Source organism: Sorghum bicolor, chromosome 4 (genome assembly GCF_000003195.3).
Source record: "Sorghum bicolor cultivar BTx623 chromosome 4, Sorghum_bicolor_NCBIv3, whole genome shotgun sequence".
In the NCBI taxonomy this organism is placed as follows: domain Eukaryota; kingdom Viridiplantae; phylum Streptophyta; class Magnoliopsida; order Poales; family Poaceae; genus Sorghum; species Sorghum bicolor.
This window is the reverse complement of record NC_012873.2, coordinates 47,886,511-47,958,599: the sequence shown is the minus strand read 5'-3', so window position 1 is coordinate 47,958,599 and position 72,089 is coordinate 47,886,511. Positions and strand designations below refer to the sequence as shown.

At 42.3% G+C, this 72,089-nt stretch overlaps 3 protein-coding genes across 7 annotated transcripts; 2 read left to right on the top strand and 1 right to left on the bottom strand.

The window, feature by feature from the left end:
* On the top strand, positions 16,116 to 19,358 carry LOC8056062 (galacturonosyltransferase 8). The gene is made up of 3 exons (XM_002453824.2): positions 16,116 to 17,071; positions 17,846 to 18,370; positions 18,652 to 19,358. The coding sequence occupies exons 1-3, from the start codon at positions 16,271 to 16,273 to the stop codon at positions 18,928 to 18,930; spliced, it is 1,605 nt and encodes a 534-aa protein (XP_002453869.1). The 5' UTR covers positions 16,116 to 16,270; the 3' UTR covers positions 18,931 to 19,358.
* LOC8059564 (probable magnesium transporter NIPA2) lies at positions 21,857 to 28,419 on the bottom strand. 5 transcript variants are annotated; one of them, XM_002452080.2, is made up of 10 exons: positions 28,211 to 28,419; positions 26,604 to 26,760; positions 26,227 to 26,398; positions 25,963 to 26,019; positions 24,908 to 24,998; positions 24,674 to 24,834; positions 24,416 to 24,543; positions 24,187 to 24,324; positions 22,924 to 23,016; positions 21,857 to 22,398 (listed from the first exon to the last, which is right to left on the bottom strand). In XM_002452080.2, exons 3-10 carry the CDS (start codon positions 26,351 to 26,353, stop codon positions 22,219 to 22,221), a joined length of 975 nt encoding a protein of 324 aa, XP_002452125.1. In that variant the 5' UTR covers positions 26,354 to 26,398; positions 26,604 to 26,760; positions 28,211 to 28,419; the 3' UTR covers positions 21,857 to 22,218. The 5 variants fall into 5 exon arrangements, with proteins under 5 accessions (XP_002452125.1, XP_021315805.1, XP_021315804.1 ...); XM_021460130.1 differs by having other exon boundaries at positions 22,011 to 22,398; positions 26,227 to 26,355; XM_021460129.1 differs by lacking the exon at positions 28,211 to 28,419 and adding an exon at positions 27,528 to 27,774 and having other exon boundaries at positions 22,011 to 22,398.
* On the top strand, positions 48,560 to 53,103 carry LOC8056061 (ras GTPase-activating protein-binding protein 1). The gene is made up of 9 exons (XM_002453822.2): positions 48,560 to 48,820; positions 48,913 to 49,059; positions 49,143 to 49,482; positions 49,563 to 49,789; positions 50,283 to 50,442; positions 50,524 to 50,645; positions 50,738 to 50,803; positions 51,743 to 51,809; positions 52,375 to 53,103. Exons 1-9 carry the CDS (start codon positions 48,764 to 48,766, stop codon positions 52,632 to 52,634), a joined length of 1,446 nt encoding a protein of 481 aa, XP_002453867.1. The 5' UTR covers positions 48,560 to 48,763; the 3' UTR covers positions 52,635 to 53,103.

The following is a 72,089-nucleotide window of genomic DNA, read 5'->3' as shown; positions in this document are numbered from 1 at the left end:
CTCGTGGAATTCTGTCAGATAAAATCCTAAGTCTGGGTGTTGGTTGCATTTGGATCTTTTTCTTTATTTATTTGATGATTATATTTGGTACTTAAGGACCGTCAACAACTCCCCCAAGCTTACCTCTTGCTCGTCCCTGAGCAAGGATGGACTCAAGAGTTTCTGCAGTGGTTTTATGCCTTAAAGGTACACATGCGTTCAAACAAGATCTCATCTCTGGGATAGAGTAAACTGTTAAGATTTAAACTTACTCATTTTTCCTTCCACCATGGGGCTTGCAACCGTCACTTGTGTCTTGACCAGTTAAAAGATAGAACGGTCAAGTCAAGCGTCATGTCTCTTGTTCTTGATCAACTATAGCTCTGGAGTTTTTGCATATTTTCAAATAAAACTCAGAGATTCCTTGTAGGACTCTCTCAATTCTCTCTTTTGTGGTATTTCTGGATCCTCACCAAGGCAGTGATGATATATGCCTTCTCTCAAAGTATGTAGTATTTGTGGTATGAGGCATAGTGATATTGCCTTCTCTTTCATCCTACTCTAATAAGGTTTTGATATCTAGAGCTCATAGGTGGGAGACAGCTAATACATACTTACAAGACATTTATTGCATAGTCAAACCATGGATCTAGAGAAACAAGTCAATAAGTCAAATCAAGATGTGCATGTGTGGCGAATGAATGGTGTATAATGATGATGGTGATAATGGTGAAAACAATGGTGAAAGTCTAATTCTACTTTTGCTCTTTTGAGGGGATACATACCTTTCTTACACTTTAAAGCTTTTTGAGGGGAATGAGATGCTCTATATTTTCTTTTTTTTCTCTTCTCTCACGTGGGTATCTTGTATCCTTAATTCTACTGTCGGACACTTGTCCATTTTTACCTCTCGTCTCACTTTTTCTTTTCTTTAAGGTTTCGGGCACTTGCCCCTTTTTATTTCCTCGTATTCACTTTTTTCAGAGCACTCACCCTTCTGGAATAATGTAGCAAGTGGTAGTAACCAAAATATCTCGAGCATTTATTTCACGTAGAATAACAGAGATAGGATAATGTTTTTGGCTATTCTCTCCTGGATAGGAGTAGAATAAATTTGGGTAAATTTGGAGATGGAAATGAGTGGATGTATGTGGATGCGTACTTCCAGAGTAGAAGCAGCATGTATGAGTGAACGTGCAAGTGGATCTTGATTTTAATCGCATGACAAGCTCCTAAGGGTCTACACAGCTTGACCACACCCAATGCTCATAAGCAGTAAAAAGTACATGGTTCATAGTCTAATAAGCATGTATATATGGCTGTGGTAGGATTTTAAACTCTCATCATACAGGAACTCATCATACAACATTTTAAAGATTTTCAAATATAAAATTCTCCAAAATTCTAGTATCTCTAGGAACAGATAAACAACAGCTCAACCTTCCCATATCATATCCGTTAACGACTTAGACTTTAGATCAAGTACTCTTCCCATAAGTTCAGGTTTAGAGCAAATCTTATATCATAACAGTCATGCCTAAACTTGAGAGAGAGCTCAAATTTGAAAACTAGGTAATTGGCAGAGCAACTATTCATCATATCCATGTGAGAGCTTATCATGAGGGTTCATAGCAAACTTTATTTATTTAGCAAACTAAGCAAAGATATATATATATATAAGCACAAAATCTTTATTTGGGTTTTTATGATTATGCATCTTTTTATTATTTGAGTAAAGTATAAACGCGAGTAGAAACACTTAGCTGGATAAATGGGGGTGCTCTCCCCCAAGCTAGATTTTGATGTAATTTCTTCTGATGTAGCTAGCAGGTGGTAGAGGTGTATTTGAATGTCGGCAGTACCCTGACAGCGATTAGGATGTCCTCCGTCTGCTAGTCTTCTTTGATCCTTAAATTCTGTGGAGCTCAAATAGACGACAAAGCTTTGTGGAACTGGTTAAGTGTTAGCATAAAAATATCTTTGCCTTTATCATATTGAGCTTCCTCTAATAAATATTACTCTCTTTGGTAGGATCATAAATTTATTTTTATATTTTCATATCTATAGGACATGAATATATTTATTTTATTTTTACGCCACCACAGTGAATGTACTTATGGGTTTTATGCCACGAGCATACTCACATGGGGCTTACTATTTTTAACATTTTTATTTTCTTTTCAAGATAGCATGATTAACTAACAAGCCATTTAAGGAAAGTAAATAATTAAAGGGAAAAGGGAATGTAGAAAGGATAAATATGGATAATTACTGATTTTAACTTTCGACGAGGGTTCAATGTTTTAAGTCTTCTGAACAAGACTTCTCACCGTGTTCATTCTTTAGGTGCGTCATTTGATTCAGGTGTGGACCTTGACGTCTGCACCTCTTGATACTGTGTCACCCATGTTCTTTGTTTGCCCAGTAGTTCGAAGTGCGGCGTTGGCAGTATCTTGCTCAGTGTGTTTGTGCTCGTAGATCTAGGTCCTTCACTTGGTAGAGTCCGAGAGTTGAAAAATCCTCCATGTTTCTCAAAATGTGTCCTGCTCATAGAGACAAGGCAGAGATCAAGTGCATGGGTCCTGTTGGTGGAAAACACCAACAGAACCAAAAGTATATTTATTCTTCTTAAGCATAGGGAGCAAGACAAAGTTCATGGTTGATAAGTTCATGAGTGTAGCATTTAAAGCATTTGTTAGATCAGATCGCTCAACCTTATGAAAAGATAATCTATCTATATTTATGTTTTTATATATATATATCTTCCAAAGATTGAGTGTGCAACATTTTAGCTCAGATGATTAGGAGTGTGGGATCACAAAGGTGGAAGGACTAAACATGTTAAATTGATTGGTTTGGTTAATCTAGAGTTGTAAATCATACATGTTTGTCTCTTTTATTCATGTGAATGCTAGAACCAAGGAGAAGCTTATAAAAGTGATAGTCAAGTACCTTAAGATGTTACCTTACTTGAAGAGTGATGGTACAGTATCACCTTGTGGAAGCTTTTCTTTCTTAGCGGTTGTGCATCATGTTTGTGGCACCCTCCATGGATCATCTCTCTATGATGAATGAGCTATGTTCTTCTTGTGCAAATCGTTACACTTCATGTGTCTCTCTCTCTTCATCTCTGATGTGAGTTTATCTCAGGACTTCCCATATCGATATTGAAAGTTTTTTCTGCAGGGGTTAGTCCGACAAAATATACCAATGTCTACACAAGCAGTTTTTAGTTCAATAACCAAACTAGACTCCATGTCTAATCAGATTAAGGAAGGCTGCTTAACCTAAGCACCATGCTTAATTTAAAAGCCAATAGAAGTATGTGCAGTACTTCCAAACTAACACTTACTAGGATAAACAAAGGTAGCGTGATGGCATTTATAGAGATCTACTCAAGTGGAGATGAAGTAGTGTGATTAGTATTTAACAAATTGAGCATGTCTCAAAGGTAGGTACAACCAACATAGCAACATGGCAAAGGATGTTTTTATGTAAAGTACTCCCCCAAGCTTGAATTTTGCAAAATTAAAGTTTGGATGAATTTAATTCAGTGTTGCATGATGATTGGTTGGACATACCTTGTGCTTGTCATTCATCCGATCTTCTTGCTCCAATCCTAAAAAGGTTAGTGACAAGAATACCCGAAGAAACATTTTCACAACTATCTTTATATGCTCAATACACAAGGTAATGTTGTAAATAATTAAAAGCTCATGTTATGATCTGATGAGTGCTTATTTTAGGACACTAAGCTTGTCCTTGGGAAACCATTAATTTATGTCGGCGAAGTGGTTTCCCTTCCAATGCTGACCTATATCAAGACCAACTCAACGAGGTCTGCAATATTTATTATAGACATATGCATCGACAACCGCCCTTTTAAAGTTTTTATAAATAGAAAGGAAGAGGGGGTTGGAGATCTCAAATGTGGTGATGTTGGAGAGACCAATAGATTGGGAAGATGTTGCATATGAGCATGGAGTAAACGAAGTGGCTATGAAATAAATTCCATGATCATTAATGTTATCTTCGTCTCCAATCTGAATGTTCGGAGTTTCTCCTGGATTGGTCTCACCTATGTCCTCTTCTGTAGTTGGATGAATCTCATCTTCAAAGGGAGTCAAGAACTCACCATTTGAAATTGAGCCAAATCAGAATCCATTACGGCTTCTTCCTTATCCATCCATTCTACACACTCTAGCCATTTAGAACTTGTGATCGGGAAAGGCGAAGTGTTAGAATTTTCTATATGGCTTAGCTCTCCTTCTATGACATTACTTGACATGTCATCCTCATGGTCTTTATGAATCATATGGTTTGATCGTCTTGATGGATTGTTAGGATCATCATGAGACTTAAAAGGAGGGGGATAAGAGGAATCTCTAAGGTCAAGGATGGATTTAGAATTTGTGAACATGGAAGGGGAGAAGATAGAATCTTCTATATGGTTTAGCTCTCCTTCACTTGATATGTCATCATCAACTTCTTCATAACAGAAACCAGGACATTCTCTAAGAGAACCATTATTGCAAGGATTTGAATTATTCCTGCTTGAAGGTCTCTTATGGAACCAGAAGTCTAAACCATCAACATCTGAAAGATTTAAGGTCGGAATTCCTTCCTCCCTAGGAGAATTTTGGGGTATTGATGGTTTAGGATCGATAGCTAAAGTTTGGGATTGAAGTGGTTGTGATCTGGCTATCGAAACTTCTTCTTCTTGTCTAGGAAGTGGTTCTTTCTCTTTCTCAGGGATATAAATGCTAGGAAACTTTCCACTCAATGAATCAATTAAATCCCTAGCTTCACTAGCGGGTAGGTGATAGAAGGATCCTCTAGAGACTGTATTCAAGGTTTGCTTATTTTCCCTACTAAGGCCCTCAAAAAAGTGAATTAGAAGAACTTCTTCTGGAATAGAAAGCTTTGGACCAGTGAGAGTAAGGTTAATAAAGCGGTCCCATGATTTGCCAAGAGATTCTTCTTCCAGTTGTCTAAAAGAAATAATCTCATGCCGAAGTTCCACCACTTTGGAGATTGGAAAATATTTAAAAAGAAAACTATTATATAACTCCTTCCAGTCTCCATGAACACTCCCTACTTTGAGTTTATACCAATGTCTAGCTTTTCCTCTTAAAGAGAACGGAAGGAGCTTCCATTTAAGGGTCTCATCGGACATGCCTTCTATGCGAAGGAGGTCACAGACTTGATAAAACTCTCTTAGGTGTGTGTATGGGTTTTCCTCCCCTTCTCTTGAGAAAGGTTGTTTTTGAACAAATTCTATGTATTCGGGGTCTATCTCAAAACTAGATGCTATAATAGGCTTTGAAGATTTTGGTGGTTCGAGATGTGTGCCCGTAGGTCTATGAAATTCATAGATAGACATGTTTGAATTCATGATAGACTAGAGATCAAGGATTAGATAAGAAGAAAGAATAGCAAAGATAAGGCAAAAGATAAAAGGAAAAATATATATTTATTTTTTATTTTTTTAGAAAATGATTAAGCTAGTTCGTAGTCAACTCAGCAACCGTCTCCCCGGCAACGGCGCCAAAAAGCTTGTTGACACTTGCTAACACCACTTGAATACTAGGTTCTCATCCCCAGCATGGCACTAGAGTGTACTATGGTATTTATATGCACACAGATAAATCCACAAGCGCACGGATACCGTTGTAGCTTTTACCCGATTAAAGGTTTTATCGTATCCACAGGGAAACGGGAGAACTGATCTACGCTCTAACTTAACCTAGATAGATAGATAGGTGTAAATAAGAAAGATGGTAGAATTGAATAAGAACAATATTAAAAGTAAGATAACAATGGGTGATAATATGGGAATAGAGAGTAGAGCAATCTAGTATATGGGAGATGGTAGGAAAATAGAGAGGATAACTATGGTTTCTCTACTTCAAAGGGGTATGTCTATGTCTAGGACGAACCACGTGATAAGAATACACCACAAAGGATGCTTATCCATAGGCTGATAAACCCTACGAGTCCTGCTAACAGGAGGTGGACTACAGGGGACCAACGTAACTGTCACCTACGCGGCCTACCACATGATCCGGCTAGACAGGGGATATCCACAAGTAATCTAGGTCTAAGCACCACGCTTACACCTATACTACAACTCTCACCTATAGCGTCCTATAGATTAAAGTACTCAAAAGAGTTGTGAACCAGAACATACATGGATAGTAATTGCATAATGAAATAGAAGTAGATTACCAGAGTCATGCCATGAGCAAGCTTGATTAGAGCTTGATCATGGCGAAGTACAACCGGAGGAAGAACCGACAGGCCAGCCTCTTCTGCAATCCTCCCTCGCTCTCCATCTCACTACTATCTAGATCTACTCTAGTTTAGAGAAGCGAGGAGAGCTCTCATCTCCAAACCCTAGCTTTTGCTCTGTCTATGAATAATGAATAGGGATCAAGGGGTGCCTCCTCCAGGGGCCAGGGGGCCTGCTTATATAGTCCCCTCAAGTGAATCTGGGCTGTCGGATCAAACCAACATTGATTGAACGGTTATCCTTGATCCTTTAGGTCGGTGGAGCATAATCCGCGAGATTGAACGTGATTGGTGGAAATAGTAGGGTGGGCGCCGAAGAGGGGAGGGCGGGCGCCCTGCCCCCGAGCCCGCTCGGCCTCCCGTTCGTTCCCGTGGCTTCTGGAGTCTTCTAGATGACAGCAAATTGCGCGGCACGTTAATATCTCTATGTAAACCCGACGTGTGGGCCTTTCCTCCATATTTCCTGATAACCCCCTGCAGAAATAGACAAACTCTAAAACTCGTGGAATTCTGTCAGATAAATCCCTAAGTCTGGGTGTTGGTTGCATTTGGATCCTTTTCTTTATTTATTTGATGATTATATTTGGTACTTAAGGACCGTCAACACCAAACACGTATATATAGACCCCTCAAGCAAATAGAGTCATTGGCTCTTTTCACTGAGCAAACTCGGGGTCACCGGACGCTCTTAAAGGGGCACCGGACGCTCAACACCTGCGTCCGGTGCTCCAAAGTCAGCCACGTGTCAGGGTCCAACGGTAACCTACAGAACACCGGACGCTCCTAAGTTTGCACCGGACGCGTCCGGTGCACACCGGACTAAAACTCAGGGAGGTCTGCAAACGCGCAAGGTCACGAGATGCTGAGCAAGATGCCACTAGATGTGTCCGGTGTACACCGGTCCTAAACACAGAGAGGTCTGCAAAACGCACAGGCCACCGGACGCACACCACTGAACGCTCCAAGCTGCGTCCGGTGCTCACCGGACTTAAACTCAGAGAGCTCTGCAAAACGCTCAGGACACCGGACTCACACCACCGGACGCTACAAACTGCGTCCGGTGCCTAACCCTAACTGAGCTAGGCTGCCTGCTGAAAGGTCCTAGTATGGCTAGAGGGGGGGTGAATAGCCTATTTAAAAATTCTACAAACTCACTAGAGCAAGAGGTTAGTAAATAACAAAGCGAAGCTTTTTGCTCTAGCTCTAATGGGGTGTTTGCAAGCTACCTATCCAACAATTCTAGTTGATATAATCACTAGGCACACAAGAGCTATGTCACTACTTACACTAGAAAGCTACCTAATATTTCTATACAAGTAAGTCAGCTACTCTAGTTTGCGGGAAAGTAAAAGAGATGGTTTGAACTTTATACCGATGCGTAGAGGGGATGAACCAATCAATAATATGAAGTCCAATCACCGGGAGAAATCCAATGAACAATCACAATGGAGACACACAATTTTTCTCCCGAGGTTCACGTGCTTGCCGGCACGCTACGTCCCCGTTCTGTCGACCAACACTTGGCGGTTCGGTGGCTAAGAGGTGTAGCACGAACCTCGTCCTCACTAGGACACCACAAGAACCTACCCACAAGTGAGGTAACTCAATGACACGAGCAATCCACTAGAGTTACCTTTCGGCTCTCCACCGGGGAAGGTACAAGACCCCTCACAATCACCGGGAGATGGCCACGAACAATCACCAACTCGTGCCAAAGCTCCTCCGCTGCTCCAAGCCGTCTAGGTGGCGGCAACCACCAAGAGTAACAAGAAAACCGCAGCTAGAACGATCCCCAAGTGCCACTAGATGCAATCACTCAAGCAAATGCACTTGGAATCACTCCCAATCTCACAAAGATGTTTAATCTATGAAGGAGATGAGTGGGAGGTGTTTGCTTAGGCTCACAAGGATGTCTAGTAGTCAAGAATGCCAAGAGGGTGAGCCCCAAGCCGGCCAAACACGTATTTATAGCCCCTCAAGCAAATAGAGCCGTTGGCTCTTTCACTGGGCAAAACACGGGGTCACCGGACGCTCTTAAAGGGGCACCGGACGCTCAACACCAGCGTCCGGTGCTCCAACGTCAGCCGCGTGTCAGAGTCTAACGGTAACCTGCAGAGCACCGGACGCTGAGCAGGTTGGCACCGGACGCGTCCGGTGCTCACCTGACTCATGCGCAGAGAGCTCCGCAAACTCGCAGGGTCACCGGACGCAAGCCACCGGACGCACCCTGAGCGTCCGGTGCTCACCGGACTCACACCCAGAGAGGTTTGCAAAACAGACCTCACACCGAACGCGGACCACCGGACGCACAGGCCAGCGTCCGGTGCCTATCGTCCGGTGCCTTACCCTAGCTGGGCCAGGCAGTGTCTGCACCGGACGCTCAGACACAGCGTCCGGTGCCTCTGAGCCAGCGTCCGGTGAGTGTTCCTCAGCGAGAAACACTCCCGCGACTTCTCCAAATTTCCCACCGACGCAAAAGAAAATATGCACTTCATTTTCTCGAAAAGCGCCGAATCCCGCCTCGCAAGCTCGGCGGGAGGGAGAGAGGAACCCACCCTCTCTCTACCCTTCAAACTCCACTTCCTTCTCAAAGTGTGCCAACACCACAACGTGTGTACCAACAAGTGCACGTGTTTTAGCATTTTCACAATCATTTTCTTTGAAGAAGTTAAGTTAGCTCACTAGGTTCTAAATGCATGCACATGAACAATGACACCTAGTGGCACTTGATAACCGCTTAGCCAAAGAATTCCCCTCTTTATAGTACGGCTATCTATCCTAAATGTGATCACACCCTCTATGGTGTCTTGATCACCAAAACCAAAATCCTAAGCAATACCTTTGCCTTGATCTCCAAAGAGTTTTGTTTTTCTCTTTCTTCTTTTCCAAGTTGAGCACTTGATCACTTGTGGTCATCACCATCATCACCATGATCATCACTTGCTCCATCACTTGGCATGTACCAACCTCATTGAGTCTACACACACTTAGTATAGAGGTTAGTACTTAGGGTTTCATCAATTATCCAAAACCAAACTAGGGCTTTCACCTGCACACCGGACGCACACGCACAGCGTCCGGTGCTTCTGGGCCAGCGTCCGGTGTGCGAAAAACACTCCCGCGACTTCTCCAAAGTTCCCACCGGCGCAATAGAAAATATGCACTTCATTTTCTCGACGGGAGGGAGAGAGGAATCCATCCTTTCTCTACCCTTCAAACTTCAACTCCCTTCTCAAAGTGTGCCAACACCACAAAGTGTGTACCAACAAGTGCACGTGTGTTAGCATTTTCACAATCCTTTTCTTTGAAGGAGTTAAGTTAGCTCACTAGGTTCTAAATGCATGCACAAAAACAAGGACACCTAGTGGCACTTGATAACCGCTTAGCCAAAGAATTCCCCTCTTTATAGTACGGCTATCTATCCTAAATGTGATCACACCCTCTATGGTGTCTTGATCACTAAAACCAAAACCCTAAGCAATACCTTTGCCTTGATCTCCATAGGATTTTTTTTCTCTTTCTTCTTTTCCAAGTTGAGCACTTGATCATCTTGTGGTTATCACCATCATCATCATGATCATCATTCGCTCCATCACTTGGCATGTACCAACCTCATTAAGTCTACACACACTTAGCATAGAGGTTAGTACTAGGGTTCCATCAATTATCCAAAACCAAACTAGGGCTTTCACTCTCCTCATACTCAAAATGGGTCTTTTAGAGCAACTCCAACACATATGTTATCCATGTTATATAGGCTATTTTTATATTTTTAAAGCAAAAATTAAAGTCCAACAGGTGTGCTATCTGGTTTGCTAAAATAGCAAGTATGCTATTCCTAAACTTTCGCTTGTCATATATAGCATGTCGTCCTCACTAGCTATCCTATACAAAGGCTGTTGTGGAACTATATGATTTGAGTGAGTTTTTTATTTTATACAATGGATAAATTTTATAGTTTAGAATATAATTTTACTTAGTCTCTTGGAGATGCTCTTATATAGGTAGTCTGTTGGAGGCTATAAGTATTGTGTTGAAGACCTATTTTGAGTTTAGGTCTCTTGATGAGTCTCTTGTTGGAGATAGCCTTAGTCCTTGTTTAGTTGTTGGGGTGAAAAATTTTTGGATACTATAGTACTTTCGTTTGTATTTGGCAATTATTGTCTAATTATGGACTAGTTAAGCTCAAAAGATTTATGTCGCAAATTACAGGCAAACTGTATAATTAGTTATTGTTTTTATCTATATATAATGCTCCATGCATATGTCGCAAAATTTGATGTGATGAAAAATCTTGAAAAGTTTTTGGATTTTGGGTGGAACTAAGGCCTTGTTTAGTTCTAAAAAAATTACAAAATTTTTTAGATTCCTCGTCACATCAAATCTTACGGCACATGCTGAAAGATCCTAATATAGCTAGAGGAGGGGGTGAATAGCCTATTTAAAAATTCTACAAACACACTAGAGCAAGTGGTTAGTAAAAAATAAAGCGAAGCTTTTTGCTCTAGCTCTAAAGGGGTGTTTGCAAGCCACCTACCCAACAATTCTAGTTGCTATGATCACTATACACACAAGAACTAAGTCTCTACAAGTTACACTAGTGAACTAAGCTACACAAGGCAACGTAAGCAACTAAACTAATTGCACTAGTTTGCGGTAAGTAATAGATAGGATGAGATATTTATACCGCCGTGTAGGGGATGAACCAATCACCAATATAAACAATCAAGCACCGAGAGAATGCCAATCAAACACAATTGAGACACCAATTTTTCTCTCGCTCAATGACACGAGCAATCCACTAATGTTGCCTTTGGCTCTCCGCCGAGGTAGGCACAACCCCTCACAATCATCAGGAGATGGCCACGAACAATCACCAACTCGTGCCAAAGCTCCTCCGCTGCTCCAAGTCGTCTAGGTGGCGGCAACCACCAAGAGTAACAAGAAAACCGTAGCCAAATCGATCTCCGAGTGCCACTAGATGCAATCACTCAAGCAAATGCACTTGGAATCACTCCCAATCTCACAAAGATGTTTAATCTATGAAGGAGATGAGTGGGAGGTGTTTGCTTAGGCTCACAAGAATGTCAAGTATGCTAGAATGCCAAGAGAGTAAGCCCTAAACTGGCCAACACGTATTTATAAGCCCCTCAAACAAATAGAGCTGTTGGCTCTTTTACTGGGCTAAAATCGGGGTCACCGGACGCCCGGCAGGGGGCACTGCTCAACCCCTGCGTCCGATGCTCCAGAAACAGCCACATGTTGCCCTATCTACTTTCGCGCGTTGATCTCTAACGGTCACCTACAGAGCACCGGACACGTCCAGTGCACACCGGTCTTAAACTCAGGGAGGTATGTAAACTCGCGGGGTCACCGGACGCTGAGAACCGGACCGTCCGGTGCTCACCGGTCTCATACCCAGAGAGCATTGCAAAAGCGCAGAACACCGGACTCAAAACACCGGACGCTCCAACAGGGTCTAACCTGCATCCGGTGCCTGGCGTCCGGTGCCTAACCCTAGCTGAGTCAGGCACTGCCTACACACCGGACGTACAGACACAGCGTCCGATGCCTCTGGGCCAGCGTCCGGTGAGTGTTTCTCAACGAGAAACATTCCCGCGACTTCTCCAATTTTCCCACCGGCGCAATAGAAAAAATGCACTTTATTTTCTCAAAAAGCGCTGAACCCCGCCTCGCAAGCTCGACGGGAGGGAGAGAGGAACCCATCCTCTCTCTACCCTTCAAACTCCACATCTTTCTCAAAGTGTGCCAACACCACAATGTGTAAACCAACATGTGCACGTGTGTTAGCATTTTCACAATCATTTTTTTCGAAGGAGTTAAATTAGCTCACTAGATTCTAAATACATGCACATGAATAATGACACCTAGTGTCACTTGATAACCGCTTAGCCAAAGAATTTCCCTCTTTATAGTACGGCTATCTATCCTAAATGTGATCACACCCACTATGGTGTCTTGATCACCAAAACCAAAACCCTAATCAATACCTTTGCCTTGATCTCCATAGGGTTTTGTTTTTCTCTTTCTTCTTTTTCAAGTTGAGCACTTGATCATCTTGTGGTCATCACCATCATCACCATGATCATCTCTTGCTTCATCACTTGGCATGTACCAACCTTATTAAGTCTACACACACTTAGTATAGAGGTTAGTACTAGGATTTCATCAATTATCCAAAACCAAACTAGGGCTTTCACATGCATATAGTGTTAAATATAGATAAAAAATAACTAATTATACAGTTTACCTATAATTTGCGAGACGAATCTTTTAAACCTATTTAGTCTATGATTAAATAATATTTATCAAATATAAACGAAAGTGCTATAATGTCCATTTTGCAAAAAAAAATAGAACTAAACAAGGCCTAAATAAGGCCTCGTTATTGAACCTATAACCCGTATATAACCACATTCTCTTTGGAACAGAGTATGTATAAGCATCTTCAACCGTTTTATATAGTTTGTTCGGCAAATAAGGAAGTTTGTCAAGTTTTAAATAAATATGGCAAATGTAAAAAATAGGTAGTCCAATGGTTTGGTATTAATCATTTGGCAAAAGAAATCTAGCGGCTGGAGGAGGGAGTAGTCGCGCGACTACATGCCGGGGCGGCGGATTTCACACGAGGGACGTGATGCCAGACGCGGTGGAGCTTGGCATATATGCGAGTTCTTTCTCTCTATTTATCAAGTTAATAAAAATGCAAAGGTTAATTACCAAATTGTTGGATAGATGTTTTTTTAATTATTTTTATAAATATATGAATGCAAACAAACGGTTGACGATTACGTAGCGACGGAGTACACGTGTGTACATTACTCGAGATTAGCGCCGCGAGGGAATAGAAGCAACGGGCAAAAGCGAAGCTAGCAAAGATGGTGGCACGTGATGAGGGGTAAAATGGTCATTGAGGTGATAGTTGGATGGCGCGATGGCCGCACGCTTCCGTTTGCGACGTCCGAAAACCAAGAGACGCCGCCGACAGCAACACCGTCGTCCGCTCCCCGTGGTTGCTTTCAGCGGCAAGGGACGTGCTGCCTCCTCCACAATTAAACGCCATGACGGACATGTCTTTGTGTGTGTCGCTTCATTTTTTTTCTGGGCAATTATCCACAATTTAATATAAATATCTTGATATATCCTATTGACTACTTATTTTAGAAGACTGATAATAACAAGGAGCAGTGGGCCACCGGCTTAGCTGATGTCATGTTTAGTTCGCGAAAAGAAAAGCTTTTAGATAATGTAACACATTTGTAATTATAGTAGCAACTAAAGTTCAATCATACACTAATTTGATTTAAAAAGATTTGTCTCGTAAAATATATACAAATTATATAATTAATTATTTTTTAATTTATATTTAACGCTTTATATATGTGTTAAACATTCAATGTGATAAGATGAAAAGTTTTTAAATAAGACTAAACAAGACCTAAAGACGAGCATATACGTAGAACAAGCGGGCTTTGAGGATTGGCCTAGCCATAGACTAAGTCAACCTAGTTAAGATGGGCTTACCTCATAGGCTCATACTACTACTCTTGTCCCAACGAGGTGGCCTGTTTTTTGGACTGGGCTCAAGTTAACAATCTGGGCCTTGTTTGGTTCCAAAAATTTTTGCAAAATAGAAATAGTAGCACTTTCGTTTGTATTTGACAAATATTGTTCAATCATGAACTAACGAGGCTCAAAAGATTCGTCTTGTCAATTCCGACCAAACTATGCAATTAGTTTTTATTTTCGTCTATATTTAATACTCCATGCATGCGTCTAAAGATTTGATGTGACGGAAAATCTGAAAAAATTGCAAAATTTTTTGGGAACTAAACAAGGCCCTGATTTGCTTGTCCCAAGCGGAGGAGCAGTTATCATGTATATACTCCTCTTGCTAAAATAAAAGTTATGTAAATGTACTTCCTCCTTCCCTTTCCAAAAAAAATGTCATACTGGGTTTGAACTCGATCAAAATTTCTAAACTTTAGTTAGATTTATAGCAAATATTATAAATATTTGTATCTTCAAATAAGTTTGTCATGAATATTTATTTCATGATGTATCTAAAGATATTCATCACACATCATAAATACTACTAATTTTCAATATATGTTTGGTCAAATTTTAGATTCCTTTGACTTGTAGAATAATGACATTTTTTTGAGAAAGAGGGGTTGCAATATGGAAATAGTGATGGGAGATACAATGCAGACATCTGTCACGGCTCTTGCGACTTATGTTAACACAAAAATTGTCGTTGTTATCGTTTCTAGATATACCTTCTTTTTACCTTAATTTTGTTGAAACCATTGGTGTGAGTAACACTAATAGAAAAACGTCCACCTCCTCTAAAGATAAGGGGAAAAAAGACAAATTTTCTTTAGGGAATAAAGGAATCCTAATTTGCATCGTTCTTATCGTTTTGGCTTCAAAAATGCCTATCCACAAATTCAAAATGCCTCCAAAAAATACTTCTCATCTCCTTTTAGTTTGTATACTGCCTCACGCCCTCACCTATTGGCTATAGCAGGTCCATGTAGATGACGGCTTCGAGCAGTTCACTCTAATCCTGCATTTTATTATTATTATTTTTGTCCTTGCAACAACCTTCGCTGCAGCACCCGTACTTGCATCAGTTGCTCTACATGGAGCCTCTGCCTTGGGCTAATGGGTAGTTCCTCATCTAAAAACTTTTTATTCATCCTATTGAATCTTTCGATACATGTACGGAGTATTAAATACAAATAAAAAACTAATTGTACAGTTTAGTTAGAAATCGTGAAATAAATTTTTTTAAGTCTAATTAGTTTATGATTAGTTATAATTGCTATAGTACCAATATATATTAATGATAGATTTAGACTTAATAAATTCATCTCGTAGTTAGCTATCTATGCATCTCGTAGTAAAATATAATCAAAGTTAGCTATCTATGCATCAACTGGGGACGGAGTTGAATCGAGTTGGAGGTGGCTAAAAAGATTTATACACTGTGCTCAAAGCTTGGCTCTCAGGCTCTGTATGTGCCCAGGTCAACATTACATGGGTTGACAAACGTCCACCTCCTCTAAAGATAAGGGGAAAAACGCTCAGCTTGAGTGGCGCTTGTCCGTGTCTAGTCTGGGGCCTTGTTTACTGATTTTTTTTAATTTTCTATCCTATCGAATTTTTTAACACATATATAGAGTATCAAATATAGATAAAAAATTAATTACATAATTTATCTATAATTTATAAGATGAATAAATTATAACCTACTTAGTTATGGTTGAATAATAATAATTAAATATATATAAAAAATAGTACTACGTTAAACAAAACCTGGTGCAAATCCAGCAGCATGGTCGCACTCATCATGGGGTTGGAGTGGCGAGGAAGATCCGATCCGGATGCGTCCTCCGAATACCAGAATCAAGTTCAAAAAAAAAAATACCAGAATTCCGGCCACCGCGCACCACCGCCCGCATGACGATGGGTTCGGCTAATCCACATTCCCATCGGGCATCGCCCCTGCCTGGTCATGGTGGCTCACCGCCGAAACCATCAACACCCAGACCTTGAGCCGCTGACTCGTGGGGCCACAGGCAGGACCACGGTCCGCGTCAATCTGGTACGCGGCCACGACCCCCGCCCCACGGCCGGATTCCCAGCTCCTAGTTCTAGCTTACCTCCACTGACATGCGGGGCTCAGCGTCTCCTGCCCCACCTGTCAGTGAGATCACACGGACTCTGTCGGCGACGCGGCGAAGTTCCCAGCCCGCGCCATTATTATGACCCCGCCTGCTGCTTTCCCAAACACTAATCCCCATTCCCGGGTTAATTAAATCCCTACCTGTCTTCTTCCCCAAAGCCCCACCGCAAACAAGTTGCACAGCACAGCACACCACTCCTCGTCTGCTCTGCTCCTTCAACACCCCCTCCCTCTCCCTCCTGCAATGCCATACTCCTAGGCTCCAGGGGGCGTGCGAGCTCTGAAGCCATGGTAGCCGGCGCCGGGAACCCCGGGCGGCCTGTCGCCGTCCTCGCTCTCCTCCTCTTCCTCCTCGCCGCCGCCGCGGCGCCCGCGGCTTCAGGGGCCGGGTCCGCGGCCGTGAACGGGGACCGCCTCCGGGCAGAGCAGATCCGGAAGCAGGCCTCGGACGCCGCCGCATCCGCCGCCGCGCTCGCCGCGGCGTCGCGCAGGCTCCACCTCGACCGCGCGCGGCACCTCCGCCTCCTCTCCTCGCTCCACCGCAACCTCACCAACACGCTCCGCGCCCTCTCCATAGCCGCCGACTCCGCCTCCGCCTCGGACGCTTCCTCCGGCTCCGGCTCCGACTCCGCCTCCGCCAACGTTTCGTCCTCCCGCCTGCTCGACCTCCAGGCCAAGGACCTCATCCGCGCCGCGCGCGCCGCCATCGCCGACTCCAAGCCGCTCTTCGACCCGCAGCTCAAGATCCAGCGCCTCAAGGACACCATCTTCGCGCAGAACGAGCTGCTCGCGCGCGCCAAGAAGCGCGGCGCCTTCGCCTCCCTCATCGCCGCCAAGTCCATCCCCAAGCCGCTCCACTGCCTCGCCGTCCGCCTCACCGCCGAGCGGATCGCAAGGCCCGACCACTACGCAGACCCGGTGCCGCCGCCGCGGGCGCTCGAGGACCCCGCGCTCTTCCACTATGCGATCTTCTCCGACAACGTGCTCGCGGCCTCATGCGTCGTGCGCTCCGCCGTAGCCAACTCCAACGATCCCTCTAAGCACGTCTTCCATGTTGTCACCGACCGGATGAACCTCGGCGCCATGCAGGTTTGCTGCATTCTGTTTCTTCATCATCTTGTGCCATTACCCATTTTGCACAGCATCCTCTTCCCAACACGTTTTCTTAGTAGTTGCTTTAGTGTATTGTAGACCTTGTTTGGTTACACTGAAAATCCAAAAACTTTTCAAGATTCCCTATCATAGCGAATCTTGCGTAGCAGTTTGCCTGTAAATCTCGAGACGAATCTTTTGAGCCTAGTTAGTCTATGATTGTACATTAATTGTCAAATGCAAACGAAAGTGCTACGGTAGCCAAATCCAAAAAGTTTTTGGATCTAAACAAGGCAGTCCATTCGGAGTTTTGAACTTGGGACTGTTTTTCTATTTGTTTTTCTCAGTTACTAGCATATCTACAGTCTAAGCTGAGATATGGTTCTAGATCACCAAATCTTGTAAAATAAGAGATTTTGGTAAATACCTTGTTGGACAGATCAGAAGTTCAGAACTGCTGATGGCAACTGGCTGTTTGAGTACTGAATTTTAGCCCCATCAAGGTTTTCTTTTTCCTTAAGAGATGGCGAGGCAGCGAGTGAAGGTCAACCCTGTTGAAATGTTGAATACTATTGTGCTAATCAGCCGAATCTGTTAGCTATTCAGCAGTGTTTTTCTCTCACAATAAATCAGCCAACAGTACTTTCTGCATAGCTTATCAGCCAATTTGTCTAAGTGTTTTCTTTACCAGAGTAAATTTGATTCACATCATCATTGCACGAATAGTTTCTGTTGCAAGTGAGTTTAGGAGTTTATGACATGTCTTTGCAGGTGATAATACGCCGAATGGACTTAAAAGGTGCACACTATGAGGTTAAAGCATTTGAGGATTACAAATTCCTCAACTCCTCATACGTTCCTGTGCTCCGGCAACTGGAGTCAGCAAACCTCCAGAAATTCTATTTTGAGAACAAGCTTGAGAATGCCACCAAAGATGCTAGCAATATGAAGTTTAGGAATCCCAAATATCTGTCTATGCTTAATCACTTGCGATTCTATTTGCCGGAGATGTACCCAAAGCTACACCGCATTCTTTTCCTGGATGATGATGTTGTGGTACAAAGGGATCTTACTGGACTCTGGAAGATTGACATGGATGGGAAGGTGAATGGGGCAGTAGAAACATGCTTTGGATCTTTTCATCGATATGCACAGTATATGAATTTCTCACACCCCCTTATCAAAGCAAAGTTTAATCCTAATGCCTGTGGTTGGGCATACGGAATGAATTTCTTTGATCTTGATTCTTGGAGGAGGGAGAAGTGTACTGAGCAGTACCATTATTGGCAGAATCAGGTAACCATTATAGTTTCTCTTTGAAATTTTAGAATTTATATTCTTAGCTGATAAATGATAGGCGAGCTGTTGGTTTGATAAGATAATCTGCATAGCTCAGGAATAAGAGTACCTCCGTTAAGGATCAACTGCAACAGCTGGAATTAATGTGTAGTATAGGACTATTTAAAATGTTCTAAGTCAATCCATGTAACACCGTAGTTTGCTGTGACTCAATGAAGTTTAGCCAATACTCCTTTTCTACTACTGATTATCATTGATGACTTTTTTACCATTTTCAGAACGAGAACCGGACATTATGGAAGCTAGGAACGCTACCCCCAGGCTTAATCACTTTCTACTCCACCACAAAACCTCTTGAGAAATCTTGGCATGTTCTTGGACTTGGATACAATCCAAGCATCAGCATGGAGGAGATTAGAAATGCTGCTGTTGTGCATTTCAATGGCAACATGAAGCCCTGGCTTGACATCGGTATGAACCAGTTCAGGCACCTTTGGACAAAGTACGTGGACTATGATGACTCATATATTCGTCAATGCAATTTCGCACCACCATAGAAGGCTTAATAATCTGCATCAAAGAATTTCTCCATTCTTCGACTGAAAACCGAGCAGTTTGTCCATTAGAACTAGAGACTGCCACTAGAGGAAATCTAGGGGAGAATGCCGCAAGCACGTTTTCTGTAGAGATTCAAGGAGTTTCTCAAGTACAACTGAAGGGACCACCACAATTCTTTCTAGATCATATTGTATGTCATTAAGTTATGGTTAAAGTAATGTTTGCCACATACATGAGCATTATTATCGTTGTGTATGTTATCTCCACAATGCTGTATGTATATGCCGAAGTCAGATATATTTTTGTTTACGTGGATCCAAGAAGTAAAGTGTCTGATGTATTTCAGTCATCATTGCCCAAAGCATTTACAAAAAAACACTAAATACTAATTGTAAGCTCCGGAATGTCATTGTATATTTCTGTGTCACATTTTCTTACCGTGATGTTGTCAAATTGACTGCAACCGGAGAGCGTAGGTGCTGGTGTTCACAGAGACAGTGAAGCCCCCTTTGGATTGAAGTAGTTTTTCCTGTTTTCTGTGTGTTTTTTCCTGTGAAAATAAACTAATTTCTGTGAATTTTTTATAAGATTCTTGTGAAATTCGTGCCTTCCAAAAGGGGCGTGAAATTGACTCCTACCTTACAGCTTACGCGCTAGTCTCATAAAAAGAAAGAGAGAGAAAACTGTGTTTTGCAAAAATAAAAAGAAAGAAAAAAAGAAAGGAAAGGAAAACACGACTTCAATAGTGAAATATTAGACTGATGTGCCAAATTATGCACCGAGTTTCCCACATATACCTAGAATATCAATGTATAACGGAAAATCCACTTGAATCCAAGAGAGATCTAGACATCCAGGCCTTGCCTAGTTTCAAAAAAATTACAAAATTTTTTAGATTTTTCGTCACATCAAATCTTGTGATACATACATGGAGCATTAAATATAGATAAAAGAAATAAATAATTATATAGTTTATCTATAATTTTCTAGACAAATCTTTTGAGCCTGGTTAGTCTACAATTGAACAATATTTGTAAAATACAAACAAAATGCTACGGTATTCATTTTATAAATTTTTTGGAACTATGTTTAGTTCCCAAAAAATTTTGATTTTGGGTACTGTAGCACTTTCGTTTTTATTTGGTAATTGTTGTCTAATCATGGACTAACTAGGCTCAAAAGATTCATATCACGATTTACATGCAAACTGTGTCATTAGCTTTGATTTTCGACTATATTTAATGCTTCATGCATGTGCCGCAAGATTCGATATGACGGAAAATCTTGAAATTTTTTTTGTTTTTAAGGTCAACTAAACAAGGCCTAAGGTCCACAGGTGAGCAGCAGCTAATGTCTTGGCCTTGGATCTTGTTTAGTTTCAATTTTTTTTTGCAAAATAAGCATGGTAGCATTTTTGTTTGCATTTGATAAATATTATCTAATTATGGACTAACTAGGCTAATTACTCCCTCCATCCCAAATTGTAAGTCATTCCAAGAATCTTGGAGAGTCAAAGCATTTTCACGTTTGACCAAAATGATAGAGAAAAATACTAAGATTTGTAACGTAAAGTGAATATACTATGAAAATATAATTAAGAAAGAATCTAATGATACTTAGTTAGTACCATAATAATTATTATTTTATAATATAAATTTGCTCAAACTTAGAAAAATTTGACTCTCCAAGATTCCTAGAATGACTTACAATTTGGGATGGAGGGAGTAGTTTTTATTTTTATATATATTTAATGCTCCATACATGTGTCTAAAGATTCAATGTGATGGAAAATGTGAAAAAATTTTAAACTCAACAAAGCCTTGGAATCGATCTGGCTGCTACATCTAGGCATACGGTGCATTCAATGGTTGAGAGTGTATGTGTACTGTGTACATGAGAATGGATGGGTGAGACATGTTTATATGGACACGCATGTTGCTTTAGCGAAATTACCACGTGCTGACGACCGAGCATAGCTGGGTCGGCTTGTGCATATATGGTGTGTGTGGGTAGTGACTGGACGTACTTTCGTGCTTATACAAAATACTACGGCTATAACCAGATAAAAAGCTTCCAAAAAATATTCCACGTGCTCACATGGCTTATCATAGTCACACATTGTGCATACAATGGTTGAGATGTAGTGCATGCGATTGAATGGGTGGACGTGGATCCAATGATGTACTGCGTTCAATGGCTGAGATGTGTATGTGTGAAAATGGATAACTAAGGGCTTGTTTGATACAGCTTACAACAAAGCTGTTTTTTCTGCCAACATTTATTTCCAAAACAGCTTTATAGATGAAGCTGTTTTTCCTCTTCTCTTACAAAGACATAAGTTGAGATGAACCTAAAAAAAATTAGCTTATTACAGCTCCTTCATTTCTCTCTCTCAACTATACATAAAGTAGTTGGTAAAACTATTTTACTAAATATTTTTTCTAAAAACAGTTCAGCTTCATCTAGAAAGTTGTTCATGAAGCTATTTTCTAAAAAAAACACCTTTATAGTAAAGTTAAATTGTGTCAAACAAGCCCTAAGATAAGCAGCCATGTGTCACTTGGGCATATCAGCATATGTTAGTTGCATTTCTGGTGCTGTCCCGCCGCTCCGCCGAGTTGAGTTCGGCCGCAGATGAGCTCGCGTCAGCGTGGGCTACCGATTTTTTGCCGCCAGCTCGAGCTCCAGCCATCCAGGGTCCGACCAGGCCAGAAACTTCATCCACATGAAAACAATGAAACTTTTGCCTTTTGAACAAGGCTGTCTAATGGGCTCGTGTAATCTTCCATTGGAGGACCCCAAGAAGGTGAGGGTTAAGAACACATAGGATAGGACTAGGGAAGAAATAAGGTCCTGGGTGTGTCTGTCTACGCTATCCTACATATGCTCCGTAACAATTTTGAAAACAAATGGCACAACAAGCTATTGAATTTGGTAGCTGAATACCAAACTATCAACTATTTTACTAGTTGGACCAAACTAGCTAACAGCAGCTAATATTAGCTATAAACTATCAGCAGCTAATGGAAACAGGTCCTAAGTCCCTTGAACTCTAAGTAAAAAAGGGCAACGAACCATCTATATAGATTTTGAATCCTATGTCTTGACAAGATTCCGATGCTTTCATACAGTTCATTCTTTCTTGGTCCAGAAAACGCTTCATCGGTAAGTCCAACTACCAGGCACTCCAATCTTCACTTCCTTCCTAATATATCTACAAAGGTCACCATAGAGCTCAAAACTCCAATTCTATAAAAGGTTCTGAGATTTTAACATCTTATGTGTGTTCAGCTAGAGCTGTTTGTTGACCGTGGACCACATTCTCTGGCTTCTTCCAGGCATATTTGGTCAGGTGGTGGTGGATTCCCCATATCCCTAGTCTTGTGAAGCAGAAAAGTCCCCGCGACAATGGTCACAAACCCACATAGCTGTGTTGCGATCTGTGTTGCAGTTTGCGAGGCCCAGTCCTAGGATAGAAAACCATGACAAACAAATATCAGTTTTATACAGGATAATATGCCTCAAACCCTATAGGCTATAGCAATGGAAGACCAAATGAAACAAGGCATGCTGATAAATAGTTATGGTTGGAATTTCTCTGAAATTCAGTTTTTTTTCCCTCCCCTTGCTTGCATGTCTAGTGGTTCAAGAAAACGGAACTTTTAGAAACATATTAGCAGTTTATGGTCATATAGTTTTGCAAGCCAAAAGAGAATAGCAGACATCTAGTTTCATACACTCTAAGTTTCACTTTAAGATTCAAATTATCTATCTAGAGCAATAAACCATAACAGCACAATAACATCAAACTACTAGTCCACTAGTCCTCTATCCGCCAATACATTTTTGAAGGAAAAGGAAGGAGCCCTGCCACTCAACTAAGTAAGGAATTTATCAGCCAAAACTTGCTATGGCAGCTAGCAAGAAATAACTAAAAAACATATGACCAATATACCATGCAAAAAATATGCGCAAGTGGATAATGAAATCACCTTGTACATGATCATGTTCGCAACAATGGTCAGAATGGTGAACATCACGTAGTATACAGGAGAAACCACAGCCGTGTTGAATGAGTCCAAAGCCTACAAAGTAACAAGAGGATTTAAAGAAAACACAGTTAAGAGTTGCAAGACGAGTTTAACACAGATTTCTCTTTGGAGGTTATGTCATCCTGGTTATTAACTTCAATACCATATTTTTCCATCTTAAAAAAATGAATCATGGGTTGTTTATGAATCAATGGCCAACTAGCAAGGGTTACAAGAAAGTCACATTATTTCGATATGTGGACAAAAATTCACTGAAGGGATTTCATCTTAGCCAGTGCCATGCTTAAAAATATATATTTGTTTTAATGTGTGTGCTTGCTCAGAATATCAGTTTAGATATACTCAAGTCAAGGAAGAAATAAGTCTGGAAAGTGAGACCCAAATCAGGAAATATGCAACAATACGATGTTACAGGGTGATTATTTGATCGCATAGTGAAATGAAATTAGACAAGTAAACCAGATCTAAATGATGGAAAATATGTATTGATGTCTTAAGGTGTGACCAATCTATCTATATATCCTATAAAGACAAACCCCACTAAGCTAATTCTCCTGCACCTCCTTGCGCCACGTCATCATCCACTTCTCCTGCTGGTGCATGCAATTAAGTGCCCACTCACAAATGGTTTCAGTAGTGGATGCAACTACCTACACATGACCATGCATGCATACTTGCTAGCAATTATTCTCTCACGTGATCTTCTCTCTTTCTCTTCCGAAACTGACTACTAAAACTATATATAGATGACTCAATAGACTACAATTAGACCATATATCCTATAAAGACAAACCTCACTAAGCTAATTCTCTTGCACCTCCTTGCGCCACGTCATCATCCACTTCTCCTGCTGGTGCATGCAATTAAGTGCCCACTCACAAATGGTTTCAGTAGTGGATGCAACTACCTACACATGACCATACATGCATACTTGCTAGCAATTATTCTCTCACGTGATCTTCTCTCTTTCTCTTCCGAAACTAACTACTAAAACTATATATAGATAACTCAATAGACTACAATTAGACCATATTTATATTCCCCATTCATACCCACGGCAACGCGCGGGGAATTCTCCTAGTAATAACAATGAAATAAATCGATCAAACTCATGCATAGCTCACAATGACATTATTGGAGGATTGCAACAATTCCAGGTAACAAAATTCAAGAATGTATCCATACACCAGAACACTTTGATACCTTGTTTAAGTAGTTTAACTGCACCAAGCAGCAAATAGTGACTACTACTATGAAGAACCATGTCTGAACGTAGATGAATTGATTTGATCCACTAAATGATAGCTTTAAAGCAATGGCAACTGCTTTTACACTGATAACCTGCCCAATCATAAAATTATGTTAATAAAAGATACATGAGAAAAATTTTAAAATAATCTACTATTATTAATGTGATGTAATTCTCATGTACCGTAAGGGATCCCATTAATGAACAGATTGCTATGTAAACAAGCATCAATCTGTGTCCAGAGCGTTCAACAACCCGGAATATCAAAAAAAGAACACAGGCCACCGCCACGCATGAATAAACAATAAAACCTGTAAGTCAGAAATGATGTGACACATAAACATAGAGAGTCCAGTAAACCAGGACAAAGGCAGACAATCAAAAGGTCGGCAAAGTTTTTCTAGTATTGAATTCCATAGTAACAAGAGATCAGTTAGCTACCTGGCTGTGTTGCAAGATGCCATATTTCCTTCATAGAATCAATTTTTCTCTCCTTTGGGGCATGCAAAACTATACCAACGGAACCAACAACGCATAGTATGCAACCAACAATGCCAAACATGTGCAAATTTTCTTTCAGAATGAAGTGTGCGAGCACTGCACTGCATGAGCAAAACATTAAACAGGAACACAACACTAGATGTAAGGAAATTTATGAAGATGGCAAAGCTCTACCTAAATATGATGCTTAGAGCTCCTAGAGGAGTAACAAGTACGGCAGGGGCAAATGCATATGCTGCAAAATTGGCTACTTCGCCTAGAATCACTGCAAGGTAAAACAAAATGATTAGTAAGAGTGAGCGTCTGATTCATCATTACATAATGTTCCTAAACATATAAGCATCACTGTCAGAAATACTGTTTTGTACTTCACTGGTATTATAGCAGTAGTGTCCTACACTTCAAATTGAAAAAAAATAAAGGGAAATTGATCAATAAATCACTTTGATGCTGTAGGTTTCTTTCAAGTGATTCTTGATCAGATGATATAAACATCCCCTTTTTTGCTCCAAATACTGGCAATGCAAGTCAGTAGACTCTTAACAAACCTTTTGGATTTCTATCATTCATAAAACTAAAAGTGCCATTACAGGATTCAAACAGCAAGGTTAGTTGAAACCCATGTATATTTAGAACTAAGGAATGAGAGGTTTCCCAAGAAGATATCAAGTTAAAAAAAATATGCATGCTGCTCTGTTCATTCGAATAGAACATAGCCAATATGGTTTCCTATTAGTAATGTGTGTCTCGTACTTAAGAATACAGTATCAAATATGTTGAGAGTGCTCTACAAACATTTTACTACAATTAGAAAAAAACGATGCAGAACTCTTGGATCCTCTGGCATTTATGTTGAAGACGCAAAACACTAGCAGCATGGAGCAATACAAGTGCTAATCTATTCAATGTAAGTATTTGCATGTTGGAACTTTAGTTAAGACACAAACCCAATTTTACTGCTCCAAGATCATACAGGGCAAGTGCACAAGTGGGGAATGAATAACTACAATCAACTGTGACTTACTCAAGTTGTGTTGCACAATTCAGGAAATCATGAAACCAATCATCTTAAAAGGCATATCAATATCAACAACAGAGCTTAATAAGAAATGGAACTGCAATGAGCTATAGATATAGCAGTACAAATGTACTACTAACCAGAAGTACTATATAGAAAGTATAATGTAATTGCTAATTCCCTTCAAAACACGATTTCAATTGACACTTACTAGTTATCATTCCCAACCACCATAACGGCTCATATAGATATGAGAAACCTCCAGAAGCTGCAGTGTGTCAGCAAAACAAAGGAAATCAGAATTATCCACAGGATATACATAAAAGCACAAAAGACAAATACATCATTAAGCAAGCATTAAGAGTTATGTTCATGTGAAGCTCAGCTTGAACAACACTATACATTATCAATGGTTTGTCCTAATTAAATAGCTTTTATGATGCCTCAATAAAACAAAGCTTAGATGAGGCACAACCTGCACGCCTTCCATTATCCCCAGCCTTCTTCAATCCAACTTTCTTGATCACAAAGCTAGAACCAATGAATGCACTAGATGACATGGCCAAAGTTAAGCCCCTCACATTGTCTAAAGACACCACCATGTCTGGAAGAGATTTTTCTGTCAAGTACTATAAAAGATCTAATTCCTACAATCCAATGGATAAGAATGAGTAAAAAAAAGGAAGAAAACCATCCAGATAACTATTAAAGAACCACACAACTCATTGTCCCAATGTTCTTTATGAGAAAAAATGAATATTTGATTACAACAAACATTTTTTGAAAGCAATGATTACAACAAACATTACTTTTGTTCATTCATCTGAAGATGCCATAAATGAAATAACCAACCTAAGATTTCTTCGAGTTTCAGTTTTGTGGTTAAAATCCACAACAGAAAAAGAAAACTGCTTGGAATCACGACAAACACTTTGAATATGATACTTTCACTTCACGTCCTTGCTAATACCGAACAGATAGTAAACTTCAGACCTTCCCAACTCATAGCCTACATGCAGGAGAAAAGAAAGCCCTTAGAGAAAAGGATTATAGTTGCATAAAAAGAAATGATCAGGGATATGACAACAGATGCCACAAGAAAGGGCCCAAGGATTCTAACTCCTGAAACTGAATACCCAAAAGTACAGCAAAGTGGACTTTACTAAACTGGAGTTTTCTGATTGACAAAACTAAGTACAGTGGTTTTCATGAAACGGAGAGAACAGAAAAAGGCCGAGGAAATAGTATTTATTCACGTTTTACAGGTTTGTATTTGTTTTGGGTAAAAAAGAACATGAACTGTTTTTTCTATGCAACTGAAGGGAAATGAGTGGGGAAATAGGTAATACAAGTATAAAGCCCCAAAGTTGGATCACTTCTAACGCCTTGCCTCTGCGCCTAACTTACCACACCTCAAAACTTAAATTTCTTTCTATGAGGTTCAATGAAGAGATTGATTCATTAAATTGCACGTATGGGGCATTTTATACCCATGAACACACGTAAGGCGTCATTCGTCAGCAAGAATGGAGGCATATACCAAAAGAGCAGAAACAAACAATCACATATCAAAGCAAATCCAAAGAAGCATATGCATCCTGTCAGCTGCTTCATAGAACATGACTGAAAAAAAAACTGAACACGGAAATACAAACGAAAATATAACCGAAAAAAAGAATATACTAGCCAATCTAAAATCCGGACCAACAAGTTGAGGAAGAATGATTCTCCCATTTCCTGACAAGATGAACAGAGATATGCAGATGAGAAAGGTACCCGATTCGCAACCAGCAAGGGATGCATTAATCTTGCCAGCACATTTTGGGCCTTGACTCGTGAAAGAAAAGGAAACTTTTGAACACGCCACAGAAAGGAGAAGAAAGCCTCAAATATACGCCAGGAACCTACACCAGAAACAGGGGAGGGGGAAAAAAGGAAAGTACGTATGGAACAGTGAACAAGAACAACGGATAGTAGAAATATATAACAGTTGTTTATCCTACTGTAGTATCTAATAAAAAATAAGTGGGGTAGTGAATCCAAGAAAAGAAAAACTTCATACTTTCGACTACTCGGTTGTAGAGGGAGGGCGGAAACAGAGCCAGAATGCGATCTCAGAGCGAAAAACCGACGTCGGAACGCTGGTCACCGAACTGCCCGTGAAGCACGGGCGCAAACCGCGTGGAGCCAAACTAACGCGACGGAAACAGGGACAGCGAAACCCAATCTCGCGGCCCCAGAAAATCGAGGGAATTTCAGAAATTCCTCACCCCCGGAAAGAAAACGAAAAAAAAAAGAAGAAAATGAAAAAAAGAAGGGCGCCGGCATGTTCTTGAATACGCCGCCTAAACCTAAACCGAACCGAAGAGGAATGGAAAAAGCGCCGCGCCGAGACGCAATGGCGTGCCCCGCCGATCGGCGCGAGACAGACGATCGATCGAGAGAAAGGCGCCGGTTACCTTGCCTCCGCGGCGGACCGAGCGGGCGGCCCCGGGGGGGGCCTGGCCTCCGCGGGCGGCGGACAGCGGGAGGCCGAGCTGGGAAGCGACGCCGCCGGCGAACGAGCGGGCGAGCGAGGTGAACGTGACGGGCACCAGGGAGGGAGGGAGAGGGGGAGGAGGCGAGGCAACGGCGTTTCGTTTTCTCTCTCTGTGATCTTTTTGAGAGAGGAGCCCAGGACGAGACGAGACGAGGGGGTAACGGCTTTTGCGTGGGTGTACACGTGGCACGGGTCGTGGTGGTGTAAGTGGGGTCCGACTTGGCACGGCCTGAACGTGGTCTGCCCAACGCTTTCCGGCCGGGGGAGACGTGGCTGCCAATAGACCCCGAGTTCCTGGGCCTCTTGTTCGGGCTCAACGCACTGCCAAAGCGGGCCACGGTAGCCCGCCTGAGTTCATATGGGATTTGATTTTTTTTGGTTCAGCCCAAGCCCATCAAAGTTATTCGATCTATTCTAAATTATAAGACGTTTGACTTTTTTTACATTAAATTTGACCATTTATTTTATTCAAAAGTTAATGCAAGATATCAATTATTTTGTCGTGGCTTGGTTTATTAATAAAAGTTCTTCAAAAATGACTTAAATTTAACTATATTTGCACAATTTTTTTGACTAAGACGAGTAGTCAAACTTAGGGTCAAAAAAGTTAAACATATTATAATTTAGGCTTAAATCTGAATGAAACATAAGCGCTCAACTTATTGAAAGAAATGTGAACATTGCATTGGGTCTACTTATTGGTGCTCAAGTTTCTCTAGGAGCTGGTTGTTGAGCGAATTGCTCAGCGGGTTCTGGTGCATCCCCGTTGCCTACCTAGTCTGAAGTCCGATGCGATGTTGAAAACACCCGACGCCTGGCGCGTCCTGGAATCATATTTGCTCATTATTGCTCAAGAACTGTCTGCTGGACGACTCTAGTCATGGTCATAGTCATGGTCGGCGGCATTTTGGGTGGTGCTGGTCCTGATGGCACCACGTCTTCCGAGCGTGATCGGGGGACCAGGTTGGGCGTGTCGCTGTCCTTGTCTTCTTCATCTTCTATAAGCTGCAGTAGTCGACGACATTTTGGCACCGGGTTTTCCACTGACGGCTCGACGACAGTTGCTGACCCACTAGTTTGATGTGGGGCACCTCCTCTTTTCTTTGATGGCCCGATAGAAACTGGTCTTTTCCCCGCTGCTCGGTCGTCTGCCTCTAGGATTGGTGCTCTCTGCTCGTCAAGGTCATCGGCGTCGCTTGAATGCACATAGCACCGGGCCACGTTCTGTATCGGTGGCTCTACACCCTTGGGATGATCCATGTCAAGTGCTAAGGAGATATAAACGGTAGATCTTTCAAGATCACCAATCTACATCACAGAACACATGTCAAGCGTTACTCACTTAACTATTGCTAATGAAAGGAAATTCAAGATACAGATGCTTACCTTTGGTGGTGGTCGGGCAAGCTTATATGCATGTTTGATGTTGTTGGTCGGTGTGTAATTCATGTCTGCCAGATTAAAGAGTTCGTTCATTCGACGGTGAACTTTCGTCCTCTCAAGTCTCTCTTTCTTCATTCTAGTCGTATCGGCACTGCCTTGGTACTCATACCCAGCATGAATTCTCCTCTAGCGCGGTTGCACACGCCTGCTGATGAAACTGCCGACCACTGCTGGTCCGTCAAGACGGGCCCATAGAATTATGCTCATCAACTCTTTGACTTGCCCATCAAACTCTGGTCTGTCGGTCCAGCTTACTCTCTTTTCTGGTTGATACCCAACATCGTAGAAGGTGGCTGAGTTGGGCTCTTCACGGGTATAAAACTACCTCTTATACCATTCCGATAAGGAGGTGTTCCAAGGGCAGTTGAGATAATGTGTTTTCATTTCATCCCAAAGATTGAGGTATACTCCACCTGCAATCCTGAATCCCCCATGGGCACCTTTCTTTCTCAGACAGAATAGATAGCGGAAAAGATCAAAGTGCGGTTCTATTACCGTAAAAGCCTCACAAAGATGAATAAAGGTAGAAACAAGGAGAACAGAGGGATGCAGGTTGGATATTCCAATCTCATAATAAAGAAGCAGACCTTGCAAAAAAGGATGAACAGAGACTCTAAAATCTCTTTTGAATAAATCTTCAAAACGATGATCTTGCTGGGCCTGGGGTCCGGAAAGCTCTCTCGTTCAGGTGTCCACCCGCCAAGCTCTTGGTTGTGGAGCACCCCCATGGCGATGAGTTCATTGATGGATTGTGTTGTGGATTTGGATTTCCACCACTCTTTGACCATCATGTTCGCTCTCTTTTTCGCATCGCTTTTGGCCATTTCGACTAGTATCGATAGAGTTTGGATCTCATTTGGGTGGCTGAAGGCTAGAGGAAGATGATGAGATTTTGGATGTAAAATGGCAACTGACTGGGTGAAGAATGGACGTTGCCTCTCCTACTGCTATTTATCTTGAAGACAAAGTCATTTCTCCTCCCCGAAAATCCTGTAGGACATGTGTGATTAACGCCTAAGCTGTCGTTGTAGTTCTCCATTTTGCTCCGACAAATTCACATGCGGTTTTCTTCATCAAAGGGGGCCTATTTTTTCTTGGTTTATCGGAAGTTATTAAAAGTCACACGAGATTGGAGGCACCACAGCGATTCGGCCTCCGTGGCCTCTCCTATGCTCGACGTACGTCGCGCTGCCGTTTTCCACAGCCGCGCACGGAAACTGCCGGCAGGGACGCACCCACGCACGCTCGTTTGGCCCCTCCTCGCGTCCTGTCCGAAGTGGCGCAGGGCCCAACACCTCTCCCACACGGTGTCTGCGTGCTCTCCTCGCCAATCCCCCAACCCCCGCGCCGCCTCCGTCCGTCCTAGCACCGTAGGCGCCGCTCCCTACGCCGCCCGCCCCCATCGCGCACCCTCCCCGCACTCTCACCGCGCCCCGCGCCGGTCGCCCGTCCTCGCGCCGTGCCCGCCCCGTCCTCGCGCCGTGCCCGCCCCTCCCTAAGCCGCGACGCCGCCCGCTCTGTGGTCACGCCGCACCGAGATGGCGTTGTCCGGCACGATGCCGCCGGCGCTGACCGGCCTCCATGCCCTCCAGGTGCTCGCCGTCTCCCAGAGAGGCCTCCTACGCGGCCAGATCCAGCAGGGCATCGGGGACCTCACCTCGCTGGTGCCGTGCCGAGATCTTGCCCCTGCGCGTCGTGGCAGCAGGCCGCCTCCTTCACGTTCGCGCCCGCCCGGTCCCCCCCTCCTCGCGTCGCCCGTGTTGGCCTTCGCGACGGCCGCTCCGGGAGCAGGCCAGGGAACCGCGAAGCAGGACAGGGCATGACGGACGGGACCTACTCAGCTTGGGTCCATTGGCAGACTGCGGTGGATGCTGGCGCGTTGCGTTGGGCGACAGGAGGATAGGCCCTCGATTGCATCTACCTGCCCCGCGTCGTGTCCCAAGCCGTACCCGCGTGCGCTCGGCCATGCCTCTGCGGCTGACGGCGCTGTACCTGCTCAACAGTGCAAGGCGGCCTTGCCATGTCGTCTTGGAATATCGCGAGCGGCCCCCCACTGCTGGTGAGTCGTTTCTTCCCCTTTTCTACTCGGCCAGCTGAAGCTCTCGCTCTCTGTCCTCATAAAGTTGCATAGCCTGAACTCTCTTGTTTTTGTATTCTCATCAAATTTAGATAGACGGGCTCCAACAATCCCGCGGCTGAGACACTATAGCTTGGTTCATGTCCGTTGTGAACTGTTGCGTCTTGTGTTGATCTTGGTCGGACAACTGGTTTCTTATTAGTGAATGTTGTCTTTGTAGTTGAGCTTCCCAGCATATGGCGCCGGTGACCTGAACTTGTTGGAACCTGACGTTCCTCCTTGGGAGCATCGTTAGAGAAGGTGTGCGGTCTCTTCCTCGTCGGCCTATTCTGGGTATTGAGTCATAATATGTTGCTTTGGTCTGCTACCGAGTGTTCTGCAAAGATGTCTCCTTTTTGGTCTCACGGTTTTATAAAGCCACTTGCCAGCCCTCTCTTTTAAATTGATTCTTATGTGCCCTTGTTGCAAGGTGTGTCTCATGGTTAGAGCTGAAGTTTAGGTAACATGCTGCTAAATTTTTTGCTGACTTGCTTCTTATATGGCCTGTTTTCGTAGTGTGTACTTCCGGTATACTTCTATGGTTCTTGTCTTTGATGGTTTTTTAATGTCCAAACATGCATGCATGCTTGTACAGCTCCAACTGGTCCTACTGTATCATCATGCTTCGCCACTGCTACCAATACCAGTGTTGGAATGAAAAGTGCTGCTCAGTGCCCGGTGGAGATGAAATAACAATATTGATGTGCATATGCACTAATGCACTTATATGGGTTAATTGTTAGTGATGGGCCTGTAGATTAAAAAATTTGGCCAGGCCAGCTTTTCGGTTTTATGTGTCTCGTGGCTTGTTTGTGTAAGCTCTTGCTCTGTTGCATGTCTGTCCCTCCCTCCCCTCTGGTGACGTACAAATTAATGTTCCATATCCAATCTAATCCAAAAACTTACGTGCATTGTTACCTTGCCCGCTTCCATGTGCAGAGTTGAGATTCGGGTTTCTTTTCTTTGGAAAACAGGGGCAGTGGCGAGAACTAAATAGTGGCGAGAACTAAATAATGGTTATTCTGTTATATGTTTTTAAAAACAGACCCCATCGAGTGTCGAGAACCAAAGAAACTAAATGATGGTAGTTCTGTAGCAGGAGTGTGTATCAGACTACATGTTGGTTCCTGCTGTTATTTCAAACTTTCTGAATGATTCGTGTTGGAATCGATTTTCTGTGATGTTGTGAAGGAGGCTGTGGTCCAGATCTCTATTTGTCTGGATTTGGTTTGGCTCTTTTTGGAATTTATTTATATGATCTACAGACTGTGCACTGTGTTGGTTCTAAAACTGTGTACTACATCGTTTCTAAAACTTCGAGCAGTGGTAGCACAAGTGCCTTGGTGTTAGTTCGTTTCAAATGCAGGCTCATGTAGTTCTACTAGATGAGGTGACTCGAATGCATTGGTTTCTTCTCAGAGCATCAGTTTAGTTTAGGGTTGCATTAGGGCTATAGCAGCTTTGTGTTGCCGCTGTGATCCCTTGTTTTCCTCTGTGTTTTCCCTTCTGCGGAAAAGCTGTGTTTTTACCTTCATTAGTAATTGCTTCCCCAGCCTGACACAGCAGTGTATGTATAATTCTCTGTGTATTGCATTGTCCAGGTGATGGAGTTGTGCAGAAAAAAAACTTCATTTTGCTTCTACTGATTATTCTTAGGATGCTGATATGTAGTGTTTATATATCTTCTAGGGAAGGCTGCGGGCTCTGGTGCTGTTCTGTGAAGGTCTAAACTGTTGCCGCCTTTCTGGTGTGCGTTTGTGACACGTTTCAGCAGTAAGTCCACTGCCCATGCTCATGGTGCTCATAGTGTTGTAGGGCTTTCGTGCTTGTGTGTTTCAAATTCAGTTTTCTCTGAGGATGTGTTTGTTTGTACTGTGAACTATTTATCATGTGTGCTTGACACTTACATACCGCTTCTCTTGCATACTTGCTACTTTGTAAGTTATGGTTTGTGGGGCTGCAATGTTTTCTTCTCTGTACCGGTGAGACCCCAGTATTATTTGTTACTTGTTAGCGTTGTGCAGTACGTGCTTTCATGGCTGGTTCTTCGTGTGAGAGAGTGGCGCGCTGTCGTGAAAAATGCCAGAGAAGACGTGTTGCTGTAACACAAGGTTTGAGTTGTCTTCACAGATGCAAGTACTACTGTAAAATTTAGGTAGTGTCCTTACCTCACCTGTGCCATTGCTTAAAATGGTTTGGGGGTGTTTAGATCTCCTCAGACGCCCTGTTCTTACTGCCGTGGATGAGAGCGGTGCTGGGCCCAGTCAACCAAGCCCATCCAACCAAACGAATGCCTTAGATCAGATATCGGCTGGTCAGAAAAGAGGCAGGTCTTTGATGTACTTTCCTACACAGTCTGCCACCTCCAACAGGCGCCTTCGCCTTGACAGGACACGCCGTAGGCTATCCTTCTTTCCTTCGTCGCATGATGACGATGGTAATTGCCCATTTACTCAGCTTTTGTGCTTACTATTTTCCTATATCTAATTAAGTAAAGAAAAAAAATATGTGTTTCTCCCTTGACCCTTCTATTCTTGTGTATATAGTTGCTTCCAGCAGCTCGTCAGCTGCCCCGGCTCTATTTGATAGGACATATGTTGACTCATTGAAAGGTGTGTCCTTGCTAGCTTTTGTAGTATGGTTCTGGGATGTTATGTCATCCCTGATTTTTCCTTATGGTTTTATCCCTTGTAGAGACGTATCCAGAGAGGTCATACTATGGTGGGCCATCAAATGAGTGCCCATATTGCGGCGCTGTTTTTTGGTTTCAGGAACGTGTGAAGAGTGCCTCTGCTGTTGCAAGGCGAAAAATAGTGTACAATCTTTGTTGCAAAGGTGGTAAGATCGATTTGAAGCCTTACAGAAACCCACCTAGACCACTTTGTGACCTGCTGCGATTCGATGGTGACGCACGTACGAGAAGATTCATGAAACAGATTAGATCCTACAATTCCCTTTTTGCGTTCACCTCCTTAGGAGCCTCTGTTGATAAGACGATAAACAACGGCACTGCGCCTTATGTGTTCAAGATAAATGGTGTAGTCCATCACCGAATTGGTACACTATTGCCGAAGCATGGGTCACGACCTAAATTTGCACAGCTTTATATATATGACCCTGAGCATGAGGCTCAAAACCGATTGCACATGTTTGCAGACGATGCATGTGCTGCTGACCAGCCAGACCCAGACATAGCGAAATCACTTTTAGACATGTTAAACGAACATAATCAGCTTGTCAGGGCATTTCGATATGCTAGAGAGCGTCTAGAACAAGAAGGCGATCAAAAAATAACACTAAGGTTACTAGGCTGCAACACAAGACATGACGTGCAGTACAATTTACCCTTAAGCGGTGAGATAGCTGCGATAATTGTAGGTGATTACGCAGCTGATGAATATACCTACGACGTTCTTGTGCACGACAAACAGAATGGGCTAAAACATGTGTCCTATCTACACCCATCCTATATGGCCTTGCAATATCCGCTATTGTTTCCATTTGGTGAACATGGCTTCCACCTTGGCATTAGATACTCAGGCATTGATCCTGATGATGGTGGGACAGGCCGTAAGTATGTCACGATGCTTGAGTTTGTTCGACGTCACATGCATTATAGATTAAATGAACCAAACCCTTACACATGCTATGGCAGACTCAGTGACCAACTGATTGTTGATGCGTATTTCACGGTCGAAGGCTCTAGGCTAAAATACATAGCGGACCACCAAACTGACTTGAGGTCTGAGACTGTTCAAGGGATATCTGATGCTATTGATAAGGGTCTGACCAATGCTGATTCTGTTGGGAAACGAGTTATCCTGCCTGCCAGTTTTACTGGTGGGAGGCGATACCAGGTGATGAATTACCAAGACGCAATGGCCATTTGTAGAGTGTATGGGCCTCCTGACCTATTTGTGACCTTTACATGCAACACCAAGTGGAGAGAGATAGCAGATGCCTTGCGCTTTGAACCTGGACAGCAGCCATGTGATCGTTCTGATGTAGTTGTGCGGGTCTTCCATATGAAAGTTGATGAGTTCATGGCAGATATTAGGGAAGGTAGGACATTTGGTCCTGTCCGTGCAGGTAAGGCATAACGTTAGCTGTTCTCTCTTTTCATCGTACACGTACCTTATATCCGGCCTTTCCTTTGCAGTCCTATATACCGTTGAGTTCCAGAAGCGTGGCCTACCTCATATACATTGCCTTGTCTGGTTGGCTGCTTCTGGTTCTGAGTTCAGTGCCTCCACCGTGGATGGCTTCATATGTGCCGAGATCCCTGATCTTAGCACTGACCCGTTGGGCTATGCTTTGGTTGATGAATTTATGATACATGGTCCATGTGGACATTACAATAAAAAATGTCCGTGCATGCGAGAAGACAAATGTTCAAAAAATTTCCCTAAATCCTTCCAGGATGAAACTACATTGGACGACTTTGGGTTTACCATTTATAGAAGAAGGGATGATGGTAGGCATGTTGTTAAGAATGGGGTCAGGCTAGATAATAGGAATGTTGTTCCATACAATTTGCATCTATTAAAGAAATATAATGCGCATATAAATGTGGAGTGGTGCAACAAATCAAACATGATTAAATATCTATTCAAATATGTGACCAAAGGAAATGATAGGGCGAAGGTCTATTTCGAGGTTACTGCGAAGACTGTGAATGCATCGCCTGGACCTCAATTAGCCCCGCGTGATGAGGTCCAGGAGTATATGGAAGCTAGATTCCTATCTTCCTGCGAGGCTCTGTGGCGTGCTTTCGAATATGACATCCACTTCAGAATGCCTCCTGTAGAGCGACTCACTGTGCATCTCCCTGGTCTTAACCATATACGATATGAACCTGGTGCTGACTTAAGAGCGTTGCTGGACAGTTCTACAGCAAAGAACACGATGCTAACTGGCTGGTTCGAGGCTAATTCAAAGTACCTAGAAGCTAGGCACTTAACTTATTGTGATTTCCCGAAAGAGTGGTCTTGGGACGCGTCTAAGCGGTGCTGGAGGCCGAGGACGCCTTGTGCTAAGATTGGACGTATATACTATGTGCATCCCGCTACTGGAGAGCTGTATTACCTACGCATGCTACTAATGATAGTTAAAGGAGCGACGAACTATGCTGATATAAGAACGTTTAACAACAAAGTATACCATACGTTTCGAGAAGCATGTGATGCACGGGGTTTACTTGAAGGTGATAATGAATGGAACCTTTTGTTCGATGAGGCGATAGTATCTGCATCAGCATATCAGCTAAGACAACTATTTGTTACCGTTGTTCTGTACTGTTCGGTAGGTGACGTCCGTGCTTTGTTTGATAAATATTGGCTTCACTTTACGGATGACATACACCGTAGGCTTAGAGATTCACTTGGAAATCCACATTATGTCGTTCCACATGAACAGCTCATGTCCTTACTTATACAGAAACTTACACATGTCTTTGCAAGTAGTGGTGGCAACATAAATGATTACAACCTACCAAGATTGATGACACATTATGATAGCATGTATGATAATAGGCTAATCAATGAAGAACTAGATCATGAGCCGCTGATGTTATCTATGCACGCTTCATCTTTAGTCTCACAGTTAAACATAGAGCAAAGGCATGTATTTGACACCATAACCAGCCGAGTTTTGAGTGGCTCACATGGGTTTTTCTTCGTGTGTGGCCATGGTGGTACGGGGAAGACTTTTCTGTGGAATGCTATAATCGCGAGCTTGAGGTCCGAAAAAAAAATAGTGCTTGCAGTCGCGTCATCTGGTGTGGCTTCTCTGTTATTACCAAGAGGGCGTACTGCACACTCGAGGTTCAAAATACCTTTTGACCTAAATGATGCTACTACATGTAGTGTGAAACGAGGTACTATGCTTGCTGAGCTTATACAGTTAGCTGCCCTAATTATATGGGATGAAGCGCCCATGACACACCGACGTTGCTTTGAGGCTCTAGATAGGACTATGCGAGATATCCTTTCTGAACATGATCCCACAAAATCGATCGTACCATTTGGTGGCAAGCCTATTGTTCTAGGGGGTGATTTTCGTCAGATCTTACCGGTTGTGCGAAAAGGCTCACGATCTGCTGTAGTTGATGCGTCCATAACGAACTCTAGGCTGTGGCAGCATGTTGTTCTATTAAAGCTACAGACAAACATGCGACTTCTCAATCCCTCTTTAGAAGGGACCAAACGTGATGAACTAGAGCGGTTTAGCAGCTGGGTCCTATCTATTGGTGATGGTACTGCCCTTGCTGAAAAGAAGGGAGATGAGCGTGAAGCTTCATGGGTTACTATCCCTGACGATTTGCTAATTCATACCGATGGTGATAAGATTGCAGCTATAGTGTCTGAAGTGTACCCAGACTTTTTGATGAACCACAATAATTCTGAATATTTGGCTTCACGAGCTATTGTCTGCCCAAATAACATAACTGTTGATGAGATTAATGATTTTGTTGTCTCCCTCATCCCTGGTGACAGTGTGCACTACCTAAGCTGTGACACTATTTCAAAATCGTCTGAACACATACCAGATTTTGATGTGTTGTACCCTACGGAATTTCTTAATTCTATCAATGTGAACAATTTCCCTTGCCACAAACTTGTATTAAAGAAAGGGGTCATAGTAATGCTGCTACGAAACCTGAATCAGAATATGGGTCTTTGTAATGGCACTAGGCTGCTTGTTAAAGAGCTGGGACAACGGTTGCTACGATGCGTAGTACTAACGGGGTCTAAGATCAACGAAGAGGTTCTCATACCAAGAATCGCCCTTAACACTACAGATTTGAAGTGGCCATTCACACTACAAAGGAGACAATTTCCAGTGCGAATATGCTATGCTATGACAATAAATAAGAGCCAGGGGCAGACCCTTTCAAGGGTTGGACTTTACCTTAAAAAACCTGTGTTTACACATGGCCAGCTCTATGTGGCTGTCTCACGGTCGACTTCTAGAGGTGGCTTAAGAATTCTGATTGAGAATACTGATGGTTCATGTGGCTCGCAGACCCGAAATGTTGTGTACCGAGAGGTTCTTGATGCCGCTTATGCGGCATCAGCCTGAAACTTCTACGATGTGTTAGATTTTGGGCCTTCGTATATATACATGTTGAAACTGTTGGCTGGCCACCTGCATCTCTTATTCTGCAACAACTATAGTGGTTTATGTGATGTGTATAGTGCCTGCTTGACTAAGGTTCCCCTCTTTTGATCTAATCTTGATCTTGCATATGAAACTTATTCTGCTATGATTGAATGAGTGGTAGCAGCCTGAGACATTTGCAATGTGTTAGATTTTGGAACTCTGGGTTGGCCACCTACATCTCTTAATTTCTAACGACTGTGTTGGTTTGCATGATGTGTATGATGTCCTTTGGACTAAGGTTCCCCTCTTTTGATCTGATCTTAAACTCGTGTACAGAACTTACTCCATGATTTTTTTACTAACTCTGTGTCTTATTTTGTGCCTGCAGATGGGAGATAGGCTGATTCCTGGTCTTATGCTTGGAAACTACAGTGAAGCCATATGTGTGCGAGCCTCTAGGTTCTGGGACTTCTATGATCCACATGATGAATCAAAGTTGCTGCACTGTGACCTGGTTTTGATTGATGAGGAGGTACGGTCACTTATGTTCCTGTACTCACATGTATGCTAGCTAAAAAAATGTATATTGGTAATAGGTTGTAATATCCACAGTTCTTACCATAAGTGCGTATGTTTCTTTTACTATGGAACATGGCTGTAGGATTTTGAAACATCAGATATATGTGCTGAACTACACTTACCTGTATAGGGAAACTGCATCCATGCACAGATCTACCCACCTGACCATGAACAGTTCAAACCTTTGATAAAAGAAGGCAGTGTGTACAACTTGTCCTACTTCCGGGTCAGGAAATCTGGGAAGTATAGGCCGGTTGATAACGATCACATGATCAATTTTACAAGGTGGACTTCTGTGGAGGAGGTTGTTGAGATCCCGCCTGCTTTCCCTATGTATACCTATTCCCTTACTCCCATGGAACAACTGCCACCACGTGCTGAGGAGACCACGTTCTTCACAGGTATATCTTTATATGTACAGAGATTGTGATCCTAGCAGACCTACACAAACTGCTTACGTATTGTCCTTCTCCTGTGTAGATGTAATTGGTGTAGTCACTATGCTCTCAAATGTTTCATCACTACGTATTAGGACACGCCAGAGTGAATCGCTGAAAAGGACAGTCACTATATGCAATGCAAGGTCAGACGCCCACAAATGTTTGCATGCTATGTTTGTTGCATACTATGTTTGCATCATGTCCTACTATGTATATGGCTGCTTAAGTTACGGACTGTGCTTGACAGTGGTGCTTCACTGGATGTTGTGCTTTGGGGTGAGAGGGCAACTGCATTCCCAGCTGAACAAGTCCATAGGGATGGGAAGACCACCCCACAGACCGTGATATTTGTTGGAGCTCTTGTCAAGAGTTATGCAGGTAGGACACTGTTATATTATTACTATGCGTTTTCAGGTGATATTAACTAAATATGCATATGATAAGTTCATTCTTCTTGGCTCTAAATCTACATACAAGATGTTGCACCTAAATCCACCGCTTGTGGTTTCAGATAACGTGACATTGTCTGGGGGACCATCATGCAAGTGGTACATAAACCTCGAGGTCCCTGAGGCGAAGGCCCTAGCAGCAAGGTAACGTGCTCATCTATATATTTAGAGATTACATGTGGCATCGACCCCTAAACCTGATCTAAATAAGAAAAAAGGTCTCTCACAATGCTCTAAATTGTCATAAACTTTTTTTATGAACAGTGTGTCAGACATTTACCAACCAGTCAAATGGGAGCAACATATGCCTTCCAGTGAGCCTGTGGCTTTCGCTGCTCCTGAGCATAAGAAAGTCTCGGACATCAAATTGCTCCATCCATTCAAGTACAAGGTCATATATTTATTGTTTTGACCTATTTCCCTATGTCATTTCCAAACCCTACTACATATTAATCCCAAGATACATCTATACAGAAAACAGAGTGGCTGGTTACAGTGACGGTACAGAAGATTGACAAATCATGGTGGTATAATGCATGCAAGAAGTGTCTCAAAACAGCAAGACCTTTTCGTGATTCTTTTAGATGCACTGAGCCTAAGTGCGGAACTATTGGTGTGCCTGTCCCAAGGTCAGCAAGTCGCCCACAGTTTGCTGTTATATGACTTGTACTATACCTATAAAGACTTATTGCTAATCTGTCACGTCTGCCATTAGGTACAAGCTGTGCATGAGTGCTGGGGATGAGACAGGTGACACTGAGTTTGTCATCTTTGGCCGTATTGCACAGCGTCTCATCAGAAAACCAGTTGATACTCTCATTGCAGATAATCCAACTGGATTCATACCAGATGAGGTCACAAGGTTGCTGGAAAAGGTGTTTGTGTGGAATGTCAGTTTCACAGAAAACACAATTGCTACTGGGGTTGTCTCTTTTCAGGTCAATAGTATTGTGGCTCAGCTAGATGGTGACAATGCTCTTTCGGTGACGCCGATAGGGTCACAGTCATCATCTCTCATGCTCTCTAAAGATGGTGGCAGCAGCATGCAGAATACCCCTCAGAAAAGTTTCACCAGTACTCTCCCTTTGCCACCAGCTACCTCAGAAACTAGCCATGCGTCCAGCAACACACCAATCAAAATACCTCCGCTGATGCCAAGAGCACCAGCTACACCAGAGAGTTCCAACACCACTGCTAAAGATGAGGTGGGTTGTGCATTTCTGTTTCAGTACTAATTGTTTTTCCTATGCAGTCATCCAAGATTTACTTACTGCACAACTCTATTATATGTGTAGAGTGCTATAAATAAAGACAGTATGCTTCCTTTAGCCTCGGCAACAGCTACTCCAAAACCAGATGATCCTCCAGCAAGTCGTCTTATTCTGCCCATGCCTATGGTAGAAAGTTCACCCATACGTACATGCCTTTCCAACCTACCTGTTTACTAAGTTATAGCATCTATGATTCTTGGATTGTGCTCCCTGCAGGCTGCTGTTGATTCTAGCATAAACAAAGATGCTCCTGACAACTCTGAAACCAAGACGCTGGGAAATGTGAATAGGAAAAGGTTGGCACCGCTGAAGACTATTTTATGTATATTCGCGTGCGTATCGCAGGGTATCCTTATATGTTTATGCATGTGGCTGTTTCCTTCTAGAACTCGCTCATCACCCAAAAAATCTGCGAAGAAACTATTCTTAGACGGAGATACCATGGATGACAACCGTGATGGACGTGTGGACGATGGTGCTGCTGCTGCAGAAACTAGGTACCTCCTTGCTTTTGTTTATGACTGTGTTTTGTTTTCTTGCTGTATGGGATCAAGTTGGTAATGCATAGTGTTATTTTTCCAAAGTGTGAGAATACTGATGTCAGTAGCTCATCTCAGAAACTTGAATCTCTGCATAGAATCTCAGACTCCAAGATGTACATGTTGCCTAAAATTATAAGCTCTTTTTTTCCTATTATGGTCTGATTCTATGCATAGAGTATCCATATGTAGTTTAGTGAGTATGCAAATGTAAAAAATAAATGCTCTACACCTCAGTTTCTGTTATAGTGGAGATGACCGTTTGATTTAGCGCTTATATGCAACCTTCTGATAAAAATGCTCTGGTTTCTAATATGCCTATAACGGCTGTGTATACTTTACACTATAAATGAAATCTGGACTATGCCCATACTTCCAATGGAAGATTTCATTGCTTTTGTTTATGGCTCCCAACATTACGCCTCATTCTCTTATGTTTACAGTGCAGCGACTGAAGATAGTTGATCAGAGAAAGATGATCAAGGTGCTTTTGTCTCTACAAGCTGCAGTGAAGTGCTCGTTAGCGTGTATCTTAAACCTCACGTGCAACTGATGCTCTTTTGGATTCTCGGTACCTCTATATATGTACTCTCTAATGATCGCCAGTGTATTTGGATCGGCATTCTAAGCTACCGACTATAGTGTGTGGTAGTCATGAATACCGATCGTGGACTGTAATGGCATGGTATGTGATGTATGGCTAGATAGAACCATAATGGCTACAGAAGCCATGCATGTAGTGAATGATTGTGTACTATGTGGTTGAACAGGACCATAACGGCTGCGAGACCCTCATGTTCGTTGTTTGTGAATGCTCCTTTTCTGCTAAGTTAAAACATTAGCGATAAATGTATTTCGTGACATAATGTATATCAGTTGTTCAGATGTTGTTTTTTTCAATCATTGTAGGGCGCCCGAAGGGCGCCGTATGATCTAGTGTGCTGTAAAGCCCATTCACCTTCGTGGGCTCTCCTTTTCGTATATCAAAGTACAGAGGTCTTCAATGCTACTCACACGTTATGTATACTGACAAGACTAAAGCAGATGGAGCAGTGCTTGAAGTTTTAAATATTGATGGGATATATAATGATCACAAATGATGCTGCACAGAACAAAGAAGGGACTTATCCTCGGGGACTGCTCGACCACCGAGCGCGATTACTACACTTGGGACTCGTTGTCCATTCCTTACGCTGTGCTTGGGGACTACTCTAACCACTGAGTATGTTTACGTTCCCAACCATACTCGGAGACTTGTCGACCATTCCCTATGCTGTGCTCGGGGATTGCCCGATTAACAAGCATGTTTATGTTTCCAACTGTGCTTGGGGACTCATCGGTCACTTCCAACGCTGTGCTCGGGGACTGCCCCGATTACTCTTCAATCATAGCCTAAAGACAGCTCTTTTTGGTTACATATGAATTAAACTCATATACAATTGAGGGGCAATTTTATTTTTTACACCTTGCTACAAGACTCATACTTCACATTCTAGCAAGCTCAGGGACTACATCAGTATGATAGACCTGGCGATGCATCTCAATATCAGAATTTTTTTGTAAACTTTTCTTTTTAGACCCTGGTACCAGGCACCTACGTCACCTACTACCAGGCTCGGGGACTAAGTGGGCACACTTCACCTTACGGTGAATATGCTTGGTATTTTCAAACCTTACACTTTTTAGAAAAGTAAAGTCGGCACACTTCACCTGGAAAGAAATCTTTTTTGTTACAATGCATTATTTGGACAACCTGCTTCTTTGGTGTCAATGGTGGTCAACTGTCTTCCAAGATAGTTTAAATACTGTCGCAACTGTTCGGACAATTTTTCTACTGGTCGAAGACGTCAAGCCTCACTAGTCGAAGAAGCTCAAGATGGCGTGTCACTTCATAATACATAGTGCTTGGGGACTAGCTGTGGGGGTATAAACCCCTATATTCTTACGACTAGGTTTGAGTCGGAAGGATTGGTCTATTAGAAGATGGTTCGTAGCTTGGTCGATCTTTTCATAGTTTCGCATAAGGAAGGCAAACATGGAGATCAAGCAAGATCATTATCGGTTAGAATAGGAATTGATATCCGAATGTCTATGGCAATTGTAACTAACTAGGATTAGTTTCTAAATTTGTAACTTTGTCTCCCGGACTATATAATGGTAGGCAGGGGACCGCCCTACCCGGCGCGCCACTGTTGACAAAATATGGTCGACAGTCTACCTAGAGGTATGCCCATGGTAGTAGATTGTCGACGGACAGGTACGCAAGCTACAAACTAGATGGTGACACAAGACAAAGACAAGGATTTTATCCAGGTTCGCCCGCCGTGAGGGCGTAATACCTACGTCCTGTGTCTGATTGTATTGATGATATGAGATGTATTGTGTTGAGTTATCCTCTAGGTCACCTCTGTCCCTCCTTATATACTGTGAAGGAACAGAGTTACAAGTAAACTATCCTACTTGGTACAATATCTTCTTGTAGCCTTGCGGTACACGCCTGACTAGCGTCGTGCGCCGCACGTCTTCATCTTATGGGTTAGGCCACCTCCGATGGTGCAGTCCATGTCGAGCCATGAGGGTATAGGGTTTATACCCCCACGGTCCACCAACTCCTAAGGAAGGTTAATGATAAATACAACATTGAAAGAATTTTTAGATGGTTAGAGGGGGTGAATTGTATAACTAAAATATTCTATCAACCACGAATACTATCAGATCAAACTGGACTAGTTGGCAAACAAGTTAGGACAAAAAAGGCCCTAATAAGACTATCACTAGCTTTATCTTCCAAGCCTAGGACGATCTACACCTACACAATTTATGTCAATATTGAGTTTCACATGATGGTGCATACGGAATCCACCACCCAAATGAGTTGCAACACGTCCCTGGAAAGCCAACAGACCTCACTTGAATCAGTGTTTGGATGCAATCGTAATTCCTGTTATTCTTACCATTGGATAGTTTCGACTGATAGTCCCCTCCTTGCATGAACAATCCATCACTATGTTTTGTTGGACAGTCCATCTTTTCATGTCGAACACTCCGTCCTCACACAACAAAACCACCATATGCATGCATGATTTTGCAAAAGTCATAAAAATGTCATTTTAACTCCAAAAATTATGAGATAAATTTTGTTGTTTTCCTTATAAAGTTCTCTATCACAAAAAATGACTTTACACCAAAATTGTAATTATAATTTCAACTAGAATTATGAATACATTTTAGCTTGTTAAATGCATAAATGCGTCTCTAAAGATTTAAAAATCGAAAAACAAATTGTATTATCTTCCTTTGAGTTTGTGCTTTCTAGAAAAACTCCTTTCACATATGTAAATGCCATCTATTTTAAGCCTCGTGGGTTAAACCAACACTAGAAACTTTCTATTTTTGCGCAATGACCACATGCACTTTAGATGTACTCCCAAGAACCGTAGGAGCACCCTTTCACAAGTTGTTTGATGTCATGAACCCACCACACTAAGCACCTACAAACTTGGTTTTCCCATGTTCACCATACTTTGATGGATAGTCCACCAACACTTGTGGGATAGTTTTGTCAGCACATGTTGGACAATCCATCAATACCAATTGACCACTTTAAGCCTGGGCATTCGGGTTACCCGATTTTTTCGGGTCGGGTAATTCGGGTAATGAAAATTGTTACCCGATATTAGTTCAGAAAAAACACTACCCGCAATTTCGGGTACTCGCTAATTCGGGTTCGGGTTCGGGTATTCCCGATTTACCCGAATTTTCAAAAAACAACACACTATACAAAATTTCAATAGCAATTTATATATAATTTCAGCAGCAATTTGTATAGAATTTCAATAGCATTTTGTAGAGAATAATATGTTACTATCACTTGTTCAAACAAAAAGAATTATGTTCTAATAAATTGATAAGTTCGAATATTTAACTATCAACACATGATAAAATACAAAGATATAGACAAATATTCGGGTAATTCGGGTAGTTCGGGTACCGGGGGATATTACCCGAATTACCCAAACTAATTTCGGGTAATCAAAATCGCTATCCGAATTTAGGATCGGGTACCTCGGGTTCGGGTAATTCGGGTTCGGATCCGGGTAATTCGGGTACGGGTAATGGGTATCGGATAATTTGCCTAGGCCTAGACCACTTATATGTGTTAGGGTAAAAGTAGTGTTACAATCAGGAGCGGATTCAAGGGAAGAGGGGCTGCTGTCAGGGATGCAACAACCTCCCGTGGGCCCCTATGTGATGATGCTCTTGACATAGTGGTTTTTTTCCTAATTGTTGGCTGCAATAGTTTTTGCATGATCGTAGGCTATGAGAATGAGAAGGAAACAAATCAACCATCTTGATCTAGGAGATAACCGAGTAATATATATCTACCCACCCTGACTCCATGATTTTTGCGAGAGAATCTATTGACATTTGCTCTTTAGTTGTTGCAAATGCCTATGATTTTGGGTGCTAGGAGAGTTATGGATCGCAGTAGCACGTAGTGGTGAAAATCTTGTGAACAAAAACTTTTACTGCTTTTTAGTTGTAGACTGAAGAGAAGAGAAGAGATACATATGACATTTCCATTGACCAATCAACAGGTGGTAGGATATGGGAACAATAAGAAACAGAACATGTTTTGCACTGTAAATGTACAAAAGAAAAAGAAAATGTAAAAGTGGGTAAGGTGATATAGAAATAGTTGTCGTAAAAAAAGATATAGAAATAGTTTAATTATTTTCTATGTTCTATTAGATTTTTTTTGAAAATGTTGGAGGAACCTAACAAATATGCTCTCGACCGTTTTTAGTTACTTCAAAACCTCATAGATTTACCAATTATTTTTTGGGAACTATTGAAGATGTTCTTAGTAGCTAATTATTAGTAGAAAACTATTAAGATCCATCTACTATGGTCCTATTTAAATACATTAGTAATAACTAGCTAGCTAACTATTAGTTGCTATTAGCTACCTAACTATTAGCTAATTTGGCCCAACCAGTAACATACTCCCTCCGTCCAAAGATGGTCCAACTCTTAGTTGTTAGTTAGGTATTGGCTAACAATTAGCTAGACTATTAATTGCACCTTTAGATTTAAAGGAGCTAATTATTAGTAGCTAGCTGTTAGCTCTATGAATCGCCTAATATGTTGCTAATAAGTTGGTGGCACTACATGCACCTATTGATACTCCTAAACCTACTAGTGAGACTAATAGTTAACGGTCTTTAGCCAATAGTTAGTTTATATTAACATGTTTGTTTGAATCCAATAATATTATTTTTAAATATTAATTATTAAGAACAACATTAATAGACTATTTTATAAATTTTCTAATATATATGAATAGATTTTAGTGAAAAATACACTCCAACAACATCTTTAATCGGATCTCGAAATTTAGACCCTCCATTCCAGATTTCTTGCCAGTCAAAGATGAAGAGTGAAGAGGGCTCTTTAGAGTACGCATAAGATATAGAAAAACTATTGAAGGATAAAAAATAAAAATAATATTTTTTTACTCTAATGACTCATGATTTAGAGAGTAAAATTTGGAAAGACTCCTAAAAATACTTTTAACATTGCTCGATCCAAAGTTCCAAACATGCTAGTAGCGTCTACTCTCTCAGTCAAAAAAAAAAACTTCTGAAATATGTGCCAGTCAAATTATTTTAAATTTGATCAAATTTATAGTGAAAATATTATCATTTCTATCTATAAATAAGTTTATTATAAAGATATATCTTGTATGTATTAGTATTTTTGTAATTTAATTAAAGTTTAAATAAATCATTTAACTCATGGAAAAATAATTCCTCTGAGACGGAGGAAGTATTGCAACGTTATGTATCATTCCGGAAAAAAAAGTTATGTAAATCCAACCTTGGTATTCTTTTTAGATTATTCAACCTTGGCTGGAACTTTGTTTTTTTTGAATTTCCTTGGCTGGATCTTGGAAACGCTTGCCGCGTATAGTACCGTGTTGGTGGCTAGGGCTTTGTTTAGTCGCAATTTTTTAAATGAATATTGTAGTATTTTCATCGGTATTTGATAAATATTGTTCAATTATAGATTAATTAGGTTTAAAAAGTTTATCTCACAAATTACATATAAATTATATAATTAGTTATTTTTATTTATATTTAATACTTTATGTATGTGCTGCAAAATTTGATGTGGCTGAAAATTTTGAATAATTTTGTAATTTTTTTTTGAGTAAATAAGGCCTAGGTGACTTGTGCCAATTTTTTTTTCGGCGAATCAGGCGTCCAACAGCTGGTAGCGTGCTATTCACATTTCACAGCACGGTTCACAGACCATCAGATCACGTCTCCAGATCCGCCGTACGCATAAGCCCCTGCCTCTGCCCTGCATAGGAGCACACCTCTCCCTCCCTCCGCCTCCATCTCCTTCGCCACCAGACCCCAAGCGCTGCCCCCACACGCCGCCGCACGCGCACGGGAGCCGCGCGCCGCACCCGCCGCCGCGCCTCCCCCCAAAACCCTAGGTCTCCCCACTCCCCCGATCCAGCCCTCCCATGGCCGCGCCGCAGCCTGCCGCCCCCGCCCCCGAGGCGCCGCCGTCTGCGCAAGTGGTAAGCAGCCTCGCCGCTCCCAGGCCGAGATTTCAGCGGGATTCTCGCCGTGTTCCGGAAGCTGATCTAGTGTCTCTCTGTGCGACCCGCAGGTGGGCAACGCGTTCGTGCAGCAGTACTACCTCGTGCTGCACCAGTCGCCGGATCTGGTGTACCGCTTCTACCAGGACGCCAGCCGCCTCGCCCGCCCCGCATCCGCCGCCGGAGCCGCCGGCATGGACTCCGTCACCACCATGGAGGTGAGCCACCGCCCCCCCGCGCTCAGATCTGGCGCTTTAGTTTCATTTCGATCGCGATGCTGAGAGGTTTTGCGGCTACGCAGGCGATCAGCGAGAAGATAATGGAGATGGACGTGTCGAAAGCGGAGATCAGGACGGTGGACTCGCAGGAGTCGCTAGGCGGCGGCGTCACTGTGCTCGTCACTGGCCACCTCACCGGTCGTGATGGAGTGCGCCGCGAGTTCTCGCAGTCCTTCTTCCTCGCGCCGCAGGAGAAGGGCTACTTCGTGCTCAACGACATCTTCCGCTTCGTCGGGGACATCCCTGCCCCTACCGCCGTTGAGGCGCAGCCGGAGGCGGATGCTGTAGTCCCGCCTGTGGCTGCTCCACTTGCCAACGGCACAGCTACTCCTGCTGTGGAGCCTGCCATTCCTGATGATCATGGTGTGTAAAGCAGAGTGTGCAGTTCAGCCTCATTTTTCATGAGGCAGATGATAAAATCACTCTTCTTTCACTTTTTGTAGATGCTGTGCCACAGCAGGAAAATCATGTTGTGGACCGATCACCGCCTCAACCTGAGGAGGAGGATGAGGCTGAGGTTTACAATCCGCCACCAGAGGAAGTAGTGGATGAGGAACAACCTGTTCCTGAAGTGATAAATGAAGTTCCAAACAATGTGGCACCTGTGGCGGCTACTACAGTTGCCCCAGTTTTGCAGGAGGAGGCACCAAAGAAGTCATATGCCTCAATTGTAGGTTTTCGAAATCAACTCCCTCATGTTTTAAACTCATTTGCTGCTTATATGCATTTACGCCTGTTCATGGATGATGCGGTTTTAGCCATCTTGTTTATAACTTTATTCTATATGTTGTGCAATTTTTCTTCGCATGTCCACGGTTTAAAGATAAATGCTAGTCAGTTCCAATATCTGTTGTTACATATGAACTCCTAATCTGGAACTGGAAGCACTATCCTGGACTCCGATCACTCTGGAATAGAGTTCATGTAATGTGCATGAGCATGGTGTATGTCTTTACTCTTTAGTATCATGTAATTTCAGAGAGTCTGACAAGGAAACTGTGGTGCAACAATTGTTATGCTTGTGGAGATGGTATTTGTTTGCTTTGAAATAACTTAATAGCCTGTTGCCTGTTTGGTAGAAGGCGATTTATTTCCTCAACCGTGAAACATCACAGTTTCCGCATTGTTTATTAACAAAATGTTACAATTTCTCCTTGCTGTAGGTCAAAGTCATGAAAGAAGTTCCATTGCCTGCTCCTGCACCTCCTACTAGGCCTGCACCGCCCAAACCAGAGAAGCAGTCTCCACCTGCTCCTACTCCTGTCACAGATGTACCGCCTTTCAGTTCTAACCCTGACAACAGCAATATCCAAGAGCCTGAAGGTGTTCCTTAAATCTAAGATTTCAGTTCGGCTTTTTCATTGCACTGGCCTCTCTTAACTTTGCTGCTTCTTTTTTTTTAAGTTGATGCTCATGCAATATATGTGAGGAATTTACCTTTAAATGCCACTGAAACTCAACTGGAGGATGAGTTCAAGAAGTTTGGTACCATTAAGCAAAATGGCATTCAAGTCAGAAGCAACAAGGTACCTTTCCCCCCTTGTACTGGCCTTGGGAAATTCTTTGTGCTTTTATAACTTCAAAGTTTCACATCAAGGTTTTTCATCTGTAAATGTAGATTCAAGGCTTCTGTTACGGATTCGTTGAGTTTGAGGATTCTACTTCTGTCCAGAGTGCTATAGAGGTAATTTTGTTAAAGCGACCAACTCTTTTTTTTAGTGTGCTGTTAGCTTGTTCATTTTATTTCTAGCTGCAATACAGCAGTATGAACATTATCTAGTTTACTAGTGCCATTAGTGTTCCTGTAAACTATTAAAGCCCTTCTTATTTCACATCATTTTGGGGACATCACATCATGTGTTCATTCTCTAGGAGATTGATTTTTGTATTGTGTTGATTTGGGTGAATATAAGTGTGAACTGTCTTGTGAGTAACCATTATTGTTGTGTTGATTATTCTGGACATTGACCCTTTTTAATGCCTTCCAGACGGTCAAATTGATTTGAAGTAAAAAAGAATTCCTTTTTAAGATTGTTAGATAAGCTGCTTGGACCTGGTTTTGAATTCAACACCTTTATAGGAAATCACAAAGTTCTTTGTGGAAATATTTTGTGCAGAATTTTCAGGGTTACAGACAGGCAAATATATGTAGATGAATAAACCCTTGTTCGGTTGCCTGTGGTTTACACGTTGATTGATCATGTATGAACCTGAAAATTGCTTCTTGCAAATTTTCACATATAGGATTCACCTGGTTTGTGCCCAAAGTTCAAATGGATATATCAGAGAAATGTTTTTTTTTGGTTTGATTGTGAATTCTGCCATTTGCTCTCTGTTCCCCGTGGTATATATTTATGCTATTTCTAGATGCTGGTAATTTTCAGTTCACCTGTTCATATTGCTTGCACCATGATTTACTTTATATTCCTTAGCTATTCAACTATATGTTTGAGATCTAGTATAGTAAGTTCTAAATGTAATACGTACAATGAATGAAATGTCCAGTCTTGTTCTGTTGCTTTAGTGGTATCATCATTATGGCCTATCAGATTGAGGTGGATTTCTAATAGTACTTTTGGTGATTGATTATCTAAGTTTAACTGGTTGTGCTTTTGATTTACAGGCTTCCCCTGTAACAATTGGCGGTCGTCAATGTTATGTTGAGGAAAAGAGGACACCAGGTTCACGGGGTCAGTTTATATACAAATTAATACTTAATACTTAATACTTATGCAGTGTAATGCCAATTATATCAGTCATATGAATCTGATGACTCATCCCAGTACCAGTATGACTAACATTAAATGACCGACGATCCTGCTTTTTAGCATATGGATCATAGAATGGAGATGGATGAACTAACCAGAATTCAGGTTATCTGTAGATCCATGATTAGAGTAGAGAATTGCTCGAATTCTCTTATATTATATAACACACAAAAATATATTTGATCCACGGAAGCAAACAAACTTGAGTCCACTTTTGGGTGCTACCTTGCTAATAAGGGCATGTCTAGATTTTGTTGGGTTTAACATGGGAGCATAATTTGTGAGTACTTGAATAAGCTGCCAAAATTTGTTTGAAGGATCTCACTCTAGTACTCTTAAGTTTTCTCCCTCTAAATCTCGTTGAGTGGTTATTATGGCAATATATTCAGGTGGTTGGTGTCTATTTCTTATACATGCTAAGTAACTCTTATAGATTTTGTTAAATGCCTCTTCCAGTTCAATTCATATATTTCCTCCTTTCCTTTAGGCTCCAGCAGAGGTGGCAGGTTTGCACCAGGCAGGGGCAACAACTTCAGAAGTGAAGGTACCAGAGGCCGTGGTAACTACGGTGGAGGAAGGGGCTACGGGAGGGGTGAGTTCAGTTACAGGTCGGATTATGGTGGCAGAAGTGGTGGCAGAGGTGGCCCAGCACGTGGAGCTGATGTCGGCTACCAGAGGGTTGACCATGCTGGATATGCTGGTGGTCGTGGTGGCCGCACAGCAGCTGCTGGTGCCCCTGCAAAATGAGGGACAACATAGTTGTTGCACGTCTCTTGAGAGTGTTTGGTGGCCCTCAGATTATTTTGAAGTTGGCATAGAGCTTCATCAATTGGTTGAGTGCGGGATTACCAGAAAAGCCTGGATACAGATTATAAGGGTTCCTGTTCTCGATCACTATTTTTGCAGGCAACAAAAGCGAAAAAAGTGATTACTAATTGAGTAATTGTAGATTAGACACCTATTCAGATGTAGTTCTAGTTTTGGTCGTCGGCTGATGTGCCTTCTTGTCATTTTTGCAACGCATCATCTAGGTTTTTGTTTCTGCTATTATTCATTTATTGTGTCGATTTGAGTTGATAGTTTTTTTGTTTGGACTGTTGGAATAAGTGACAATTTAGAGTAGTTAAATAGTAGCTAGGTTGGGGATTTACATGTTTATTTGCAATATGTCGACGCTGTTCACCAATTCGCTGTTCACTGCTTGTTCCTTTGTTGATTTGGTGATTGTTTTCTCGTGTTATGCTTTTGATGGATCATTTTCGTTTAAAGATGGGAACAAATGAAAAATTTACAGGTTCTTGTTTAGGCCTTGTTCGTTTCATCGGGATGTAAGGCCTGGAACAATTCCCAGCTGGATTGGTTCACATCAGCTGGAACTATTTCTGATACCATTCCACCCTAAACGAACGGGGCCTTACATGGTCCTGACTGGCAGACTTGCTTTAATTTTTATATAGTTTAGCAGAGAATTATATATTCTTAAAGTATATCTTCCGATGAACCTATACAATAACATAATTCTAATTCGTTAGCTCTCTCGGCTTGTGGCTGGCTCGGCTTGGCTTGGCTCGTTAGGATAATGAGCTGAGCTTGGTCAAGATTTTAGCTTGTTAGCTATAACAAGCTAACGTGAACTAACTCGCGAGCCGTTTGTGAGCCTAATGAGCTGCAATATTAGAGAAAAATTATTATAATTTATATTAGTTTTGTATTATTTTATGTCTTATACTTTATAAATGGTTGATATGTTAGTTTATATGAATATTTTGTTGGACTTAAGATGATTGGATATATTATTATTGTATTATTACTATTTTTAAGCTTTAGATAAATATAAATATTATATTTTATATACTTTTTATACCTTACTCGCAAGCTTAACGAGTTAGCTCGAGCTTTTGACAAGTCAAGCCGAGCTGGCTTTCTGGCTCATTAAGATAGCTAGCTCATTATCCTAACGAGTTAAAACGAGATGAGCCTAGCCGAGCGCTTGTTATCCAGAGTACACATTTGAATTTGACGTGTAAGAAGTGGGTGAATTTAGGCGGTTTAAAATCTATTTTCTAACTATGGCTTATGTTTGTCTAGCTAGAAAAAGGTTAATGTTAATTTATTTTGAGAGAAAAATATTATGAGTATAGCTGATAAGTTCAAGCGAATATATTTTCAACCTTAGGAAAACCTATATACAACAAATAAACTATTTAAATATGCAACTATGATTTTGCAAGAAATGTTATCTCTAATATAAAAGAGTTATGCAACCATTTTCAATCCTATTAACTAAGGTGGTAAGGTAAAGTATGCATCAATGTAAATGTGAAACCTTAATTGAAAGATTTAAACTTTTGTTGATGATTTTATTATTTTTATTGAGGTATCAAGAAGCGTACAAACTTTCCTTAGTCCTAATTGGAGCATTTCGTAAGGGCCAAGCTTTTGGTTAGGCAACTTTGTGGATAGCTTCGAGACATTCCCCACGCGCAAGTGGATCTCTGGCAAGCCTCTCACGAACTGCTCCCCATCGTCTTTACTATCGAGCTTCTAGTCTAAACCATTGCAAGCCTTATTTCCTTTGGTACATGAAGGTGACCATACCACAAATGCGGTTGGTGATGTCTTGCAAGACTTACAACACTTGACGACAACAATGGTGCGAGTAAATACCGAGCTTTTCAAGGAATAGCAAGCACAATTAAGTAGGTGCAACTAGCTTAAGCACTTTACAAAGCATCTACACTAATCACATAATCTTTTCTTAAACACTTGTGGTGTTAGAGCACTTGGTGTTGGTGTCTCAATACTCCTATAATCTCAGCACACTCCAACTCCAATTTAGTCAGCTGGGGTCATATTTATAGCCCCCAAAGGAAGCTAGCTTTTGGAACTCGACACCTTTTACTGTGAGCTATTGGACTATTTATGATAGGGTTTGACAATTTTAGGTTACCTTTAGCTAATTGCAGACCATTGTCGTCACTGCTCTCTCGGCTGGGCCGACCCCTCTAATAGGGTCAACACCCAATATCCTCTCTGGAACCTCTGTGTTCCTCATCGAACTGTGGCGCAGATGGTCCGACGCTTGTACTGTTGCAAGGGTTCAATGCTGCATCAACTTCCCCTTGGGTGAACAGTGTACACGTCAGGTCCGACGCCTTGTTACCTCTTGGTTCGACACTCTGCTTGAATGTTGTGGTAGTGTTTCTCCTCTGTGAATTAGTCCAACTTCTCTATGATCTAACGACCATCTAGGGTCTGGCGTCCTACTGATTCTTCTTTACTTTGATTGTTCACGATCCTTGTGTTTGGGTTGGTTCCATTTCGTGTCTTGAACGTCTTGAACTTTGCCTTTTCTTTTAGGTCTTCAACTCGGCTTTTAATGTCTTGTTGTGGTGTTGATCCTCTGGATCATCACTTTGCCTAAGTCCAAGCCATGTTTGCACCATTTGAACTATATCTAAAAACACTACCAAACATGGTTAGTCCAAACGGTCACGTTGATCATCAAAGACATCACAACTCAAATACTAAAACTAGCCATGAGACATTAAAGAAAACAAGAGATGAACCAAATAGAGGTCACTGTTTGGATAATAAATAAATTATACAAGTGGTATGCTAGTCTTGACATCCTCCCATATGATGCAATTTCTTTTCCCTTTTTTCTATTACATAGTACAACTCAGACACTTGAAAGGTTCTAGATGGCTAGAGGGGAGTGATTAGCCTATAAACATTCTCTACAAATACACTAGATCAAGTGATTAGAAACCTAAATAGCGAAATACAATTTTGCTCTAGCTCTATAAGGGTTGCAAGCCACCTATACCAACAATTTTAGTTGCTATTATCACTAGGCATAAACAATGGCCATGTCACTACTTTCTACAACTAGTGAACAAGCTAGCAAAGAATAAAACAACTAGTTACAGCTACGCTAAACAGTTAGCAAGAAAGCTGGTTACAAGTAGGTACAACTAATTTCAATTGGTTTCAGCTAAGTTAAATGATTAGCAAGAAAACTGATTGTAGATAGTACAACTAGTTCCAATTAACAGCAGCTTGATCCAGCTAGCTGTAACTGAAAACTAAAAAGTTACATTTAGTTTCCAAGAATGTAAAGAGGTGAATGATAATTATACCACCGTGTAGAGGATGAACCAACCATAATATGAATGTCAATACAATCATCGAGAGAATACCAATGGACAAGAGAAGCATTTTTTTATCCCGAGGTTTATGTGCTTGCCGACACGCTAGTCCTTGTTGTGTTGACCAACACTTGGTGGTTATAAGTGGCTAAGAGGTGTTGCATGACCCTTGTCCACACATTGAACACTACAAGAACCTACCCACAAGTAAGATAACTCAATGACACGAGAAAATTACTAGAGTGGCTTTTGGCGCTCCGCCGAGAAATAAGCCCAAGAACTCCTTACAAATAAATCCTTGATTACGGGCGAATACAATCACCAAATCCCATCACAATCAACAAAGCACTAATCATCTAGGTGATGACAATCACGAAGAGTAATAGAAAATCCACAATCACAAGAATCACCTAGTGCCACCAAATATGCAAGATCAAATACACACACTAGGGTTTCCCCCAAATCCTCTTTTCAAATGAGCACCACGCTTTGAGAAGGAGAGGAGAGGGAGAAGATGCTCTTGAAGCTCTCAAGATCAACACTAGAGCTCAATCTCTCACTTAAATGGAGCACAAATCCTTGGGAGTGAGAGAGGAGAAGGGGAGAGCTTATTCTTCTTTTTTGGTTCACTAAGATAAAAGGAAGGAGAAGAAGAGTTAGAGAGGGAGAAAGGAAGGGGAAGTCTCTACATTATCCTCGCTAGGCAACCAACACCCACTCACACTCATCCAGGAACCAACCAATGGTCACAGTGACTGGCTTCTCCACTCAAACGATCATACGCAGACCACTAAATGGCTGACGCGCACGCTCGACACAACATAGGCGTGTTGAATGAAAGTGGCAAAGGGTCAACATGCAAGCACTTTTCCATAATGGAAATTTCCATGAGGCTTCCCCAACACTCCTAGCTCTCTCACATGGAGAGTCAACATGAGCATGGCCTCACATGCGCCTCTTCTCTCTTTGGCTGATGCACAAATAGGCGGTCCACCACAACACTATTGCTCAACAAGAATTTCTTACTGAGCCAATAGAATTGCTTATTGAGCTTCTTTTTCTCTCACACCACTCATGCACTCTTCATGATCAAGAAATTCTTGCTGAGGAGAAGGAATTGTCGGCTAAAAGCTAGATGCACAAGCAACTGAATAGAGCACCCTTGGCAAGCAATTATGCTTCATAACCAAGAATTTCTTTTCAAGATTACACAAGTCCTATGGAGTTAGAAGCAGTTGAGAGGAGTTAGAAGTAGTTGAAAGCAATTGGAATGAGTTAGAAGAAGTTGTAGCTACTGCAGCGTCCTTAGGGCTTGTGCATCTTGACCCGAATTTCTTGGTCATGAAGTAGAATTGTTATACTTGTGGGTAGGTTCTTGTGGTGTTTAACATATGGACGAGGTTCATGCAACACCTCTTAACTACCTAACCACCAAGTGTTGGTCAATACAACATGGACTAGCATGTCAGCAAGCACGTGAACCTCGAAAGAAAAATTTCTTATCTCTTATCCATTGATATTCTCCTGGTGATATTGGCATTCATATTATGATTGGTTCACTCTCTACATGGTGGTATAATTATCACTCACCTCTTTACATTCTTACAAACTAGTTGCAACTAGTAGTTTTCAGTTGCAGTTAGCTGGATCTAGCTAGTACTGTTAGTTGGAACTAGTTGTAACTAGCTACAATCAGTTTTCTTGCTAGTTGTTGAACTTAGTTGAAACCAGTTGTACCTAGTTGTAACTAGCTTTCTTGCTAATTATTTAGCATAGTTGTAACTAGTTGTTTCTTATTCTATGCTAGCATGTTCACTAGTTGTAGAGAGTAGTGACATAGCCATTTTTGTTCCTAGTGATAATAGCGACTAAAATTCTTGGTATAGGTGGTTTGCAGCCCTTGTAGAGCTAGAGCAAAATTGCATTTTACTATTTAGTTTTCTAATGGTTGACACTTCTTAACATCACTAATTAGAATAGAGTTTTAGCTCTGTCCCAAGCAACGATGCTATAAATGCTTCTCAGAATTTGTTAGCATCACTTAGCGGCGTTGTCAGTTCTAACGCTAGAAATACGTGATGATAGTTCTATAGGATGTGTGAGATTTCGCAAGCGCATAGAACTATATTGTAGCACTTTGCCTGGGAGTACTATATGTCAAATTTATTTGATCCCAAAGGAAGGCAGGGTAGGTGGTTCCTTAGTATGAGTGGGCAAATTAGTGAGCGGTGGCTATGGATAACTTTAGCATGGGTGATAAATGGAGGAGGGATAACTAAAGATTACTAAGATAACTAAAGATAACTATGGATAACTAGAGGTAAGTTGATCTCTACTTAGCTCAAGGGGGAGAAGGGTGATAAATGGAGGAGGGATAATGGGTGAAAATAGAGAAAAGAGTAGATAAAATATAAGGCACTTTATTTATTCATGATGGTGATAATTGAACAAACGCTTTAACAATTGAGCTAACGACTGCCCTAGCTCTATGGGCTTTGACCTAAGAAAACTTTTTATGACTCGACTGACCTAACTAACTAGCCAAACCTAGCGGAATTGTGCCTTATTTATAACTAATTGGGCAACTACGGCTACCCTTTCTTGTTGAGGCCCTGAATTTCTTCGTGCAGGGCTGCAATCTCTGCTTCAAGCTTATCTTTATCACTCCTAAGGTTGCGGATCAACTTGAAACTGATCCCTAGCTACTTGTCCATGCCTTCAATAAGCTTGTCCCTTAGATTGTTGGATTTCTCCATCCCCCAGACAATGTCAGAGAGACATATTCAAGCTTTCCGTTGAGGGTGCGCAAGGTAGGAGCTGGCTGCTTGGGAGCTTTCTCTAGTGCTAGTGCTGACGTAGCCCTCTTCCTCTTAGGCTTAGGCAGCGGTGCAAGATGCTCAACATAGCACACCTCGTTAGGGTTAGCCCTAACGCCTTGGATAACCGGACAAGCGGTGGTGTACTTAGCACAGATCAGCTTCCCGTTCTTGTCGGTTTGGACCGACACGAGCCGCTCATTCTCCCTGGGTTGAAGAAGCGGAGTACCCTTAGGGATAGCGACATGCTTCCCTTTAGCAATTCCTTGCAGCAATCACCTTGTAGGAGAAGGATCAGATGGTTCTTGCACGTAGTATGCTTGATCATAGTGCTGGGGTACTGTGGCGATGTGCTTCGGCGACACAACGACAAGAGGCTTCGGCTGGGCGAGGACGAGAGGCCTTCGAGTTGTCGGCTACCTTGTCCGCCATTGCTAATAGATCTAATTTGGAGAGCTTCTTAGGGGAAAGAGGTGGCTGGTTATGGGATACTATTGAGGAGGGTCTAGGTACGTATTTATATGGGTTTTTAGAAGACGTGATGAGGACGAATTCTAGGCTCTACGGGATCCGTACGAAGGAATATCCGATTATGACAGGATTATGCGCGAATATCCAAAGGAAGAGTGTAGAAGAACAGGGAACGAGAATCGAGACGCGGGGTGACAGGGGGGCGCCGACTGACCCCACCAGGGCACCGGCCGACCCCACCAGGGGCCCACTTCGGGTGCCCTTCTGCGTGGTGCCTTTAGACTCTTCCTATTTTCGATTAAACATATTTTCGGATAAAATTTTGTACTGGAATAAATAGAACTTAATATGGTGGTAATTGAATAAATTCTATCTCATCAATTACTCCTGAATCAAATGGTTCTAAATAAAGTTTAAGTCGGTGTCCATTTACCTTGAATAACGTACCTTCGCTTGATTGTAGAGTTATTGCTCCGTGTGGTGATGAATTCATGACGGTGAAAGGTCCTTCCCATTTGCTCCTCAATTTTCCAAGCCCGAATAATTTGAACCTAGAATTAAAAAGTAATACCTTATCTCCTGGTGCAAATTCCTTCTTCTTGATCCTCTTGTCATGCCATCTCTTTGTTCGCTCTTTGTAGATCTTTGAATTGTGGTATGCCTTTTCTCTCCATTTTCTAGTTCTGATAATTGCATTTTTTTCTCTCCAGCAGCTTCAAAATCCATATTCCATCTTTTGATAGCCCAATGAGCTTTATGTTCTAACTCGACTAGCAAGTGACAAGTCTTACCATATACGGAGTACCAATTGATATGGGGACATACCCAAAGGTGTTTTATAAGCTGTTCGGTATGCCCATAGTGCATTTGGTAACTGATCCCTCCATAGAGTTCCCATCTCATTTACTGTTTTCTAGAGAATATTTTTGATTTGTTTATTTGATGTTTCTGCCTCGCCACTTGTCTGAGGATGTTATGGAGTAGCGACATTATGTCGTATTCCATGAGTTTATAGGTATAAGTGAAACTTTTTATCAGTGAAGTGTGTTCCTCCATCACTTATAACCATCCTAGGTGTTCCAAACCTTGGAAATATAATCTCTTCAAACATCCTCCTTGAGTGTCTTGAGTCATCCTTCTTGCATGGCATGATTTCTACCCACTTGGATACATAGTCAACTGCCACCAAAATGTACTCGTAGTTTCGTGATTTCACAAATGGTCCCATGTAATCAATTCCCCACACATCAAAGAGCTCTATCTGAAGATTATTGGTGAGTGGCATAGCATCTCTAGTAGTGATATTTCTATGCCTCTAACATGGCCCACATCTTCGGATAAAATCTTTGGTGTCTTCATACATGGTTGGCCAGAAGAAACCACTCTGCCAAATTTTTGCATGAGTACGAAAGACCCCATAATGACCTCCATATGGTGATGAGTGACATTTCTGTATGATCTGCATGCCCTCCTCCACTGGTACACATCTTCTCAGCAACCCATCTGAGCATACCCGAAAGAGATAGGGTGGATACCATATGTGGAGACGACTTTCATAAATAAGCCTCTTCTTGTTTTCTCCTTGTGGACGTATCCTGCAACCATAAAGTTGACAATATTTGCGTACCAAGGATCTATCTTTGTCACTTTAAACAACATGTCATCTCTTAATGAGTCATTAATAGGTAGCTCCTGAGGTTCTTTAAAATACATCCTAGACAAATGACTGGCAACATGATTTTCTACACCTTTTCTATCTTTAATTTCCAAATCAAATTCTTGAAGTAATAAGATCCATCTTATTAATCGTGGTTTAGAATCTTTCTTAGTGAGCAAATATTTAAGAGCAGCATGGTCAGAATAAACAATTATTTTAGCTCTAACTAAATAAGACCTAAATTTATCAATAGCAAAAACAACAGCTAGAAGTTCTTTTTTAGTGGTTGCATAATTTAATTGTGCTTCTATCATTGTTTTGCTAGCATAAGCAATTACATGATGCATTTTGTTGACGGTCGATAACGTCAACTTTTATTAGAACTTTAACCCGAAGGAGAACATGAAAACACACTAGTCTAGGGTTTAAACTGACAATTTCCACGAGTTTTGTATATTTTGTATTTTCCAGGGTAAATTCCAGGAAAGCTGAAAGGAGGGATTCAAGTGAAAAATAAACACGAAACTTATCCGCCTTGAAAAATATCACGAACGGGACGGGGGAAGACTCTCGAAGACACCGGAAGAAACCTAGGGCCAGAGGCTGTCGGGTGGGGCCGGTCGGCCCCACCACGACGCCGGCCTGTGCCCCCTGTTAGGGTTTTGGCCCCCCTTCTGGAAGCTTCCTCCGCCACCTCTGAGGAGTCATCTTGACCCTTGGTTAAGTCGGTTTGATCCTATGGCGCATGGTGATCCCACCGGGCTATAAATAGAGGGGCAGACCCCCTCCCTGGAGGCACCAAGTTATTTGGAGATCCATTCATCAAGAGCCTTCTCTAGTTCATCAGAGCCTCTCTAGTTCATAGTTTTAGCCTAGTTAGATTAGAAGTAGAAGAGTTCTAGTTCTTCAACGGGATCCGGAGCCCCTGGCGTCTGTCTGGAGCACGGAGTTTGGTATAGCTCTAGTACCTTTCTCTTATTGTATTCAATATTATGATTCAGGCAACATTGTTCTTAATCTCTTAAATATTCTTAATTGCATTAGTCATTGTCTACTTTGATTATATGTCTAGGATAGTTGGTTTGATCTTATTGAATCCATGTAATTGCTCGTATAGCGTTTACCCAATCCATGGGTGGGTAGATGGTAGACAATATGTAGACGTGGTGTCTAGATATCGTGTTTATCTACGAGGGCACCCTAACATGCCGGGTCATGTGGTAGTCCGCGCAGGTGACAGCTGCGTTGGTTCCTCTGTAGTCTACCCCCCGTACATAGGACTAGCTTGGGCGCGGTCGCGAAGGAGGTGACGGTTGCGTCTTAAAACCCTCATTAGTTGATGCCTCTTTGCATGTGATTATGATATAGGGTTGACTTAACAATGATTTCTAGATGTAATTGCACTAATTAGAGTTATTCATTGACGTAGTTATAGAATTACCTTAGTACTTCTTCCTGAGTTTATCCAATGGCTAGCTATTACTTTGACTAGAAGAGCTCTACTATTTATCTATTTATGATGACTGATCATTATTTATCTCGTATATTTTATCAAGTGACTTATCCCTGTTAAGAGTAGGATTCTAGTTATTGGTTACCTTTCACATCAATAGTATAAATTATAGTTATAAGTCCTACATATAGACCTTCCCTGTGGATACGATAGACCTGGCTCTAGGATAGCGGCCCACTGATCCTTCCTGCTGAAGGAGATTTCCCTGTGTGACCACAGGGGGAATTTCGGATCTGCGATTAGGCCGTCTGTGCTGTCTATGTTGAGGCAGGCTCTCTTTAAGAGCTTTCTTTCTCGTTTAGATTCGATGGAGACCTTTCCCCCGAAGATAGAATGGACCACGCCAGTGGGACTGACATATTGGTGTCGTGGGTCCCTATCTTGGTCCTCGTCCTCGTCTTCGTGGTCGCGCCCGTCTTGTTTCCCAATTTTCTTGGCGGAGTCGTCTTGAGCGGCCCGCCGCGTATAGATGCTTTTGAGGACGCAGCATTCTTCCATGGTATGGTTGGACTTGGGATGCAGTTGGCACGGTCCCTTCAACGTCTTGTTGTAGTCTTCTTGATAGTCCCGCCGCCCGTTGGGGCGCTTGACTGTATTTACTTCGTGGTTGTGGTCGCGGGGACGCTTTCCTCTGAAATCGTCGCGATTGTCACGCCGCCTGTCCCAACCTTCCCTGTGATCGCGGTGGTCGGGGCGACGGTGGTTCCTGTTGTCGAAGCGACCGCGACTATCATCTCGACGAGGAGGCTGGTCGGGACCTCTCGCATCGTCCCGGATGAGTTTTTCTGCGTCGTCGGCATCGGCGTAATTCTTAGCCGTGGCGAGGAGCTCGGCCATCGTTGTTGGCCTTTTGCGTAACAGCTTGTTTCTCAGTGCTTTATGGAAGCATAGCCCTTTGATGAAAGCGGATATGGCCTCGTCGTGGGAAATCTTTGGGATCTTAAGGCGCATATCCGACAATCGTCGGATGTAATCGCGCAGAGGCTCGTTTTTCCTGTCCCTTATCCTTTCGAGGTCGTACTTGTTTCCAGGTTGCTCACATGTGGTGATGAAGTTGTCGATGAAAGCCTGGCGTAGCTCTTCCCAAGAGTCGAAAGAGTCCTCGGGCAGGCCAAGGAGCCATTGGTGACCAGCCTGGTCGAGGACTACTGGGAAGTAGTTGGCCATGATGTGCTGGTCCCCTGCTGCTGCTGATCGGACGGTGATCTCGTAAAGAGTGATCCAGTTCTCTGGGTTTTCTTTGCCGTCGTATTTTTTGAGTTTCTCGAGCTTGAAATTGTGGGGCCACACGACCTGGCGGAGGTGCGAAGAGAACTGTCTCAGGCCTGGGGGGCCGTGTGTTGCATCGTATTCAACACGACGTAGGTTTTCGTGGACTGCTCTCTCCGTAGCGCGCCTGTTGATGCGGTCTCGGGCGTCTTTGGGAGGGATGTTGTATCGAAGATCCCTATGCTGGCTTACTTCCGGACCACGTCCGTGATTCTACTCGCGACGGCCGCCATCATCCCGACCGCCATCGCCACGCCGTGAGTCTTTTTGATGATTGTTGGGGGAACGATTGCGGTGGTGCCCGCTGGGCTGTGGTGAGGTCCGGCTGCGGTGGGTCTGGTCGGAGGAGGCCTCTGTATAGGAGACGGCTTGGTCTCTTTTGAGCAGAGTGGCTGTCTGTCCCATCGTGGTGATCAGATGTGCTCGAACGCTGGATCGGATGCCCTGGCACTCGGGAGTATCAGGGAGCCGATCTAAATTAGCCATGGCGACAGCCACATTGGCGCTTGGCGTTTTGTAGACTGGCTGGTCCCCGACCATGTCAAAAGCATCGCTAAGATTATGCGGCGGGAGTTGGCGTTCCTCGTCCGCGCGTCGTCGGACGCGGTCGGCGTTGCGCTGCTCGCGGAGCTGCCTCTGCTCGTCTGTTTCTCCATCAACGGCCGGCTCGTCGGCGCTGACGTTGAAAACGATGTCTCCTCGCTGGGGTGGGAAGACCGAGAAATGAGAGAAACCCGGAGGATATGGAGGCAAATCTAGGTCGTAGTCCTCGTCCTCGGAGTTTATGACTTCAGTGGGAACGGAACCAGTGCTTGAATTTGTGCTGGAAGCCTGGCCGTCCCGTAGTTCTCGGACCGTCACCATGTTGACGTAGTGATGAGCTGGTCGACCGTTCCACTTTGGCAGCCAACCCGCCTCATTGAAAAGAGATTGGACGTGCTGTGAGTAGAGAGAGGCCGAGTTGTTCAGACCGCAAGGATATCCTTCCTCCGGATCAGCCTTGATCTTGACGGACCGTCCCGAGGGGGTGGAGGTTATCGTCAGAGTCGTCCCCAGCTATTCGTGTGTGACGACACGAGTTGGCCGGTAGGAGTTAAAAAAATCCATTGGTGCGGTTTGATCAGGTCGACGCAAGATCCCATCTACTAGTTGGGAAGCTTCGATAAGCTTGGAATCAGCGCGATCGAGTGCTCGGAGAAGATCCGAGCCGTCGATCTTCTTTCCCTTGTGCCGCGGGAGCGGTGGTCGGGTGCTCGGTGCCGGCATCCGTGTGGTCGGAACCGACGCCGCCGTCATCCCAGATTGGATCTGGGTTCCTTCCGAAACCGTGGTCGCGAGACCGCCGCCGTGCGTCGTCCACGTGATCTGGCCGACGGTGAGCGTGAGGCCTTCAGGCACGGCCGCGGAAGCTGGAACGATGACCATACGGAGAAGTTGTACGCACACCCCCTACCTGGCGCGCCACTGTCGACGAAAGCTAGTCGGCAGTCTACCTTGGGGTATACCCACGGTAGTAGTTTATCGGTAGACGGTGCGCAAACTACGAACTCGATGGTGACGCAAGACACGGACAAGCTTTTTATCCAGGTTCGGCCGCCGAGTTGGCGTAATACCTACGTCCTGCGTCTGGTTGTATTGATTTGTGTTGAGAGAATAATGATGTCCTAGGGGGGTCCCTTGCCTCTCCTTATATAGTCCGGAGGGCAGGGTTACAGATCTGGAAACTAATCCTAGTCGGTTACAATTGCCATAGATAGTTCGATATCAATTCCTATTCTAACCGACTAGAATCCTGCTTGATCTCCACGTCTTGTTTCCTTGCGCGAAACTCCGAGCTGTCGGATCAAGCTTTGAACTTGTCTCGTAATGGGCCAAGCCTCCTGGCCCAAGTCTGGCCGTAAGGGTATAGGGGTTTATACCCCCACACCCCGGATAAATGTGACATTAGTACGATATCTGTGCGCTTGCGGATAATCTTACTTAAATTTTATTTAAAGGAGTGCAGTTAATTTATACCAACAAGCATTTTTGGTGTCGTTGCCGGGGAAGGTAGCTAGGCAATTAAGGATCATTGATAGACTCATACTCAATTATGTGATCGAGATAACCATTAATCCCTGCTCAAGCAGGATTACCCTTGTTTGTCTACTTTTATATCTTATGCAGGGTAAGAAACGACCGGTTTACGACCTTCCGGCATACCCCCACAAAATAAGAAGAAACATAACAAATCCAATGTTGGAGAATGAGGTCACGTCACAAGACTTAAATTCATATCTCAAGTGACGGGAACAAAGATGTTACATCACTTACAAATTCCAGAATCTGAGTCATGGTAAGTATGATCAAATAACGGTGAGAAAGTCTTGCTCATGGACTTCAATAATTATGAGTAGTTATCTTTTACACCCCACTGCATGTTTACATTAATCCATATATTCACACTATTTAGTTTAAATTTCCTCAGCCATAACTTGTTTCATTTCATATATTCATCTCACATGCATTATAATAAAATAAACTCACCATGATCATGCTCTTTTATCTCTATCTGAATAAATCTCTATAATGGTTTCATGTTACCTTTGTTTACTATAGTATCCTTAAGGTTTGGAGTACTTTCATACACCTTTTGAATTAGGCATGGTGCTTAGTTTAAACTGTTTTCTCGAGTCATAATTAGACGATGTGCTTAGTTTGATTCTTGAACTAAGAGGTGTGTTGATTTTTACTTTCAAGGGCTTTTTGAATTAAGCGTGGTGCTTAGGTTAAAATGCTTTCCTAAATCAAATTAGACGTGGTGTCTAGGTTGAGTTTTAAGTCGATAGTATGTTGTAGTGGATATTGGATATTTTGTTGGACTAACCCCTACAAGAAAATTTTGAATTAAATCTGGGAAAGTCAAGAGATAAGTTCACACCGGGATGAATCAAGGCAGATGATAACTTTGCACAAAGAGTCCAACTTGTGAGTAGTAATATTTATCCATTTATCTTTTGTTACAAGTTGTCTTTTCCTTGAACCATGCTAAATTGCAACAATAACATAAAACACAATAGATACAATTTATGCTAAATAATCATAAACCATATATATCATCATGATTAGCATCGAAGAAAAAAATATGGACAACAAACCATATTTCAGTCTTGCTATTCCCTTGGGTATGTGTCCATTAATGTTTTGCAGGAAAGAACAACCTTAATCTATTGGAGAAGAAGTTTTCAAATGAGCATTATCGCATCTCCAATAGACCCTAGCTCATCAACCTCAAATTAATCAAAGAAATCAGAAAAGGTTGATGAGTGAAGAGCATGTAATCTTCTATAGTTTCATTGAATGGTGAAAAGGCGAAGAATGGAAGGCCTTGCTCAGCAAGACCAGGAGCCCTCACCAATGTTGGGTATTTTAAACGCAAACAGAAAAATCCGCAAGCGCACGGATACCGATGTAGCTTTCACCCGGGAGTATTCCAGAGTATCAATTTTCCACAGGGAACGTGAGTGTACTAATTAAGATTCAAGATCACCCAAGGATAACTATATAATTATTTTTGGTGGGAAGAGAGGAAATTTCCTGAGAGTTCTCTAGTTGATATAAGAATCAAGAATTACTTCAAAGATTATTTATTTTGGGATATCAGAACACTAACCACAGAAAGAGATGAGAAGGGGGCTAGGAAGCTCTGACTACGGTCCTACAAACACCGATCCGAACGAGGTGGAATACGTCGATCGTTAGGGCTGTCACTACCCTAGGGCTACCACAACAATCCGCAGGATTGGGTGCAATTCCAGGTAATTGCAAGAGTAAACACCACGTCTAATCTATTAATTACTACTCTAGCGTTATAAAGACTAGAGCACTTGATGCAAGCGGGAATCCAATAAATAACTTGAATGTAAATAAAAGTAATTAAAGAACTCAGGAATTATGAATTGAAGAACTTGGAGAACGATGAAGAACGAACCAGTTGCAGCAAAAGTATAATGTTGAGGAAGATCCGACAGATCCGGCTCCTCCTCCGCTCTCCTCTTCTCTCTCCCTATTTTCTAGATTACAACTAGAACGAACTAGAACTAGAACTAGAGGAACTAGAACTAGATGAACTAGAACTAGATGAACTAGGACTAGATGAACTAGAGGGATCCTCTCTACTTGGATGAAGAATTGAAACCCTAGCTTTGATTCTGTAGAAGAGCTATGATCTCCAGGGGCCAGGGGGCCTTCCTTATATATTCTTTTCAGATGAATCTGGTCCGTCGGATCAAATCGACATTAATCACACGGTTTTCCTTGATCCTTTAGGTCGGTGGAGCGTGATCCGCGAAAAGAACTCTGATTGGGCACTCTAGCAGGGCAGGCGCCCAGGAGAGTAGGGCGGGCGCCCTGCCTCCGAGCCCGATCGCCTTCCCGTGGCTTCTGGAGTCTTCTAGATGGTAGAAAATTGCGCGGCACGTTAATATCTCTATGTAAACCCGTCGTGTGGGCTCTTTTGAGGGATACATACCTTTCTACTTGTGCTCTTTTGAGGGATACATACCTTTCTTGCTCTTTTGAAACTTTTTTGAGGAGAATGAGATGTTCTATATTTTATTTTTCTTTTCTCTCATGTAGGTATCTTGTACCTCTAATTCTACTGTCGGACACTTGTCAATTTTTACCTCTCATCTCACTTTTTCTTTTCTTTCGAGGTTCCGGGCACTTGCCCCTTTTTATTTCCTCGTATCTTTTTTTAGAGCACTCATCTCTTGAAATAATGTAGCAAGTGGTAGTAACCGAAATATCTTGAGCATTTATTTCATAGGGAAAACAAAAATAGAAGAATGTTTTTGGCTATTCTCTCCCGGATTAGGAGTACAATATTTTTGGGTGGTTCTGGAGATGGAAATGGGTGGATATATGTGGATGCGTACTTCCGGAGTAGAAGCAGCATGTGTGAGTGAACGTGCAAGTGAATCTTGATTTAACCACATGACAAGCTCCTAAGGGTCTACATAGCTTGACTACACTCAATGCTCATAAGCAGTAAAAAAGTAAATGTGTGGCTCAAAGTCTAGCAAGCATGTATATATGGCTGTGGTAAGATTTTAAACTCTCATCATACAGGAACTCATCATGTGTTATTGTAAAGATTTTCAAACATAAAATTCTCCAGAATTCTAGCATCTCTAGGAACACACAAGTAGCGGCTCAACCTTCCCTATCATATCCGTTAACGACTTAGACTTTAGATCAAGTACTCTTCCCACAAGTTCAGGTTTAGAGCAAATCTTAATTAATAACAGTCATGCCTAAACTTGAGAGAGATTTCAATTTTGAGAACTAGTCATGGCAGAGCAACTATTCATCATTTCCATGTGAGAGCTTATCATGAGGGTTCATAGCAAACTTTATTTATTTATTTAACAAACTAAGCAAAGATATATAAGCACAAAATCTTTATTTGGGTTTTTATGATTATGCGTCTTTTTATTATTTGAGTAAAGTATAAACGCGAATAGAAACACTTAGCTGGATAAATGGGGGTGCTTTCCCCCAAGCTGGATTTTGACATAATTTCTTCTGATGTAGCTAGCAGGTGGCGGAGGTGTATTTGAATGTCGGTAGCACCCTGACAGCGATTAAGATATCTTCCATCTGCTAGTCTTCTTTGATCCTTGAATTCTGTAGAGCTCAAATAGACAACAAAACTTTGTAGAACTGGTTAAGTGTTAGCATAAATATCTAGCCTTTATCATGTTGAGCCTCCTCAATAAATGTTACACTCTTTGGTAGGATCATAAATTTATTTTCATTTTTATAACACATAAATATATTTATTTTATTTTTATGCCACCACTGTGAATGTACTTATGGGTTTTATGCCATGAGCATACTCACATGGGGCTTACTATTTTTAACATTTTTATTTTGTTTTCGAGATGATATGAACCTGATTAACTAAGCAAACTATTTTAAATAATTGAAAGGAAAAGGATAACTACCAACTTTACCTCTTGGCAAGGCGTTCGGTGTTTTTAAGTTCTCCGAACGGGACTCTCTTCTCAGTCGTCCTAGGATTCGCTGGATGACGTAGTCGGTGGTTCCGGTGGCGCCTGCTCTTCTTGTATAACTATCTTCTCTGTACACACCTGACTCGGTGCTACGGTCTCCTCAGGACAGTTCTGTTCAAGTTGTATGTCTTCAGACCTTATCACTTCTCCTTCGTAGTCTGCCCATCCGTCCTTGATGATTTGCCTTCTCTGGTTGCGGTTGCGTCGTCTTCTTCTTGTCCTGACCTGCTTAGAATCTTCAACTATATAGTTAGGGTCAGTAAAATAGCGGTGTACCTTCTCATAGGGGAAGTGCATGTGGACTTCTCCGGTTCCAATGTAGATGATTGCTTTAGCGGTGCTGAGGAACGGTCTCCAAGGATGATGGGTAGATCGTACTCGTCTTCTCCCATGTCAATACCCTGAATGATCTGTCATCTGGAGCTGAATGTATGTCGATTTTAGGGGCATGGTTCTGAATAGGAGCTGATAGGTGACTGCGGCCATTATGTTGACGCTTGACCCGGTGTCGCAAAGCTTCTTGTGGAAGTTGTATCCATTAATGGAGCACTGGATGCTTGGGATACCTGAGTCATCCTTTTTGGTCAGGAATGGTGATTTAAGTCGACGATCTTGACCTTCTTGAATTGCAGTGACCATCTTAGCTGACTCGGTCCACATTTGCTTGTTCCTGTTCCTCCTGATGGTCCTCTTCCTTGGTTCATGTCGGGATTGCTCTGAGACTTGTGTAGTCTTGTTCTTGAAGGAAAACATCTCCTTCCTTCCCTTGATGTAGAAACTGATCTTGGCAGCACTAGCGTAGATGACAGCTCCCGAGGTGTTTAGGAATGGCCTCCCTAGGATGACGGGTGCCCTCTCATCAGTACCAGTCTCTATCACCACGAAGTCTGCTGGGGCGTACAAGGTACCAACTCGGACGCAGAGATTCTTCAATATTCCCTTTGGGAAACTTAGCGTACGATCTGCAAGCATGCCGATGGAGATCGGGATGACGGTGCATCCTGGATCGCCTCTTGACCGGCAGAAGGTCAGTAATTACTTCCACAACGGGGTTACTCCAGTAGTTACGTCCTCAAGCATCTCAGGGCAGTGATTGCCTGAGTGTCCAGTATCTTCAGTGTGTTTGTGCTCGTAGATCTAGGTTCTTCACTTGGTGGAGTCTGGGAGTTGTAAAAGTCCTTCATATTTTGCTCGAAGTGTACCTGCTCATAGAGACAAGGCAGAGATCAAGTGCATGGGCCCTGTTGGTGGAAAACACCAATAGAACCAAAAGTGTATTTATTCTTCTCTAACCTTAAGCATAGTGAGCAAGACAAAGTTGATGGATAATAAGATCATCAGTGTAGCATTTAAAACATTTGTCAGATCAGATCGCTCAACCTAATGGAAAGATAATCTATCTATACTTATGTTTTGTTTATATCTTCCAGAGATTGTATGTGCAAAATTTTAGCTTATATGATTAGGAGTGTGGGATCACGAAGGTAGTACTATAAACAAAGATTAAAGGACTAAACATGCTGAATTAATTGGCTTGGTTAATTTAGAGTTATAAATCATACATGTTTGTCTCTTTATTCATGTGAACGCTAGAACCAAGGAGAAACTTATAAAAGTGATAGTCAAGTACCTTAAGATGTTACCTTACTTGGAGAGTGATTGTACAGTATCACCTTGTGGACGCTTTCCTTTCTTAGCGGTTGTGCATCGTGTTTGTAGCACCCTCCATGGATCATCTCTTGTGAGCTATGCCTTCCTTGTGTAAATTGTTAAACTTCTTGCGTCTCTCTCCTTGTCTCCAATGTGAGTTTATTTCAGGACTTTCTAGGTCGATATTGAAAGTTTTCCTACAAGGGTTAGTCCAACAGAATATCCCATATCTACTATAGCATACTATCGGCTCAAAAATAAACCTAGACACCATGTCTAATTTGATTTAGGAGGGCATTTTAACCTAAGCACAATGCATAATTTAAAATCCCTTGGAAGTAAGATCATCATTCCTAAACTAAGCACCACGCTTAATTAAGAGATAAATGAAACTACTCCAAACCTAGACATATACTAAAGCAAATAAAGGTAGCATAAGAGCATTTATAGAGATCTACTCAAGTGAAGATGAAGTAGTGTGATTAGTATTTAACAAATTGAGCATGTCTAAAAGGTAGGGACAACCAAAATAGCAACATGGCAAAGGATGTTTTTATGTAAAGTACTCCCCCAAGCTTGAATTGCAAAATTCAAGTTTGGATGAATTTAATTCAATGTT

Coding starts and splice junctions, on each gene's coding strand:
- LOC8056062 (XM_002453824.2), top strand. CDS start 16,271: ATGGTAGCCGGCGCCGGGAACCCCGGGCGGCCTGTCGCCGTCCTCGCT. Junction 17,072..17,845: donor TGAACCTCGGCGCCATGCAG/GTTTGCTGCATT, acceptor ATGTCTTTGCAG/GTGATAATACGCCGAATGGA. Junction 18,371..18,651: donor ACCATTATTGGCAGAATCAG/GTAACCATTATA, acceptor TACCATTTTCAG/AACGAGAACCGGACATTATG.
- LOC8059564 (XM_002452080.2), bottom strand. CDS start 26,353: ATGGTGGTGTCTTTAGACAATGTGAGGGGCTTAACTTTGGCCATGTCA. Junction 24,835..24,907: donor GCTCTAAGCATCATATTTAG/GTAGAGCTTTGC, acceptor TTGCTCATGCAG/TGCAGTGCTCGCACACTTCA. Junction 24,325..24,415: donor CATTAATGGGATCCCTTACG/GTACATGAGAAT, acceptor ATGATTGGGCAG/GTTATCAGTGTAAAAGCAGT.
- LOC8056061 (XM_002453822.2), top strand. CDS start 48,764: ATGGCCGCGCCGCAGCCTGCCGCCCCCGCCCCCGAGGCGCCGCCGTCT. Junction 49,060..49,142: donor ACTCCGTCACCACCATGGAG/GTGAGCCACCGC, acceptor GCGGCTACGCAG/GCGATCAGCGAGAAGATAAT. Junction 51,810..52,374: donor GAGGACACCAGGTTCACGGG/GTCAGTTTATAT, acceptor CCTTTCCTTTAG/GCTCCAGCAGAGGTGGCAGG.